This window comes from Saccostrea echinata, unplaced genomic scaffold (assembly GCF_033153115.1).
Source record: "Saccostrea echinata isolate AGI-Se365-2 ecotype Australia unplaced genomic scaffold, CSIRO_AGI_Sech_v1 ptg000001l, whole genome shotgun sequence".
In the NCBI taxonomy this organism is placed as follows: domain Eukaryota; kingdom Metazoa; phylum Mollusca; class Bivalvia; order Ostreida; family Ostreidae; genus Saccostrea; species Saccostrea echinata.
This window is the reverse complement of record NW_026889750.1, coordinates 25892445-25964377: the sequence shown is the minus strand read 5'-3', so window position 1 is coordinate 25964377 and position 71933 is coordinate 25892445. Positions and strand designations below refer to the sequence as shown.

Below are 71933 nucleotides of genomic sequence, written 5' to 3'. Positions count from 1 at the left end.
TACAAATCGGGAGCAGAGCAAACACGGACTCCAAAAAACAGAGGTGGGATCAGGTGCCATGGAGGAGTGAGCATCCCTGCCGACCGGTCACACCCGCCGTGTGCTCCTTGTCATGATCGGTAAATAACGGAAAAATCCGTCGACAATTCATAATGGCCTAACAATCAGTATGAAAAGGTAAATTAAGATCTAAAGAACATTATCACTATACTGCACACACACACACACACACACACACACACACACACACATATATATATATATATATTAACCTCAGTAATGAAAAAAAAACTTAAATTGTAAAAGTGAATGTTAAAAAATGTTTGAAGAGGAAAATAAGAAAATTGTGTATTTTTAAAGAATGTCACTGTTAAACACTTTTGAACACAGACTGAAGTACAATGTACCTTTTATGATTTGAAGGTTTTGGTATTGGTGGTATGATTCTAGATGGACTCTACATTGCCGAGGAGTTTGAAGATTATGGTAACCCTCAATCATGTCACCAAGGTGTCACCGTGGTAACATACATCATAAAGATGGTGTTCGCCTTTTCACAGCTCTATTTTGTGTTTAATAATGCAGAAGTAAGATTTCACTGTGATTTCTATAATATCAGAGACACCAGAAAAAAAAATGTTACTAATATTCAGGGGCAATAATCTCGGGGGCTTGTATCTTTAAGTGACTAAGCATGAATTATATATGCTGCAGCTCCATTTCCTTGATGGTGACGCGATACGGAACACAGTGTATATGCTTGCCGCAGGATAACAATCAGTTCCAAAAAGACTTCCATGTACTTTAATTTACATAACGGATTCGAGAACAAAAAAACGCAGATTAATTCTTGTTTACGAAACTTCAGAATTTCCAATACGTTCTACATCCTTTTGGCGAAGGACATTTACTCTATCCTTAATCTACAATGTAATTGCCATTCAATCAACTTTCGAGACGTTTATGATTTATTGAAATTGACCATCAATTTGCCGTTTTTAGAAATAAACTTAGGAGTGATTAGGTGTGATTTATCAATTTGTTGCGAAGATTAAAAAAGACATAGTGCATTAGTAATCTCGGCGCTGGCTAGCAGAGTGTGCAGATAGGAAAAACGATGCCTCTCGCCCCGGTGAATTTTCCGGAGCACCTAAGATTTGATTTGTTTGTTAACATAGGATGCAAATGCTCGTGTTTATTGTACCTAAAGTGATATTATAGTGATAAGTGCAATTCTTTTTATAAATTCTCTCATTTACCCATTGGCAACCTATCTAGAAATTAGTATTGAATCTGTTACCATCTATAGTACTCAGCTGCAGATATTAAGGACCCTCTACAAAACAGTGTATTTTTTTGGACATCGAGAACATTTTATTGTATAAAGATGTAAATATTGAGTCTATCTATTTAATTTTCAGTACATGGTACGTGGCATTTATATCCAGGAAAAATGTTCAAAGACAACAAAGTATCACTGTTGTTTACTTCAGTCAAAGTTCAGTGGATAAAATACAAGCAAATAAAATGTTCAATTAATTTATCTTGGCCTTTTTAAAAGAATTGATTACAGATTAAGAAACACTGTAGATTTCAATATATTTGAATTTAGATTTAAGGACAGATCACTCTAACTGTAGAAAAATACCACAGAATCAGAACTCTTTAGTGTGCAGTGCAGGGGTGAGGGGTGGGTCTTAATTTATTCAATCGTTTTTAATGGAATTCCTGTATATAATTTCTTTATTTTAAGTATACAATGAAAAAGGTTTGTATTAAATATTTAGCAATAATTTGGTGTGCATGACTTCGATATTCATTTCATAGGGAGAGTTGCAATATGACATTCAAAACATATGCAGGATAATATTTTGCATTTGTACACTTTCTTTTACAAGTATGCGGGTTTTTTAAATTTATTTATCAAGCATAAAAATTGTCGAAGAGTCTGGCTATTCTAAACAAGAATAAAAAAGAGATTACAAAAACAGTAAGAAGGGAAAAATGATTTTTAGATGTTAACATACTGCAGTCACTATCAGCGTTTCCAAATCATGTTAATGTGTGTAAAATGACATCTAATTATCACTTGAGGGGAATGAATCACCGGGGGAAATGACATCAATAAGTTCCTTTATAAGGGTTTTATTTATCAGCCTTATAGGACATCGATGTATATTCCTATAGGAAATTCCATTTTAATGACCCTGATAATCCGAGAACATCTCTCTCAATCAACAAAATAAGTCTTCAATGATTCAGCATTAGTTTTGGCTTTTAAGATCGTGAATAAATCGTCCTTAATTTGTTTTAGAGAAGCTAAGAAGAGAGCATGGAATATGTTGAATTTTAAAAAAAACATATTAAGGTCATTTATACAAAACATGCAAGACACCCAGCTAAAGGATTCCTACGAGAATATTAATGTTAAAGGAACCATGTGCTTTGTTTGGTCATAAAATGGCTCAGATTTAACGGTTAATCCATTAAACCAGCTCATCAGATATCATGAATCTGGTATACTTGTTCCAAAGAGTAAAGTGACAAATTAGAGTCCAGACAGGCTTAATTTTGATTAAGCATTGCTCATATGGATAAAGATATGATATGGAATGCTTGAGCGTATTTAGCATGTTTAGAGCCTGGTTAAAAAAATTAATATTCATGTTGATTGTTTAGAAAAATAACGTTAAAAGTATCTTTTGCAAAATCAGAACCTGGTCCGAGATTTTTTTTTATTTGATAGATGAGAATGCTGGCACATCAGAGTTTGGCTAAGTTTGGCTTGATGCACATGACAGCTACTAACATTTGTGAGTGGTATAGAACAGTGGTGGTGGAAACTTTAGAAACCTTGACCAAAGATGTGGCTGATCATCAACCTGACCAACAGACCGCTAAAAACACCACGGAGGGCATCGAATACGGTTAGTGTTACATGTAAGGATACATGCTACAAACTTAAAAAAAGGGTACATATCTTTTAGCTTATTTTGATTGTAAATGATACATACTTGTAAATTAAATCTCTAAAATATCAAGAAATGATTATCATAGACTTTCGATGATGTTCAAATTTCTTACTTTTTGACATAACCCTGATAAATCTTACATTTTTTTTATCACCTTATAGGACATTATTGAGAAACTTCGAATGAAGAAATAAACTTTACACGGTTAAATCTATTCGTTTTGCTTATAATAACATAGATTTGGTTTTGTGTATAAGAATTGTAGGTCGTTTGGAGGAAAACATTTACGAGTTGGCCACATGAATGATTGCATTTCGTACTAAAAGATAGTACATGTATGAGTTACTCTTATTGTATGTACATATATGCCTAAGCTCAAACAATTCTGTCGAACTTCAATTACAGTCAAACTTACAATTGAGAACTAAGAAAATGCATGTGTTGTACACGAAATTAAATCTTGCAAAATAAGAGCATATTTGAAGAGATCGGGGGCTTTCAAAATAACAAACACACCTTACATTCAGCAACAGTAAGCATCTATAGGAGCTGTTAAAAGTCAAATTAATGGACTTGTGTAATTTTTTATTTTTTCCTATGATTAAGATTTTATCTCAAGATATTATAGTAATCAGAGCCGTCAGAAGAGGATGCTGTGACTCATCAACATAATCATTAAAGTCATCCAACCATTTAATATGTTCCAAGACGAGGATAGTCCCTTGAAGGCTATAATTTTATCGTTTTCACCTAAAATGACTTCGATTTTTATATTCATAAATCAATTTCACTGTCGTCTTAAAGTGAACATGAATTGCTGAACAGCAAGGAATAAAAGCAACGGTCTGGAGCGTAAAGCTGTGCTACCAAATCCATTTTATTTCTCGCTGATTGAATGAGCTTTTAGTCACAATCCATTATTTGAATCTTCTAGACTACATCTTTCAGATAACATAAATTGATATACATGTATTTCATTTCGCAATGTCTGCTTCTTTTGAATAGACGATCTCTATAATATATATTCTTGGTTGCTACTCTCGTCAAAGGACTTGATAAAAATAAAGATTCCAAAACCTCACGTTTCTGTATTGGTTAAAATGAAAGAGAGGAGAAAATTCAAAGAGTGTTTACACTGCAGACGACAAACCTCTGAATTAATCTTTGCATTTTGAATGATACAATTTGCACCGAGTTTTCTTTTCTGATGTAGCCTTTTTCTGGTTATGGAGAAAGCCATTGAACTTTTATTTGTTTTCCATCGTCAATTTATCATGTTTGCTTTAATTATTATTTTCTTTTAAATTAATTTTTTAATAACAAATTATCATATAGAAGAAGTCATTTTAAGACAATTAAATAATTGATAATCAATAATCTTCCTAATCTAAACTACATGTAATTAACAAAGTTTTTAAAGTCGTAATGTATGTTTTTCTTCATTCTCGTGATAGCAGTGTAACACATGAATAAGGAAAGCACTAATGAGTCAACTAACCTGAATGGAGAAATATATCATATTTCTCATTTAGAGACGACTTTAAAGGAATTTACATATTTCTGTTTATTATGTCTTGGATTTCAATGGGAGATATACATTGTACAATGTATCTAGAGGTCTTTCCTTTCATATCGATTCTTGTAGAAGGAAGTATTCATTTAATTGGCACTGACAGTATGTTGTTAAACGTCCATTTATCTGAAATGGTATCTTTTGGTTTATAGGTTTACTTTTAACCAATAAAAGTGGACAAGTGGAGTGTATGCTGAGTCATCTCATTGGAAGCATCATCAAGGACACCAGCCCTTATCTTTACCCATTTAAAATTGAATATAACCTCATCTGTGCAGGTATTTGAGCTCACTTGTGCCGAACGCTCAAGTGAGCTTTTCTGATCGAAAATTGTCCGTTGTCTGTCGCTGTTGTCGTCGTAAACTTTACACACATTTGTAATATTCTCTAGAATCGCTGGGCCAATTTCAACCAATCTTGGCTCAGAGCATCCTTGGGTAAAGGGGATGAAGATTTGCTTATATAAAGGACCACGGCCTCTTTAACGGGGAGATAATCAAGAAAAGCCAAAATTATGATGGTTATAAAAAAACTGTTTCTTAAGAAAAATGAAACAAATGTTAAAGCTCCCTAATATAGTGCAAATTTAAATTTGTTCAAATCATGGTCCCCGGGGTAGAGTGGAGCCCCAGTACAGGGATCAAAATTTTACATGGGAATATATAGAAACAGCAGGATCATGATTAGTAATATTAATGTACAAGCATCCTCAGGAGGTGCAGATTCTAGTTCGTTCAAAACATGTCTCCAGACGATAGGGTGAGACCACAAAAGGGTATCAAAGTTTTACATGGGGAATGTATAGGGGAAAATCTCACAAAATCCTCCTTCACGAACAATTGCGTCGTGATTAATGAAATTAATATGCAAATATTGTTAGGTCGTGTAGATTGAAGTTTTTGACCTCTGATGGTAGGGTGGGGTCATAACAGAGAATTAAAGAAAAAAATCTTTTAAAATTATCTTTGTAAAGAACAACATGGTCACCATTAGTCATCATAATATGCAAGCATCTTCAGGTGCAGATTCAAATTTGTTCAAATCATGCCCCCAGGGCGGGGGGAGATAGCTAGGGTGGGGTCAATGTTCGGTAGAACAGCAGGACCAGTGTAACTCAGGTGAGCGTTGTGGTCCATGGGTCTCTTGTTTTAGGGTATTTATGTAGCAAAGAATTTGCTAAACCTAAACATTGTTCAAGTAAACTTTCATTAGTACATGAGTGAATTTCTTTATTTCTTAAATGATTACCTCATGTATAGACAATATTGTTTTTCATCTTTGAATTGTTCATTTTTGGAATGAAATGTTTCATTGTACCCCATTTGTTTTAGGTATATTATATGTTATGTGGCGCCACCTTGCTTACAACAGCGAGGTAAATCATATACCGGTACCTCTGGCTCGATTGGACAGTAATGGGGACAAAAGGAGGCGCCGCCTAACGGTGGACTGCTCCAGTTCTAGCAGGGGGCTGTTCCTAGGAATCCTAATATTCGTAACAGTGGTGATTTTATTAAAATCGTTTTACAGTTTGGTTAACGTTGATCCTAACAGTCTCAACGTCATATTTGTTGCACACTTCATGGAAATAGGGCTCTACTTTGTAGCGTTGATCAGTACGGTTGTTGCAGCTATTCGTATGAAAGATTTAAAATTTGATACCACTGAAAGAGCTAAATTGGAGGAAAACTTTATAGGTATTTCACAACTTGGTCTGCTGATGTATTGCGTTTTTAGTGTTGTAGCAGGTAGCAATGAATGCAACACAGCACGGGGAATATTAACCATTATCACAAACATTTTTATGATGTTACAAGCTTCTTTACAGACAATTTTCCTTTTTACTGCTATGCGAATGTCAGCACACCCACAACAAGTTAACAAACCTGGGAGAGAATTCGTGACGTTTCTGCTTTTGTGTAATTTTTGTATGTGGGTTGTGAATACATTTGAGACAATAAGACCGGAACACAACGCTGTGCAGATAAGTGTTTATGGCGAAGAGGCCTGGGCTATTTTTATCCATATTTCTATACCACTCGCTATATTTTACAGGTTCCATTCCACAGTGTGTTTATCGCAAATATGGAAATCTGCATGGAAAACCAAGGCAGAAGCTACTTAAACAGGAAATCCAGCGATAAAAATTTCTTGAACGGTTCCATTCTAACATTCAGTTGTCAAAATATAATAATTCTAGAACTTTTTTAATTAAAAAAAATTGCAGAACGAACATTATATCGTGGTGGTCAAATAGTGCAGTCTCTTCAACTGTGATTAAATCGTAAAAGTATATCCATTTTTGGATGTTTCGATGGGATATAAAATACCACAGCAGGCATAAATTTATACGAACAGGTGTAAGTCACACAATCAGTTTTACCACTAAAATGTTAACTTGCAATTTCAAAGATTTCTATGTGTTATTATTTGTTATAAGTATGATCTCATACCATATGATTTCGTCTTGTTTAATTTTTATACATGTTCCTTGCTATCCTTTTATGGTCTCCATTGGAAGTTTCACGCACATGACGTCACTGTACCATATTACTAACAAAGCAACAGAGTCGACGACGAACGGCTCATATTTGGCACATTAAAACACCCAGTGCTATAACATGGGCAGAGCAAATACAAATTGTGGGTGTTTAGGAAATATGAAGATAACGAACAGTATTCAATCTCGAAAGTCCAATGAAACGATACAAATTTGGAGCAGAGCAAACACGGACCTCAAAATTTAGAGGTGGGATCAGGTGCCATGGAGGAGTGAGCATCCCTGCCGACCGGTCACACCCGCCGTGTGCTCCTTGTCATGATCGGGGAAAAAACCCGAAAAAATCCGTAGACAGTGCAGTGTATAAGTAATGGCCTAACAATTAGTATGAAAAACGTCAGTCAGCATTTGATAGGTTGTATGTGCTGACAAGGTCATTGTATCGACCGTAAAACTTGCGAAAAGATGACTTGATATCCTTGTTTCATCAACTTGTTTGTCAATAGCTTGCCTCGTTTTAGAAATTGTTCATACGTAAAGCATGCTCTTGCGTATCAAATCAACTGAGAGGCATAAATCCCATATGCAGGCGATAAGGGTACATATGTATATTGCTACATAAGTAAGGGAAGACGATTTAAAAGTTGAAGTCATCACGTTTATCATAAAGCTTTGTTGTTAGGTTACCATTAACGTCTTTTTCTATTAAAATATCTAAATATGAACCAGATGTGTCAGAATCTGTGGTATCTTTCATTTCAAGCTAACTGGGATATATCGAGTTGACATATGAATGAAAGTAACTAAATGTATTGTTAATTGATAATACGTCGTCGATATATCGAAATGTCGAGTTGAAGGCCACAGCAAGTGTTTTCTGTATATGGTAGGGATATAAGCTTTGACTGGAATACTGAGTAGCTCGACCAAAATGTCGTTTTTTTTAATTGCTTTATATGTTTTTCCATTATGGATTGCACACCAATTACCAGTACACACTTCAAGTCCTCGTGACCTCGATATTGTTCAAATAAACTTGGTTCAGGGTGAAAAAGTGATTATTAGCTACCTTCATGAGTAGCGTAAGCTTATTTTGTCTTCCATTATAAAATCATTGTCCATTTCATATTTTTCTTATCTTGACCTCGACCAAATAAGTTACGCATGTTCGTATGTGGTCAAGTTTTCTTGTGAAGTACTAGTATGTGTTTCTATTTTTATGCCCCCGTAATCGAAGATTCGGGGGCATATAGTTTTTGCCCTGTCCGTCCGTCTGTCTGTCTGTTTGTCCGCAAAAACTTTAACCTTGCCCATAACTTTTAATTGGTTGGAGCTATGGATTTCATATTTCACATGTGTATTCCTTGTGACAAGACCTTTCTTTGGGTACCATCACATTTGACCTTTTGACCTTGGAGTTTGACCCACTTTTGCAAAATTTTTTGAGACTTTAAAATTGGCCATAACTTTTGAACACTTGAAGCCTGGGCTTTCAAACTTCACCAGTGTATTCCTTGTGAGAAGGCCTTCCTTTGGATACCAACATCTTTGACCCTTTGACCTTGAACTTGGAGTTTGACCTACTGTTGAAAAAACTTTAACCTTGGCCATAACTTTTAAATAGTTTAAGCTAGGTCTTTCATACTTTGCTCCTTGTACTCCTTGTGACAAGACCTTTCTTTGCATACCAACAACTTTGACCTTTTGACCTTGACCTTGGAGTTTGACCTACTTTTGAAAAACTTTAACCTCGGCCATAACTTTTGAACAGTAGGTGTTAGGGCTTTCATACTTCACTGTATTTCTTGTGACAAGACCTTCCTTTAGATACAAACAACGCTGACCCTTTGACCTTGACGTTTGACCTACTTTTGAAAAACTTTAACCTCGGCCATAACTTTTGAACAGTTGGTGTTAGGGCTTTCATACTTCACATATGTATTTCTTGTGACAAGACCTTCCTTTAGATACAAACAACGCTGACCCTTTGACCTTGACGTTTGATCTACTTTTGAAAAACTTTAACCTTGGCCATAACTTTTGAACAGTTGGTGTTAGGGCTTTCATACTTCATATAAATATTTCTTGTGACAAGACCTTTCTTTGGATACCAACAATTTTGGCATTGACCTTGACCTTGGAGTTTGACCTACTTTTAAAAATTTTTAACTTTGGCCATTATGGATAACATTTGAACGTTTGGTTCAAAGGCTTTCACATTTCACGATCATGTGTATCACTTGTGACAAGAACTTCCCTTGGGCACCATTTGACCTTCACCTTTGAAAAAATTTAACCTTCGCCATAACTTTTCAACGGTTTGTACTAGGGCTTTCATATTTCACAGGTATATGCCTCGAGACAAGACCTTTCTTTGGGTACCAGCATTTTTGATTTTTTTGACCTGGAGTTTGTCTTGCATTCAAGAAATTTTAATATTCGCCATAAGCTGTCATACGGGGGCATCAGTGTTTCACAAACACATCTTGTTTTCTTTGGGAAGTGTAAAACACTTCTGTTTCAAGTGGCCAGGACCCTGTTACTTGTTCATTTTTATTTGTTTTGAACATATATTGTATTATTATACCTCATTATAATTATTCTACACAACGCGTTATCTGATTGGTTCTAGATTATCACGTGATCGGGCCATAAAACTTCATATTTCACGATCGTCGGCATGCTTTTCATCATATTCCCCCTCTTCGGATGCCTAGTGCATTTTCCCGCAGTAGTTATCGTTCGTTGAAAGAAAACTCCCGAGAGTAGTAGACGTCACAATAGCCTGGTTTACGTCACAAAACTGATGATTAGTGATGTGTCAAAAGGTTTCAGTAACTTTACGTTAAAAATGAAAGTGAATTTGAGAGCGGTGCCGAATTTGAAAGTTTATGTTTATTTCAAAGTTTTTGCTTGTTTCGGTATAATAAACAATTCATTGCATGGATGTTTGGGAAATATGAAGATTTATTCAGCCAAGAAATATCATATTCCCCTCGGGCGAAGCCCTCGGGGAATATGATATTTCTTGGCTGAATAAATCTTCATATTTCCCTCACTATCATGCAATAAATGTATATTATCTTAAAATACATGTACAAAAATATTGGATACAGTTGTTTCTACTTAATGGATCATTTCCTTGTCATACATACAGCGACTGTCAAACAAATAAATCATATGTATACTTAAGGTATACATGCTATGTAAACAGTAGATAAAATTACATAGTAATAAAGAAACACATGATATCAAAATATACCTGAGTCTCGAATGAAATATATATAATGATTACAAAGACCCAAGCAAATAAATTATATGTGTACAAAAGATTTAAAGCTAAACATGTTAATTATAAGAAAATAAGATACATAGTATGTGTTCAAAATCTTCCTTCGAAGACCTTGTTGAGGACATTTACCTAAGATTTGAACTTGATTTTCTTTATTCCTGTAATTGAATAGTTCTTAGAGAAGGACCTATGTGCAACTCTAAAATGAGGCTGTTCGCCTTTTCTGAAATATCAGGCAAAACTAGATGTTTGGTCATTTTGTGTAATTTTATTTTAAAAACTTTGATTTTCACCATTTGCTGTCTTTTCAAAACATCAGGTACAATGAGTGTACGCTGAATTTTGGTCTAGGAATATCTGATAGTGTAGCACATGTACAAAGATTTTAAAAATAGAGATTACCAATAGGTTATGTAAGTTAAGTATGACCTTAAAACCATCCGTAGAGAATCCAGACTCTCTGTTGAATAAGCAAGGTTAAAATGCAGACAGAGACAAACCCAGGCAAACAATGTAATACACACCTGTACTGTAGCTGACACTGCATGTATACGATAGGGTTGCTGTGCTACACAGTAATTATAATATAGATACCTGTAGTTAAACAAGTGTTAAACATATTACGCCTACGTAGAGAAACTTTCCACAGTATATATAAAGAGAGGTAACTCCAAGAACATTTTAAAAATAAGAACTATGGACACTGTCAACATATTTCTCTACCAATAAAAACTGGTTTCTCTTAAATTCACGATTACCTCTTTTTTTCTAAAACAGCAAGCTGAAAATTATATTTTAAAATAATCCATTTCTTATTTGTAAAAGTCTGAACGAATTAAATATTTAAAAATGTTTAACAATATTCATTAAAACAAGTGTATAAACTGTGAAATTTTAAGATACCTTCGAGTGAATGAACGCAGAAACTCTGCTTGGAGTGAGTTGTTTTTATTTTTATGATTAAAGGCATAGGCGTCGGAAGCAAATTGAAAGTGAGGGCCACTGGGGGGTGGGGGTGGGGGTTAAACCAACAAAAAAACGTTAGGGGTGCTAAACCCCAATTTTCGATGACTATATTATGTCTATCTTTGCAAAAAAAAAAAGAAGGGGGGGGGGCTAAACCAAAATTTTCAATGCCTATATTATGTTTATCTTTGCAAAAAAAAAAAAAAAAAGAGGGGCTAAGCCTCCCCCCTCCGACGCCTATGAAAGGAGAAACAAATCTCGATCCCGACCATATCAGAGGTACGCGTATAATGGTGCTTTATTTTGACTGTCGAGTTAATGTAGATTTTAACATGTGTTTAATGTATAGTAAAAAAGAAAAGAAGTCTGCACTGTGTTTTCTTCTAGGAACATGTCTTGTAAAACGGACTTTACTTGCGAAAATTCAAAGCTTTAACATACATTGTAAATGTTGAATTTAATGCACGGATGTAATTATAAATACATGTATATATCTGAATTCACGTACATGCACAGAAAAATGTGTATGTTTAAGGACACTCAGTGATATATATATATATATCATATATATGTCTATCTGACATATTATAATATCTCATCATAAAGTGTATATATATGCCAAAACACCCCCTGTGTACTTATATTATAAATAAGATAAGGTTATTTTTATGCCCTAGAAGATTTGGAACATAAAGTTTAAATTGTCTGTCCTTTTGTGAAAACTCAAGGAGGTACATGTATGTCACGCCAAAAGTTTATTTGATGGATGTTTAAAGTATTTCTTTTAATATATGATTTAGCCATCAAAAGACCAATATAAGGTTGGAAAAAAATTGTTTTGGTTGCAAATAGGACATTGCGGAGCTTAAAATTTGCATAATACATGTATAAATATTAATAAAACATGATGAGAAAAGTTTCAATCTAATGCTGAAATTTTTCTTTAAAAAATATTTATAGAAAAGACATATTTTACAAAGAAATTAAAATAAAATTGCAAAATTTGTAAAAATTTACTAGTTTCAAATTTGCACCAAATTTTTTAAAAATAATACAAAATTCAATATTCATTTTGAGGGGAAAAAATTGAAAAAAAGTCGTGAAGTGGGGTTCAATAAATCTAAAATTTCATGCGTATTTTAAAAGTTTTAAATATATAGATCGGAATAAAACTTGTCAGGCAAAACTAACTTAAATGGCTTGTATACCTTTTAATACATTATTTTTGTGTATGTGAAATAAATCAATTTAAAGACCTAGAAGATTCGAATCGTAAATCTAGTAAAAATTATTTTAGATTTCGTATATTTAGGGCACGATCATTTGATTCGGAAACAGAAGGGGGTGCAGATTTTGGAAATAAATAATCTGGCCTTGAAAATGTTGAAAATAAATGGCCTGACCTCAACTGGCAAGAAAATAAATAATCTGATCCTGAATGGTACTTACACCCCCCCCCCTTTCCCACGACCACCACCACCACGAAAATGAGTTTAGGGTTTTGGTGTTCGGACATTTCCCCTTTTCTACGCTTGTCAAACTTTTTCCAGTGAGGAATAAGATAAATATTCTGTCCTTGATTATCTTGAAAATAAAAAAATCTGTCCTTGATTATCTTGAAAATAAAAGAAATCTGTCATTTATTCCTTTGAAAATAAATAATGTCCTTCACTTGCATGAAAATAAATAATTTGATCCGAAAATTTTGCCACCCCTCCCTTCACAATCAAATGGTGTCCCCTTAGAAATTCATTCTTTTTGTGGCTTTGTCAGAGATTCTGCACTTGCTATACTTGCATACACATTCATCGAGATTTTCAGGCTAAATCAATGTTCAAGTGAGAATTTAGGTTTCAAGGAAATGGCGTTTTCAGAAGCATCAATGTTGGACATAATTGTACTTTTTTTTTTAGAATTGAGCACTTGCTCTCTGAAATGTTGGTTTTAAACACTATGTCAGGGGACAGGCCTAGAAACTTGACTAACGATTACATAAACAGTAAATAATATTTTGATTGAAAACATAAAACACGATATTCTTTTGTTTCTCATGACTTCTTGCTCAGCATTAATCATGAGATGATCCTATATATAATTAGTTTTTGTCAATATTGATATAGAAATGACATATTGGGTAAGCGTGACTGATGGGAGTGTGTATTTCATAGCATTGCCAAAACAAAATAAAAGACGTCAAGTTTACTTCTTCCCAATCACAGAAGTACATAGATAAAATACACGTCATGTTTAAATCACTTCAAGAGCTAAATATATATCTGAAAAAATTTAAAAAATCATGCCTTTGGTGAAAGGTATTTAAAGGTAAAACGTAAAATTTGTGTATTCACTCCACCTCAGTTAAATTCAGGGTGTGACAAAACCTTGCCGTGATATTGCAGTATTGATCTTCGTATAAAGCTACACTGCCGCGACTGAAGATCCAATTTCTCTGTTATATATACATCTGACGATTTAAAAAAAAATGGGTTGTTGTGATGATTCTTCCGTTTTGTCCAAAGTGGCTACAGTGGTCATCCTTGTGTCCTTTGTGTGCTGTACCATTGCTATATTCACTCCCTACTGGTCGGATCTGGAATCCAATGGGACTGTGAACTACACGGGTTTATTTTACACCTGTACTAATGATGTCTCTAACTGCTTTAACCTGGACAATGTTCTCTCTGTGTATCAGGGAACAGGTGCGTAGTCACTAGATTTATTTTTTGTTGAAAACCAGGACTATACACTGGAAAATTATTTCATATATTTATTTTAATTACCATGCAATAACATTAATTTTGGAAATAAATACATGCATGTTCTTAAGATATACAATGAGGTAGTGTCCAATAAATCATGCACCCACCCTCCAAATATATATATATATATATATATATATATATATATATATATATATATATATATATATATATATATATATATATATATATATATATATATATAATACACACGAGGACTGTCCGGTAAAATCTTTGACATCGCGTTTTTATCGAAAAAAAATGCACGCACTGAGCTGAAATTTTCAGCAAGTGTTTATTTGTCATATATTTAAGTGCATCTTACTATTTTTTTTTATATATTATAGGCAAAAATAAGGATTTTATTATACCTAAATGTGCACAGGGTATATGTTCCTACGGCGCACGACAAAAAGGAGGGGTTTTGAGTAACATAAACAAAAGATGCGAAATATGCTGATGATGATATTATTCAACGTCATTGGTTTAAAGAAACATTTTTTCCGTTTTGATAAGATCGTAATTAGAATAAATGCTTGGTTTTTAGTGACTGTAGGCCTTGTAAGAATACTTATAAAAAAATAAGTGCCATATTTACTTTTATAGCCTCAATTATACACTTCAGTTTAAAGGGAAATTGGAAGTCAAGAAAATATTTAGGACAACATTGGGACCAGAAACAATATTAAAGCGTCCTCAAAACTAAGTCACCTGAAAGTCAAGATTTTTACTTAATACGTAGAATAAATTTAAAGAGATTCGTGTTTCACATTTAGCAAATAAAAGATTAACGAAGCATCCAACCGCAGACGCTTAATTCTTCGTAGAAATGAATTGTTGGTAATATTGAGAGAGAAAATGCTTGTCAGTTTACTTTTTGCACATTCATCATAAAAGCATCTTTATTTCCAAGCAATCCTACTTTATTTTCTAAAATTTCAGATTACTATGACGATTTCCTTGCCACCCTGTCACTACAGCTGATTGGTTGGGTTGGCGTCCTGGTTTCCATGGTGATTATGATCGTTTTCTCTTGCTGTCTTCCCAACAAAATCCTTGGATGGGTGGCTGTTATATTCATGTTGATCGGAGGTAAATACCACACATATCAATATACTCTATCGATCGAAAGGAATTCTTTTACTTTTTTCAATAATAATAAAATTGCTAGGTATTAATCCATGGTAGGATTCTGGGCTGACTTTAATCCCAGTATTCAATACACTTGCTAGTTACTTCATTTAGCAAGTTTATTGAGCCAGTCGACTTTCCTTCGAAATGATTGCGTTCGATGAGCTTTCTGGACAAAAGAAATCAATCGTTCTCTATCGAAGTGTATTTGCTCGGTCGTCGACCCACATCCTTTTTATGAAAACTAAATTTATGACTCTAAATCCAAGTCAAGATCCAGTAGGTCAGAGACTTGAATAAAAATGTAGTCGGACACATCAATAGGGGTTAATGTTTTTTTTTCACAATTTTCTTTTCATCAGGTTTGTGCATCACAGTAAGCTTGATAATCTATGGTGCCTCCTTGATTGATCTCTACAACTCTCTTCTGAGCTGGTCCTTTGGTCTGGATGTTGCTGGTGCAGCACTTGCACTGACTGCCGCCGTCCTTATGATTATCAATAGTTGTATTATACCGTAATCTACAGCTCCCAACGCAGCAAAGAGCAGATAACCACGGCAGTTCTCTCTGGAGTTACTTCCCATTCCGACACCCTCCTGCAACGATCCATTTACGTTGAGATTGCATCCGACTACTCCGCGAATGAAGAAATCCAAATGACATTTAGCTTGTGCAGCGAATAATCGACACGTTTCTACATTCAAAAGAGTATCTTGTACTTATGTAGACTTGTGCCATACATTTCCTATACATTGTACATGCATTTTGAAAGGCGACTTCAAGAAAGTAATGCATCATTTCCATATCACCATTATACTCATTTTGCTCGCAGATATTCAGTTTCTTTTAATATGGATATTTTAATCTTTATGTGCAATACTGTTATAGGTATTTTGCAGTAATATTTCCTCAATTTATTACTTTTTTAGAGAAATAAAATGACACATTCAGTGGCGTATATTCCGTATAAGCAAAAAGGTTGTAGCCTACACATCATTTTCTTAATTAGGGATAAAAAATTTGTTGGAAAAAAGGGAAGAAAAGATGATAATAATTCTTATCTATTAATTTCATTTTGTTGCAAAATGCCAAAAAAGCATTCTTAGCAATCGGTACTTTTATATCTATCCAACGTTGACAGTTTTGCTATATATTTAATGACAAAACTTCCTATAGCTGGAATTTTTTAAATGATTAGTGATGGAAATGAAATTAATATTACTGGAAATATATTTTTGGTTAAATATATTGGTCGTATTCAGATTATTCAGAAAGGAAGTTTCCATATTTTCTAAGCAGAGTAAAAATGTGAATGTCATTCAGTTTTTAAAATCTGAAAATTTTAAGGGCATGTGTTCAGAATATAATGCACATCAAGAAGTAGATAGAGACTTAGTATGTACAATCCTAGAAAACAATAAGCATGGAAGTATCCAGCAAAAAGAAATATACCAAGTTCATACTTGTTTGATTTGCATGATTTTCCGTATTCTGTCTGGTCAGTCATTCATTTCTCAAATTCAGCAAATAGTAGATTTGAATTGGAAAACAATAATTTATTGAAAAAAAAACCAAACAAACATGCAAATGCCGACAAAATTCATTCAGATCCTCATCTCTGTACAATTATTCACAATAAATACAGGTCAAAGTAACTTGGCAGTATTGCCTAAAGTTATTCAAAGTACACAATTCCTGATACCCCACTCAGGCACTACACAGCAGTCAAAATATCAGTAGCACACAGCTACTTTGTCTCACACGCTGCATTTCATTCCTGGAATTTTGCATAGCATTTCCAACATTTTTTAATTTCATTTCCGACAATTTTTATTTTCATTTCCGACATTTATTTTTATTCATTTCCAGAATTTTTGCGGGGTACCTCTTCGGCATTTTAATGTTAACTAAATAGATGGAAATGGTATTTTAGAAGAATTTATTTCAAACCACATTTTCAAAAAATGCCTTATAATTTCCATCCTAAGATATCTGATTTCAAACTTAAAATGAATATTTGAAAAGGAGATAAGCGAAAGTTCACAACAGTTACTAGTGTCTCAGGGAAAGAAAAAAAAACATTTTCGCTTCATTGAAAGCTAACCAAAACTCATTATTTGGATTTCAATGATTTATTCTTTAAAATATTTATAACTGAAGTCTTCAATCTTGCTTTCATTGCCGAAAAGTACTACCTGAAAAATGTCGGAGATGAAACTTTGAAAATGTCGGAAATGAAAAATTGAAAATTTCAAAAAATTCTGGAAATGAAATGCATCCGTCTCACACAATGACTATTTCTTTTTCATACATTTACTCGGAGTTTATAGCAGTTAATTTACACTCACTCTGTTTCTATCTCATAAACTACAATCCCTGAAATGTTTTATTATCACTTTAAATCTTATCATCCAGTCAGTGTTATTTTTGTCAATGATTCTGTTAATATTTTTTAAAATAAAATAGTTTTTATCTAGTTTGTCTCTGATTAAAAGACTAAAAAAAATCTCTATAAAACCCAAACAATTGCAATTTGCACGGATTTGATTGTTGCTACATTTTGCACATTTAAAGGATATGTAACTTAAAAAATACAGAAAATAAATTGGCCTTCATTCCATTTTTTCACCATAAATACCTACATTGTAGCATCCCAGTAAAATACAGAGCATTTCAGGGACTATAGGTCTCTATCAATAATAACTTAATACATGTAGTGAGAGTTACTAAGACTCTTTCACACAGTAATTGATTATTACACAGTAACAATGTCACCCTTACAAACTTAACAGGTCTCTTTTAACAGATTTACACAATCTCCAATCACACAGTCACTTGATCTATATCATTCATTCTGTAGGGCGTCATTACACATTCACTGAATTTCTTTTGTCTACAAAAGTGATTATGTCTCTTTTTTACAGGGTCAGTATATCTCTATTTAACAAAATAGTCTAATCTCCAGTAAAATAATTCAATCTCTGTCATACACCAACAAGGCATTTATCATTCTGTTTCTTTATATCTATTATTTACATTGTCTCTATTTTCAACAAGTCTCTACATGTGGCAGTTACTGTTAATACTTATCCATTTTACTCTCCAAAAATTCTCTGTTTCTTCTAAAAATTAATTTTCCTTGTGTATCTGGGTATCTTGTACTGTCTTTCCCTGCAAAAAAAAAAAAACCATCCAGTCTTTTAAGCTACAGAAAAAAAATATTGCATTGTATTATTATAAACTTCAAAAATTCTCTACAAGAAGTTGTAAGTTGTTTATACAAGAGACCCAAGTGCCTAAACAGTCACCTGAGTATTATGAATTTTTCAGGCTATTACCACTTTGGGCCCACCTGGAACTAGCTTACACTTATATCAAATACATTTTACAGTTTCATGAGAACTCTTATACCGTTTTCAAATTTATGCAGCTTGTCCCCTGTAAATTCATTTGTAGATAAAATAAGAAATAATGTATAAATTTCAATATATGACCCCCCATCAATTTATAAGTTTTCCCCCCTATTCTTACATAAAACTTTGATCCCCAATTGTGGCCCCACCCTCCCCACCACGATTGGAACAAACTTGAATCCCCCGCTGTTCCCAAGAAGAAGAATAAAAAAGATTTTTCCTTTATATTCCATGTACATATTTTATCCCTAATTGTGGCCCCAACCCATCCCAGAGGGCCACATGATTTGAATAAACTTGAATCTGCACTACCTGAGGATGCTTCCATATTAATATTAATGACTAATATAGCTCTACTGCTCTTGAGAAGAAGATTTGAAAGATTTTTTTTTCCCTTTTGAATTCCTGGATAAAATTTTGATAAGGTTGGAACAAATTCGAATCTGCATTACCTTCAGGACACTTGCATATTTTGTAATAGGACAAATGAAGCTAGCTCTGTTGGTCTTGAGAAGAAGATTTTAAAGATTTTTCCTATGTATTCCTACGTAAAATTTTGATCCCTAATTGTGATCCCAATCTCCCCAGGGGAGCATGGTTGGCATAAATTTATATCTGCATTATCTGAGAATGCTTGCATATTACATAATAAGACTAACATAGCTAGCTCTGCTGCTCTTGCATAATTGGAAATTTACCTGAGGATGCTTATATTCTATTATGATAAATCATGGTCCTGCTGTTCTTGTGAAGATTTTTAAAGATTTCTCTTATATATATTCCTGTGTTAAACTTTCATTGCCTATCATCACCCCACCGTACCCCTGGGGGTCATAATTTGAACAAATTTGACCTGAGAATGCTTCCATTAATATGACCAATCATGGCTTTGCTACTCTTGAAAAAGAGATTTTTTTCCTTTATATTTCCATGTAAACTTTGATCCTCTTCTGTGACTCCACCCTACCCCTGGAGGCCATGATTTGAACAAACTTGAATCTACATTATCTCTGGAACCTTTCATTTAAGTTTCTGCTTTTTCTGGCCCAGTGGTTTTTGAGAAGATTTTTTTAATGACACCACATATTTTTTACATTTTCTTGATTATCTCCCCTTAGAAGGGGGCACTGCTCTTCATTGACTATCCTTACTCAAGGATACTCTGTGGCAAGTTTGATTGAAATTGGTCCAATAGTTCTTGAGAAGATGTTGAAAATGTGAAAAGTTTGTGCACACCTGCAAGACAATGGACAAAAACAGATAGCAATATGTCACCTGAGTTACTGAGGTGACCAAAAAATACTGTTATTCTCAAGCTCTTTCAAATGCACTTCTTCTGTGAGTGTATAAATTTTTTATTGATATGCCAAACAAAACTGAAGTTTAGATATTTGTACATTGTACATATTGTATAATGTGCTGATGTCCATATCTACAAATGACGACAATTATTGTAGTTATTCTGTCTGATACTAAGTATTACTCACTCTGTCCTTTTTCTGGTTTCTTCATCCACTTCTACAGGCAAAAATGAAAACTGTTCTCCACAAAGAAGTATTTTACTGTCAATAGATTGGAGGTAGTGCATCTATAATGAAATAGAACATGGAATCACTTTAGAAAACCAAGCTTCTGACTTAAACACCATAAATTTGAGGATATTTTTATATTTAAGTCTCCTTATACATGTTCAAGTAGCTGGAATACCAGATTGTGGCAAAAAGATTAGGCATTCATTTTCTTTAAATTTTCTATGCTGATTATTCCATCAGAATTTTGTTGAAAACTGACAGTCAAAAATTTTCCTCACTTTGAAATCAACAATTTCTTGCTTGATATATCGAATTCTTTTCTAAAATTTCTCAAAAATAATCAATTATAAAGCAGCAAACCTGTTTCCTAGTGTATTCTACCATGAACTCTAAACATCTAGGATCACAATCTTTAGCGTCGTAAATATTCAACCACAAAGCATGAGCCAGAGCAATGTCGGTTCCAACTAACAGTGCCTAATTAAAAAAAACCCAATAAAATACATGTTCTGTTATTACCAGAAAAGTTGCATACTTTTTTTTTTGTATGAATCTAGCCAGAAAATCTTTGATTACCATAACTTGATTTCAGCAAAAAACTAGTGATACAAACCTCATCATACCTAAACATGGCTGATTGGAAATGATTATTAAAGTAATGAAAACCATCCTTCTTCTGTTTCATCTGGGCCTTAAATTTAAGAAAAAAAATTATATGACAAATTTCAAACAGAAATGTAAGAATATGAAACATGAAAAAAATAAATACAACAAATACTTGAGTTAACATACACCAGCAAGTTTAATGCGGGGATCTAAGTCTGACCACATGGCGCTCACTAGAGCCATCCCTGCGACTATGCCATCATTACCGTCTCTCTGCAAGCGCTGAAGCATCATCCTAGAGACAAAAAACATGGATAACAATGCACAGTTGAACTTCAGTATCTTGAACACCGATATCTCAAATACCATTGACATGTCAAAATGATTTGGAAGTACCAACCACTAATTCTTTAAGTATTTTACCCTCAATATCTCAAATCCTCAGATATCTTGAAGTTTTTTCTTGATCTCATAAAGTCAAGAAAACAAGGTTTGACTGTATATAGCATAACGATGAAATTACTGATGGTATTTGTGTATGTTGGATATGACTTCTGCAACCAAAATTTTAAGTGAGTGTAATAATTCAAAATACTGTATCTTATTCTCGGCTTGACTGACAAAAACCGCGCTCCATCTGTGTTAAAAATACTGTATGTGTACTTAAAAAAGAGGGCTTCATATTTTAGCTCCTTTGGCGCAGACAATCTGAACTTAACCTGTAGTTGGGATAATGGACTAAGAACAAAATATTCCCAATATTCAGCCTATCAAGATACTGAAGTTAAATGTACATGTGCTGGCAATTCATCTTTCCACTAAAAGATTAAGTTGCTTTCCTTCAAATGTTTAACAGTGCAACAGTATTACAAAGTGTGGATCTATTATGATTATTTCTCCAGTGGGCATATTCAATGCATTGGCTTATTTATTGGAATTTGGTGGTGAATTTCACATTTTTGAGTTGGAAATTTACAGTGCATGTTTTATGGTCATAGTAAGAGAAGTTTCTTTCACACAGAATAAAGAAAGAAAGTGACTGTCAAATTGATTCAACTGTATTCTAACAGACCTAGTCTTAGGTGGATATATGTTGTACACCTTTTTTTCAATTTTTTTTTCATTTCATTCAGATATCAATCATCAAATTATACAAATATGTTACCATAAATGAAGTTCCAGTACTTTATAGAAAGAATAGAAACTGTCATCTAATTTCGCCACTGAAAAAAAGAAAAAAAAGCAGTACATAAAATTTATGACATAATTTTTTTACTTACATTTTTAAAATCGACTGAAGGTACTTACTTTCAAAGATTTCTTCATATGAAACATTGTCAGATATTCCCAGGACCAAAATAGTCCCTCCAACTTGTAAATTCTACAAAATAAAAACATACATGTAGATGAGATTCGTTGATGAAAGAATCAACACTTTTCTATGTCAAAATAAATATTGCAATTTTCTCTACTATATTTTCCCAAAATATGATGTCCATCTGCATTTATAATCAGCTGTAAACCAACTTTTATTCGCATGTAAGAAATATCCGCGAGTTTCATGACCTTCTTTAACTCATGAATATTAATCACCATGAACCATTTATTTTGCTGAGTATTTGTAGAGAATGTTTCCTCGGTCACAAAAATTAATTGTCGCGGATTGAATTCAAACTGAAGAATTGCAAACAAAAGATGACGCTAATAATAGTTGGTTTACAGTATGTCATGCTTAGACACTTCCTTTTGATCTTTTGCCATATATCCCTCTTTGTAAATGTACATGCATCTAGTGCTGACCCATTAGATGAGAGTTTGAAAAAATTTGAATCTAACCTTTACACTTATTCATACTAAAGTAGCCTCATCTCTGCCCCTGGGTATATGAATTAGGAAACAGAATAAATTTACACTACACATATAGGAGGATTATTTCATTCATCAATGTATAGTCAACACATCAAATTTTTGGTTAGATAAAAACTGAGACTTAATTTCCCAACCTTTGCTCTTTTGATTATTATTTTAACGAAGTGAATCTATACTGATTAAAAGTATACAAAAAAATTACTCTTTCGTGTGAGCATACCTTTCAAAGATTCATATAAATATTGCTTGTTGAAACTAACGGTATACTAAAAGTCACTTAAATTGAAAAAAATTGGGTTTTAGAAGAGTATGTAAAATAATTTTATCTGCCTTATCATCCACACTTGGTTACTGTTGAGGACTCTTTTGACCCACCTGTATTAGTATCGTACTTGGTTACTGTTAAGGACTCTTTTGACCTACCTGTATTGGTATTGTAGTGTCAATTTCTTGTGAAGACATCATTGACTTTAAACTGATTACCAGTCTACCCAGAAGTGATGGAGCAGTTCTCTCCTCAAAGTTCTCTGCCTTATCTGACATCCCTCTTTGTTGCATCTAATTCAATATCAAAATTATTGTAATTATTTCCATACAAGTATATTTTCTTCACCCTATCTGAACATGTTCTAAAATACTGTAAAATCACTTATTTTCTTGGGATCAAGTTTTTGTGGTTTTAGGAAAAATTACTGGTTCAAGGGGATTTAATTTTCATGGTTAAAGGAGAAACATAAAACTGCAGAGTGAAATTTTCACATTATATGGAGAATATGAATATTTGGGTCTCTTCAAACCACAAACAACGAAAATTATATCCCCAAGAAATTAAGTGATTCTATACGTTAATTAAACATACAGCATTCTTACAAGGCTGGTTACATGTAAATCAAACTATTATAACCATTTACATGTAAATGAAAAATTAATGAAATTTGATAATTTTGTTCTCACTTTGACTAGTCTAAAATATCTGATGTTTTCTAGGCATTTTTCACAATTTTGATATTTGATGTGTCAGGAAAATATCAGAACTGGGGCCACTATGAAAACTGGAAATTTCGCCATCCCAACTGAACTCGATTATCGATACTTTGAAGTCAAATTAAATGTCAAACTCACCACTTTTCAATAGCACAATGCTTCTAGTTCTCACCAATATTGCTTAAAAGAAAGTATCACTCCACATTTCAACAAAGGTCTCACAAGATTTCAAAATGCATGAAATCGAAACAAACCTTGACAGTTCGATAGAATGTTATCACCAGACACTTTTTATTACAAAGGAACAATGAAAGAGGTATTGGTAAGTACTATAAGCATTGTACTGTTGATAAGATGTGAGTTAGACATTTAATTCGGTTCGCATTTTTTTTCGCATTACAGTATGAATTGATGTTGATCTAGTTAACTTTTGCAAATTATGCATACATGAGGGAAACTTTTTTCAGACTGAAAACAGCTTGGCCATGAATTTTACATCTCTTATAATGAATTTTTGAAGATCTGAAAATTAAATATATTGAACTAACATTATTTTCTATAAGAATTTATATGATAAATTTATCAGAAAACTTTTGCTCAGAAAGGTTAGTAATGTATTTCATACTTCCCTAAACATTATATGTTAGTCATAGATGTACTTGAAGGAAAACATATATTGTGAATTCGGTATATAAATATATACATGCACATGACAAATTTGTTATACAGTTGTAACAATTATGGACATAGCAAATTTGATTCACAGGTCCCCAGACTTCGCTAAAACAGAGTTTTACAGTACATGTACACAGGTGTGTAGTAAACACACAGATATACGGAAGCTGTCTACAGGGAGCAAATGACTACAGAGATATATACATGTACTTGTCACTCAATAGGTCTAATACAGTCAAAAGTGAAGAAATATAAAAAAAATATTTTTCCATGTTTTCTATTATTTTCGTCTAATGGAATTTCACTAACCTCAAAGATGCTGATAAATGTGAATTAGAATATTCTAGTGTTAACAATAATTAGATAATTACAACAGCAGATTTTGAAAGGCCTGCAGATAATTACCAGTAACACTACTTTAAATATTAAAAATATGTGATGTGTATCAGAAAGTTTTCCTATTCAGACAAGAAATTTAATCAAAAATATTTAAATTTATTAACTGATTATCCTTTTTGTTTGGAACGAAAACATTTGGGCCATACATGTACTGGGATCATAATCGCTCAAGTCGCACAGGCTATGTAAATGTGACCACTCACATTTTCGTCAGAGGTGAAGTATAGAACATATATGTCAGTAAGGCCAAACAAAAAAGTATGTGTGGTTCCTGTTACACCTCCAAAAAAATTAGGGTAGGTAGGTAGGGATTTTTTTTTTCTTTAACAAAATGATTTTCTTAATTATACTAAATAATACTTATCACTACTTTGCAAATGACATTTAGATGTGGTGTGATAAAATACTAGTCAGTATTGGTAGGGGACACCTACATGCTAGCTTGCTTTGGATTTAACACTAATAAACACTTGCACTATGTTGTGCAAGGAGGCCATCATTGCTGAAACTAAAACTTAAACCGGAGCCATTGATGGAAATTGGGGAAAATTCCGGAAAAAATATGAAAATTGCCAAAAAAAAGTTTAGGGCCGGGGGGGGGGGGGGGGTATAAAATAGGGACGGTCGGGTAACCGGAACCACACATATTTTTTTATTTGGCCTAACTCCTTGACCATCCTCACAAGGTCAGGGCTTCGTGTCAGCTCGTTGATGTTGGACCCCTGACAAATTTCATTTGATATATTCGGGCTTGCTTCTCTCATTGAGAAGCACCAATCAAATTGAAGTAGACAGATGATATAAACAGAAAGAAATCAGGTGACACCTAAAATGCATGTGTTACGCATTGTTTATCACCGAAAGACTTAATGTGATTGGTTGAGCAATAAGAAAAACAATCAAGATTTTTAATTTTCCCAAAAGACATTGCTTCAGTCAGCCTGCAAAATAATTGAATGAAATTTGTTATTCCCATAGCAATGAGTTGACACAGGACCCTGACATTGTGAGGATGCTCCCTGAGAAGAAGAAGATTTTTGATTGATTACACAATTCATATGTTTTTGAGTGATAATCAAATACTATTCTCATCATGCTTACCAGTGTGATTGGTGCTTTTACTTGAGCCCCTGCATTTCCATATGTTGTAACAGACAGGAGTTTGGGCTTCTCACTAATTGATAAATTAGAAAAATGCCCAGTTCTTACCTAAAATAATCAAAGAAAGTATTTCATTGTTTATGGAATGGAAAGCAAATCTCATATAGCAATATTATAAGGTTTCACCTGCCAGTTTAACTCACCAGTATAAATGAATGCGGTTAAGTGTTAATTATCTAAAGGTAGTTAAGGTACATGGAATGGTTCTTCATCAGGTCCAGCACAATTTCTCTATTTAGCTATATAGCTTGGATTAGCAATATAGCTTTATTAAGCTATTCAAAATAGCTTGATAAAGCTATTTATATGCAGTTTTTCACAAATTTAAAAATGTTTTTTGTGCGAAATAGACAAAAAGTCGCAAGTATTTGTCTATTTGACTATTCATGTATGTACTATGGACTATCAAAAAAGCAACCCATTTCAAATTTAGTTCTAACATTGCAGCATTTGAATACTTTTCAGCAAAAGATGAATTTCCATTGTTTGAGTAACTGTACACTGCCTTGTTTGCGTTGAGACAGGGATAAGTTATGAGTATGATTGCTTCTCATTGTGCTGAATTATTACCAATCAATTATCTTGTTGCCCATAACTGACCTCCTTTATAATCTTATTCAAGAAGTAACTGTATGATCACAAATCAATTGCTTTACATACATGTAATCCCAAAATCTTTAGAACTTTGAGTACAAAGTCTCTCAAGGAAACGCAATTTGGTGAGTGATTTTTACAGGCATTGTTTTCAGACGAGTTCAAGGTTCAATATTATCACTGCATGAAGACTCGACTTTTTGTACATGCTGAAAAAACAACACATTGAAGAAAAAAGTGTGACAAAATAGCTAAATCAAGCTTTTGCTGAATATCTTAATAAAGCTATATAGCTAAATCAAGCTATATAGCTAAATCATGAGATTGTGCTGGACCTGTTCATTGTTAGTAACAATGTTACTAGGAGCACTGAAAAAGTACTATTTAATAGTAGCGCCTGCAAAATCTGTCATATCATGTCAAGATAAAGCAATAAGTCGACTTAAAGAAGGTTTTAATATAATGAAAACTGGAAAACTGGAAATCTATCCAACTGGAAGACAACCATTAATCTAGTAGGAAAAAAACAAAAGACGTGACATAGTAAATTCGGCCTACAACTTTTCTCCGTACTCACTTTTCTAGCTAGCCTCTCTGCAATCAGTTCATTCTTCGGTGGAATTGATTTAGTAAAACAATGGTAACATCTTGCTAAAACACAGCGAGACATAGCATATATATATACCAACAACGACGCTGGGGGATCCTTCAAAGTTCAAGCTCGAGTTTAAAGTTTTGTAACAAATTTCGTAATCCGAACTCTTTTATCGTGGAAATTAGAAAAGTACAGGCAATCATAGTAGAGCATACTAAGGATTGTCGGGCTTTTAGCACGGTCCAAATCTGTCATATCGCTTGGAAGAAAATTGTTAATACATGTGTTTATATATATAAAGTTAAAAGAAAAAATCTTTAAAAAAAATATCAATGTCAAAAGATGCGAAAGTAGTTCTGATTTAACATTGATCTTGACGCAAAATGCATAGGCACCCCCCAGCTTAATTGTTAAAAAATATATATCTACTATACTATAAAGTTATGTTTATAGTATAGTAGATATATATTTTTTAACAATTAAGCTGGGGGGTGCCTATGGCAAAATGTAATACGCATGTGAGTTAAGGCTAGGTATAGGCGTTTCTATGCAAATGAGCTAATAAAAACACATAAGAGGTATATTCTTTATTTAGAGAAAGTTTTGATTTATTTTCTGATGCATAATTAGTACCCAGGATATGTTATAGCCAGTACACATTATGACGTCATATCATGACGTCATTGATCTTACCTACTGGAGGTAATAAAACACATCAACAAAACAGCTTCGGCGCAAGGGATTACTCTTTTTATTTTTACATAAAAATGTATAATGCTGAGAAGAATATTCTATAGATTTATAAAACTGCTGCACAAATCCTAGGCATTTTCTCGTTTGATCGGAATTTGAGGGAACTTACACCGGACTGTACATTTTTACCCTGATTCAACTTAAAACTTTACAAATAAAAAGTTTACAAGTGAGCTGTTGATATTTGTGCAGCAATACCAACAATCTTTGGAATATTTTGCTTCTAAATATACCTTGTTTCAGTTAAATAAAATAGAACATGCCCTTGCGCCGAAGTACTTTTGTTGATGTACATTATAATCTTGTGTAGTAAAGAACAATGACGTCATAATGTGACGTCATAATGTGCACTGGTTGTCTCATGTCGTGAGTACCAAGTATGCATAAGACAGTATACACTTATTTCATGACTACGAGGGGAACAGTCAAACTGTTGTCCCGAGGTAATGGGGAAGACCTGGGAAACTGTTGCCCGAGGCCGAAGGCCGAGGGCAACAGTTTCCCAGGTCTTCCCCATTATCGAGGGACAACAGTTTGACTGTTTCCCGAGTTGTCATGAAATAAGTGTTTTATTACCTAACCTACTATATAATTTCTTAAAGTAATGATATAGACATAATAATCAATGGCTTTTAAAATACATTGACATAAGTTTGTATTATTTTTTAAAACTAAACTAAACAAGATGAATATTAATCAAATATTCACACCGATTGGTGTAAAATCAGAAAAATTAATGGGTGTGATATTATCATGCACTAATAAATTGAAAAAAAAAGCATGTAGTAAACAACATAATGATATCTTAAAGATTTAAATATTGCACGTTTATGGCAAAGATCTATACTGAATGAAAGGGGCCTACATTTTTCCCAAACTACTCTCAGAAAAGGTGTTCATGGCCTCTTCTTTGAAATGATATTAAATTGAATATATATTTAAATTGGTATCAGGTTTACTTTTCAGATGATAATTTCAAATTGAATGAAAATGCTTCAATTTATATATAATTCAATATTATAGCTGTAAAGTACGGAAAATTAACTATGACGTCATAATGGAACAGTTCAGCCATGCAACAGTTCATTTTATTACCTAACCTACTATATAAATTGTAATTAGGCATTTTGAACTGTTTCCTGATTCTTTTTAATGTTTTTGCAAATCATGAAACAGTCAAAACTGTTTACCTGGTCACAGAATGAACTGTTGCATGGCTGAACTGTTCCATTATGACGTCATAATTAATACCCCGTACTTTACAGCTTTAATATTGAATTATGTATTAATTAAAGCATTTTCATTCAATTTGAAATTATCATCTGAAAAGTAATCCTGATATATAATCAATTTAATATCATTTCGAAGAAGAGGCCATGAACACCTTTTCTGAGGGTAATTTGGGGAAAATGTAGGCCCCTTTCACTCAGTATAGTTCTTTGCCATACACGTGTAATATTCAAATCTTCAAGACATCATTATGTTGTTTACTACATTTTTTTTTTTCAATTTATTAGTGCATGATAATATCACATCCATTAATTTTTCTGAACACCAATCGGTGTGAGAATTTGATTAATAGTTTGTTTTTAAAAAATAATACATGTACAAACATTTGTCGATGTATTTTAAAGGCCATTGATTATTATGTCGATATCATTACTTTAAGAAATTATATAGTAGGTTAGGTAATAAAACACTTATTTCATGACAACTCGGGAAACAGTCAAACTGTTGTCCCTCGATAATGGAGAAGACCTGGGAAACTGTTGCCCTCGGCCTTCGGCCTCGGGCAACAGTTTCCCAGGTCTTCCCCATTACCTCGGGACAACAGTTTGACTGTTCCCCTCGTAGTCATGAAATAAGTGTATACTGTGACCGGGTAAACAGTTTTGACTGTTTCGTGATTTGCAAAAACATTAAAAAGAATCAGGAAACAGTTCAAAATGCCTAATTACAATTTATATAGTAGGTTAGGTAATAATTTTGACTGTTTCACGATTTGCAAAAACATTAAAAAGAATCAGGAAACAGTTCAAAATGCCTAATTACAATTTATATAGTAGGTTAGGTAATAATAAGTTTTAGCTTTCTCTCTATAATAGATATAGTCCTTAGGCATATTAATTAGTTTATTTGCATCGAAATGCCTATGCCTAGTCTTAACTCACCTGCGTAACGCAAAATGTTATAATCCCAGTTTATTATATTTTGAGTTGTTATTACATTTTGCGTTGTATCAATGCTTCCTTTTGTTTACACTTTTACTTTCTCTATATAGGTCGTTAACAATTTGTCTTACATTAAAATTTAATTTGAGTTTTAATAGATTCAGACGTGCAACAGTACAATTAACCTTGAATAATCGCCGTTTTTTTCATTGCAGGGAACTTAAGGCCGGATAGGTTAGTAGTGTTCATATAGTGAGAGAAACTCAAACTTAGCTCGCTACATTTCCATTAGCAATGTGAATTGATAACTTAAAATTGTCAACATGAAGGCTTTTATATAGTTTATAAGCTTGTGGTGGTTAACGGGAACAGAACATTTGCATAATATATCAAGCAGAAATTCTTGACCGTTGTGCCCATGTCGTTCAAAGGGAAATTATTTCAGTTAAGGAACTTTAGTGTATGCAAATTTCCCAAAAATACAACCAATTGCAAATAACAATTGTATGTAAGAGAGTTGTATGGTATGAGGAGGTAGGGGATAATAAATAATTGCACTTCACTGCACTGTATTGTAATATCCCTCAATACCATCATGCTTATTAAGCATCATCGTGAAAATAAACTTAGTCATATTTGACAAGTCTTTGACATGATTTCATTTAAAAGGACACTTGCTTTAAAGAAAATATCGAATTCCTTAAATTTTTAAAAATTGTAAATTTTTATTTTTGTCATTCCCTTATTAATCTAGACAGTTTCTTTTTCATCACTTGTAGGACTACGAAAGCCGGATAAGCTCATTTTTGACAAGATAAAAAAATATTTAAATCGTTATAACGAGATAGTTATCTCGTTATAACGAGTTAGTATCTCGTTATAACGAGTTAGTATCTCGTTATAACGAGATAATTAAGTCGTTATAACGAGTTATTTATCTCGTTATAACGAGTTAGTTATCTCGTTATAACGAGTTAGTATCTCGTTATAACGAGTTAGTTATCTCGTTATAACGAGTTAGTATCTCGTTAAAACGAGTTAGTATCTCGTTATAACGAGTTAGTTATCTCGTTATAACGAGTTAGTTATCTCGTTATAACGAGTTAGTTATCTCGTTATTCTCGTTATAACGAGTTAGTTATCTCGTTATTACGAGTTAGTTATCTCGTTATAACGAGTTAATTATCTCGTTATAACGAGTTAGTTATCTCGTTATAACGAGTTAGTATCTCGTTATAACGAGTTAGTTATCTCGCTATAACGAGATAACTAACTCGTTATAACGAGATAACTAACTGGTTATAACGAGATACTAACTCGTTATAACGAGATACTAACTCGTTATAACGAGATAACTAACTCGTTATAACGAGATAACTATCTCGTTATAACGAGAAAACTAACTCGTTATAACGAGATACTAACTCGTTATAACGAGATAACTAACTCGTTATAACGAGATACTAACTCGTTATAACGAGTTAAGTATTTTTTTATCTTGTCAAAAATGAGCCTATCCGGCTTTCGTACAGGACAATATTGAAAAAAAAAAATCGGACTTAATCTTATTAATTTTACTTACAGAAACATATTCAACATGCATTTAGTATGTATTTTTCTGATTTTTAATCAAAGTCTGTTTGTAGCAAGTGGACTAAAGATTTGGTTGAAGATTCACAATTTCTTTAAATTAATCATTTTGGATTTACTATGCTTTGAAGGTAGAATGAATATATATTTTTATACAAATACATGTATAGACATGTACAAATTCTTAAAAACTAAATAATATTTGAATAACGACTTAAAACGATTATGGTGATAAGTAAAGGAATTTTTGCAATCAGTTATGGTGTATTTCTCTTCAATAACTAATGTTAGGTGAAATATCATTTCTTGGAAGCACCAATGAGAGAGAGAGAGAGTCAATGTTGAAATTCTCTATATTTTCAGGATAATGATCAGAATTAGTTAAAAACATGAATTACAATGTATAGATGAAATTTATTGAAAGAAAACAAAATCAATGATTATTTCTGTTTACGCCTTTATTTTCTTTTATATATTATGTCATTAATAATTTGTCGTACAATGGAATTTAATGCGGTATTTAAAAGATTCAAATGCCAGTGCAAGCGTACAGTTTACCTACGAAAAAAATCGCTAATTGTCATTGCAGGGAACTTCAGGCCGCATAAATTAGTAGTATTCATATAGTGAGAGAAACTCACACTCAACACGGTACATTTCTATTTGTCAATGTGAAATGTTAACTAATTTTCGTCAACATAAAGGCTTTTATATAGTCTATAAGCTTGTGGTGGTTAGCGGGAACAGAACATTTGCATAAAAGATCAACACGGTACATTTCTATTTGTCAATGTGAAATGTTAACTAATTCTTGTCAACATAAAGGCTTTTATATAGTATATAAGCTTGTGGTGGTTAGCGGGAACAGAACATTTGCATAAAATATCAAGCAGAAATTCTTGACCGTTGTGCCTACGTCGTTCAAAGGGAAATTATTTGAGTTAAGGAACATGAATGTATGCAAATTTAAAAAAATACAACAAATTACAAGTAACAATTGTATGTAAGAGAGGTGTATGGTGCGAGGAGGTGGGGATATTAAAAACCATGGTAAAAATTAAGGAAAAAAAATAAGCTTAGTGAAATATTTAAATGATTTCATTTAAAAGGACACTTGCATTACAAATTTGATGCATGGATTGCTATTTGATTTTGAACATGTTTTGGGTTTAAATAATGAAAATATCAAATTTCTAAAATTTTAAGAAATTGTAAATTTTTATTTTTGTCGTTCCTTATTAATCTTTCATCACTTGTAGGACAATATTGAAAAAAAAATTAGAACAAATTAAACTATCGGACTAAAACTTATTCATTTTACTTAGAGAAACATATTCAACATGTATATATTTAGTATCTATTTTCATATTTTTTTTCTTCAAAGTTTGTTTGTAGCAAATGGACTAAAGATTTGGTTGAAGATTCGCAATTTCTTTAAATTAATTATTTTGGATTTACTATGCTTTGAAAATCAACTTGAATGTAAAATGAAAATATTTTAAATACAAATAAAGAAATGCACAAATTCTTAAATGACAGACGGATTAAAAGGATCAGAATTTGTGACTTACAATCAAGAAAATGTCAAAAGACATTTTAGTGAAAGTTCGTAGTTCTGATTTTAATAAAATTAAGTTTGGACTTTTGAAAAAATAAGTAATGTTTGAATAACGAGTTAGAGCGACGATGGTGATAAGTATAAAAGAATTTTTGTAATCAGTTCTGGTGTATTTCTCTTCAATAACAAATGTGGGGTCAAATATCATTTCTTGGAAGCAACAATGAGAGAGTGTACAAGCTTGCTTTAAAATATACAGTTATAATAGCAGAGAGAGAGAGAGAGAGAGAGGAATCAATTTTGATGTTTCATGTATTTTTCAAAGCAGTTTTTTTTTCTTTCAGGTTAATGTTTAATATGAAGTAAAATACAAGACTTACTTAAAAATTTATACTTATTGAGATTTTGAAAATTATTGTGAAGTAAATAAAAAATTAGAGCTAATAATTTGTTCTACACTTCTCTACAGATATCTGATAAATACTTGTCTTACGTTCAAATTTAATGTCCTTTTTTTAATCATGATCGAAAGTGTAACTGTACAATTTAACCTTTCAAATTGACAGAATAACTAAACGTTCGCACATATTGGCAGTGTTAGATTAGTGATAGAAACTCAGTAATATTTTTTTAAATTCAAATCTAAATTACTGAGATTTTCAAATACTTCAGAATGTGCATCTGTATAACACGGGACATTTCGTTAGTCAATGTGAAATGAAAAATTGATCTCTTTTTATCAACCTAAAGGCTTTTGTAGTGTACAAGCTTGCTTTAAAATGTACAGTTATAATAGCTGGGTGAGACTCAACAAAACACATACACATGCACACGAGAGAGAGAGAGAGAGAGAGAGAGAGAGAGAGAGAGAGAGAGAGGGTTATGGATGTTGATATTGTCTGTATATTACATAAGAATGATCAGTTTCAGGTGAAACACTGGAATCACAGAAGAAATTTATACATGTACTTAATTATGTTAAAAGTTTTGAAAAACATTTTGAAAACTAATGTGTATCTCCATTGTATGGATCTATATCTAAGTAATATTTTTTTAAATTCAAATCTAAATTACTGAGATTTTCAAATACTTCAGAATGTGCATCTGTATTTTATACCCGCACTTTCTAACGAAAGTTCGTGTTTCTTGTTGTTATCCTGGTCCGTCCGTCCAACCATCTGTCACACTACAGTATATTCCTCCTAAAATTACTCTCATATTTTAGGAATTAATCAATCATCTTTTGGAAAATGGTTGGTGTTGCTTTGAATATGTGCAATTTATTTTTTATTTTTTTTGGTAATTTTTTCAATTTCATCCTGGGGTGCAAATGGGGGCAAAATACGATGTTTTTCTACAAAAACCTGGTTTCGTGAACTCCTCTTACATTTTTGGTTGTAGCCAAATCATCTTTTGGAAAATGATTGGAGGTTTCTTGTAGACTAGCTATAAGCTTCAGAATTTAGTTTTCACAGTGGGGGCCAAAATGTTTTTTCTACAAAAAAAAATGTTCCCTGAACTCCTCTTACATTTTCACAGCAGCCCTTCATATTTTGGAATATGTTTGGGAGTGTCCTGTAAATGTGCAATAAATTTTCGGAATTTCGATTTGCCCTGGGGTACTACTAGGGTTCAAAAATCGACGGTTTTTTTTCCAACAAAGATCTGATTCCGTTAACTCTTCTTACATTTTCAGTAGCCGAAACATCTTTTGGAAAATGATTGGAGGTCCTGTAGATGTGCAATAAGGTTTTGAAATTTCGATTTTTATCGTGGGGGTCAAATGGTGGTCAAAAAGACTCAAGACGACTTGTTCATTTTCTTTTTCATTATATATATTTTCACGTTATCTTCTATTAACAAGACAATGTTAATGTTCGACTTACATTTTCTCTGTTTCCCAAAAGTTATTTTCACTTTTCAGGGAAAATTTCTGTGTTTAAGATACATGTAGACAAGAAAGTCGTAAATTCTGATGTACATGTGTACGTTCAAAAGATAAACACATCATCTTCAAAGACTCCACTGAGAGCGTACATGTATAATTTTACGTGTAAAATATTGATGGAATTATCCATTAAAATTTTCAAATTTTGTAACTTCTAGTAAAATATATGAGCACATGTAAATCAGAACTTTTTTATTATTATTTTTGGAATATTTTTTAAAATTACTGCTGTAGACCGTATGTTAGTTACTTTGTTGTGCTTAGAAAATGAAAGGAATACATAAATAATGCAAAAAGAGACTGTTTTGAAAAACATGTCATTTCCATTCATAACACATCTAATAAAAAAAAAAACAGCTCAATACTGTAAATGCAAAAGATCATTTAATATTATCTACATCATTTCCATAAGATATTGTAAAACAAATGTAATGTATAAACATGGTAAATGAATAACTCAAGAAACAATTTAATTATTGGCAGTGTAGCCAAAACTGCGTACAACATTCATGAAATTAAGTGGGAACAAGTTAATGCGTTAAATTTACAATTTGAACATGTTTTAAAACTGAAATTTTTTGCAACCATTTGATATCTTTAATGTAAAGTAACCAAGTTTTCAACTATTTAGTATATAGATATTATCATAATTACGAAGGTTGTCCCAAATTTCATAGACAAGCATTTTGTGGTAAACCATATATATTAATACAAGAATGTATCCATTTCAAATTTATCAGGGTGACCTAAATAAAACTTTGGAATCACAGACTTCTAAGTTTTAAGATGACTAATGATCAGCTTGATCAGAGTCACTTTTCATAAGCTAATTCATCAATGGATCACAGTTATGCTTTTGGATTCCCTGAGTTAACTTAGTAAATGATAAAATAATTGATTTAAAAAAATGCAATGAAATACATATTAGTGTACAAAGCACAAGAACAAAGAAAACATGATTTGTTTATGAAACACTGATACCCCCTCATGGCAGCTTAAGGTGAAGGTTAAAGTTTCTCAAATGCAAGTCAAACTTTAAGGTCCAGAGATCAAAAATGTTGTTACCCAAAGAAAGGACTTGTGTCAATGGATGTACCTGGTAAATATGAAGCCGAAGCACCAACCATTCAAAAGTTATGGTCAAGGTTAATGTTTTCTAAAAGTGGGTCAATTCCAAGGTCAAGGTCAAAGGTCAAAATTAATATTAAGCAGGGGAAGACCTTATCATAAGAAATACACATGCAAAATATGAAAGCCCCAGCACCAACTGTCAAAAGTTATGACAAAAGTAGGTCAAACTCCAAGGTCAAGGTCAAAATTGCTGGTATCCAAAGGAAGGTCTTGTCACAAGGAATATATCTGTGAAGTTTGAAAGCCCTAGTGCTAATGGCTCAAAAGTTATGGCCAAGGTTAAATTTTTAAAAAGTGGGTCAATCTCTAAGGTCAAGGTCAAAAATATTTACACCCATGAAAAAAGTTTGTCTCGATGAATACACAATTGAAATATGAAAGCCCTAGCACCAACTGTTGGAAAATATGGACAAGGTTTAAGTTGGGTAAATTTTTACAAAAGTGGATCAAACTCCAAAGTCTAGGTCAAGAGGTCAAACTTGTTGGTACCCCTAAAAAAGTCTTGTCACAAGGAATACACATGTGAAGTATAAAAGCCATAGCTCTAACCAATCAAAAGTTATGGGCAATGTTAAAGTTTTTGCAGACAGACAGGGCAAAAACTATATACTACCAAATCTTTGATTATGGGGGCATAAGAATAACGCATTCTAAATAATGTTTCAACTACACTTTCTGTTGAAAAACCTGAATCATTCAAGTGCTTTTTAGTACAACAGGTTCACAGTTAAGAAGACTGTACCTTAATCATTGCTAATGTACGAGTACAAACAAGAATATTCTCTGACAATGTAAAATATCAATAACAAAAGAAATAGTCAACAAATGAGTGCTTTACAATGACATGATTAGAGCAGAGACTCTTTACACTTTAATTTGAATGAAAATTAAAACAAAAAGAACTAAGATTTTTAAGAAAATAACATTATAGTTACATGTATATAAAGGCCATTTTTAAAAAAAATTCTTTAAAAATCCTTCTGCAACCTCTTAATTGCTTTCTTTTTCATTTTCATAAAACTATACAAAAATTGACCTCATTTCCTGAAGATTTTAGCCTTCAAAGTAACTAAGATAATTTTGTGTGTGTGTTGGGGGGGGGGGTGTTCTTTCTTCTAAGGAAAAATCAGACCTACATTGTATGAAATGTGAAAAACAATAGAAATTTTCACAGTAGAGTATCCAGAAAGAAACTACATGTATCTGTCTCTGTAAATATAAAAAATAAACTTTAAGCCACATAAACTTCATTTTTAGATTTTTATCTCAATTTGCTAAAATAAAAAAAACCTACATGGTGTCAGGTGGGTGAATTTAATTTCTAGTATAATTTTAACATATATTGGTACATCACATTCACATGAATGTTAATATACCTGGTAAGTGCCACACTTTTTTTATCCTAATTTGCACAATATAATTCATGTTTAGGTTCTGATTTTTTTTAATACCAACTTTTCAAAGAAAATTTCTATGCTATATCAACAGCTAAAGAATTTATTCATGGAAAAAAAGGTGAAGGAACAGGTCTCCCTCATTTCAACCAAAGTCAAACATTCTAAAAAGTATATGGTATTATAAATAATAATCTATGTTTCTGTTTGTGGAACTTGATCAGCTTGTGCCTCTAGGAATCTTTGACAGCATCTGAGACATTTTGCATACACCTCTTCAAAAACTTCAAACTGTGACTGAAAATTCACAGAAAAAAGGATGTTACTAATATGTGAATTACATAATATATTGCAGTAATTATAGGCCATAATGGTGCTAGTAATTTAAAAGTTGATAAAAGTACTTATATTTCAAAAGTAAAATGTTAAAAATTTCATTTTTCAATTATAAATAATACAATTACAAGAAAAACTTTGCTGATAAACTATTAACAAACTGGTGAAGTGTGATAATTCCTTGTTTCCTAAAACAACTGAACAAGAACTTTAGATAAAAATACTGACCATGTAAGGATCATAAATTTCTGGATCCTCTCCTGGAATTTCATACTGTCCCAGTAACTGAAGTCTGGCAGAATAATTTGGTGGTGCTTTTCTTTTAAGACTTCTGATATTCAGATAATGTCAAAATGAGATACATGGTATATAATGAACTTTTATGACATCAATGTTCATTAATCAGTAATTAATTAATGTATATGTATTGGCTTACCTAATGTTGTACAAGTCCATTCCAAGAATAAATTTAAATTTCATAAAATCAGCTTCTGTTATCTGTAAGTTAATAAATTAAAGTACATGTTATTGTACATGTATTATTTGATGCATGATAGCTATAATTTAAGTTTTAGTCAAAGGTAGAATCATCATATGACAGTCTGAACTTCTCAGATTAGTAAAACTTTAACACATGAAAAACAAATATTTAGATTCCATACATATATTTTTTCTCTTTAAAGTGTATGGAAAGCTTCAGCATTCAAAACACTTTAACATGGATGCGGAGGTCAAAAGGTTATGTATATAAATTATGATTTTTATTTTGACATTACAGACATTGAACGCTGTGCAAATGCAATATCATTAAGAGAAAATAAAAATCAATCACACACTGAATTAGACTGAAATATATATCTTCAATAGTTCACAGGAATCACTTTCTCTTCTTCGGATAATACAATAAACCAACCTATCAAACAGCTTTGGATAACTTGATGAACTTTACTGTGAATACTTTCTTTTAAGCAGGACCTTATGCACAATTTTCTGAGTGTATTGTGATGCCCACCCATCCGACTGTAATTACATCAGGGACGTAGCATTGTTTTTGAAAGGGGGGGGGCAGCCAGAGAAAAAAAAAATTCAACTTACCTGAAAAAAACTTGACAAGCAAAAAAAAAAAAAAAAAGGAAAATTGTCCAAACTTGAAATTCCTATTTTGTGGGGGTTGGGGGTTGGGGGTTCCAACTTCTTTCAGTACCAAATTTTATTCATACACTACTACAAAACCCCTATTTGATTATTCTACAACAAAAAGTGGGGGGATAACCGACCTTTCAATTAACATTTCAAATGGTAAAAAATAATCTCTGGAAAAAAGTGGGGGGCCAGGCCCCCCTGTTGCTATGTGCCTGTACATGTAATTTAGTGTTCATCTACTAGCATTTATTGAGTTATGTAGAGTAACTCCACTTTCTGACTGAATGACTGCACTATATGTTTGTAACTGGCTGCAAGGTTTCATACCTGTCTAGCTGTGTGATGGTATCCATCCATTATATTGTTTCTCTTTAACATTTCTATTGTAAATTCATCTGGGGGTTTACCTTCATGCCAGTTTTCAATGCCAGCACTATCAATGTCCCACTGTAAAAAGTTTGAACCTAATATGAGCAAGTTTCATACTACAGTATCTTGCAGTAGCATAGTTAAATTTTCTTGGTTCATGATATTTAATTACAATAGGTAAATATAATACATATACCTAAATTCATACAATTTGTATCTCAATTTTTATAAAATTTATTCACACGCATAAATTTTATATATGAATGTATAAATATTTATTTTTAACCCCCCCCCCCCCCCATGTACTTGTCTGAGACTACTTGTGTATCTTGATTATTGAAATAATTGTATAGCTGACTTACTTTGTCTTGGAGTCCTTTTGATTTCACTAAATGACGAAAAATACCCTCTGACATCGTGGATCGACAGGTATTTCCTGAAATTCATTTTGAGCCATTTGAACAATAATCATGACCTTTTCAGTCAAATTTTTTACCATAGAGTTGCAAATTAAATATTTGCAATTAAATCCCCCCTCCAAAAAAAAAAAAAAAAAAAAAATTGATGAGAAATTTTCTATTATGTGACAAAAAGACCTCCATGCTGTGTTTTAAGAATTTAATTTTTTGTTATTTCATTGATCATGTTGATATAACAGTAAGTGTCCACTTTTTGGTGGGTATGAGACTGATTGACATGTGAGCATATACACAGCACAGAGTTGAACTTCAGTATCTCAATCACTGATACTCGAATACCATGGATAAGTCAAAGTGAGTTGGAAGTCCCAATCACTTTTCCTTCATGTATTTTAATCCAGATACATGTATCTTGAATCCTTGGATATCTCAAAGATTTTTCTCAGTCCCATTGAGTTTGACATAAGGAGGTTTGACTGTATATATAAGAATAACATGCTTCCATGATCTTGTACTAAAAATTAACACTTTTATTAGGGGACAACAATTTTAGGAGAATTGGGGGGGGGGGGGGGGTGTAAAAATAAATAATCTGTCCTCAAAAGTGTTGAATATAAATAATCTGTCCTCAACTGGCAAGAAAATAAATAAGTTCTCATTCTGTCCTTGTCTAGCCCCCCCCCCCCCCCCCCCCACACACACACACACAGACACACAGAAGATAAGAGATTTTTTTTTATCTTGCAAACTTTTTTCATTGAAGAAGAAAAATGTTCTTTATCATTTTCATAATAATTAATCTGTCTTTGAATGGCATGAAAATATATAATCTGACTCAAAACAAAACAAAAACAAAAAAAATTGCCCCCCCCCTCTTCTCAGAATTAAAAGAAGACAGAATATTCTATTGTTAAAGTGATAATGTTCTAGCCTGTCCCGAGACACACACTGACTCGATTATTCTAACTAAATCAAATGGCTGTCCCCTTATTTTATTACCATAAAGCTCACAGAAACTATAACCCTAATTAAAATTATCTATCTGTATCTCTGGTCAGGTCTTCAGCTGAAAAAATAAAACTTTTTAATCACCCTTTCCGATTCTAACTGGTCTCTAGGGGAAGTAAGGTCCATCTCTTCGAATTAAAATATAATGATAGTACGAACCACATCTGATCGATGTACAGTGAGTAAACAGACTGGTAAATGACAACCAAGATAGGACATAAAGAAATAGTTCAGGATGCATTCATGAACGTACTTTGATATTCCAGCTTTTTGCTGGTGTTGCTGTCATTTTAAAGCATATACATATGTAAATATTTATGTATTAATTAAATCAGATGATTCACAATATCTATAGCTATAACTACATAGAGATTGTCATTAGTCAAAATTACTTTACCTAAACACACAAACAGAACGGAAAATGGTTTCTCCATTGGTAAGGTAATTAAAATTAAAACGTTGTTTTAAGTCACAATACTATTCAACTAGTCATAGGATATTTCACTTTTCAGACATTTCTTCTTTCACTTTCCTTTCTGCTTATGATCAATGTCAATCATATGCTTACACTTTTTTGTCCGATACTTAAACGTTTGCGAGATGCCATTTATGTCAGCTTAATCGTAATGGCGTCTGCATTCGGTCACTTTGGCCGTCGATCACTTAAAATCTCTTCTTGTTTACGAAAGATTTTGCAGTATGATCCATATAACATTGTTCATCGGTCAGCATATGAATTCAAGTTATTTCATTTGAATCGGGAACTGGAAGGTACATAAGTATTGCAATCTGACAATGATAACTTGTAAATTCATGTTCGAATTTCCTCATTTCTAAGCCTGTAAATAGCCTAGGCCTACATGTAACAATAGACGACTTTCACATTTCAAAAAAATATTTCTCTTTGCAGGGTCGGTCTTGGGCAAATCGGTGTATTAACCCACTGTTTTCGCTTTATAATATTGCAAACTTTAGGGGATATGTTCATTATATTTTCTTTGATGCCCCATAGTATTTTCTTGGCCCCATCGAGTTCAAGATAACGAGGTTTGTCTGTAGTGAGAAAAATTATCATTACGCAAAGAAAGAGAGATAACTTTTTTGAATGTGAAAGTTGTCTATTGGAATATGGGTGGTTACATTCCGATTATGTGTTCGCCCCGAGTGGTTACGATCCAAATACATGTTCACACAAATCACATATTTTTAATCATGAAGATAGTGTTAACTATATGATATTTATAATTATTTCGCATTTAAAGTGTGTGCCAAAAACTTTTTACAGCACTTGCCCAATTGGGCTAATGATGGCTAAATTTTGCTATCCTGGCCAAATCAATTTTTAATAGATGGAAATTTACCAGTGCACTTCAACTGGGATTCAAAAATCATCAAAAAAGTTTCTTATATTCAATCAAATTTATTTTATCAGATAATTTTTTTTATCACATATTTTATTATCAATACTGAAATTTAAAAATAGATTATATACAACACTGAAAATTCCACTAGTTTGATCAGGCTAGTGTTAACCTACGTCATTTTACTATAACGACCAAATTTTTTACTAGTGTTCAGGCAACATGCTAGTCCTTTTGGTGCACAATGAAATGTGGTCCCTGGCTCAATATATATCTGAATGACTGAAATGAGTGTGGTTGCACTTCTATCACTCAATGAAGCATCTTTTGGTTTCTTGCTCAATACATGTACCACAGAATATCCAGACACCATCAACTCTTTTTCCACAATACTTCCACTTACTGAATTTGCCCTTGCCAGTTACTTGGCCTACCAATTTTCTGGTTATCCTGCTGCAAAATACAAAAGCATGCCTCTCTAACAAAATTTCTCCAATCCACTATTGTAAACTGTATATTTGCAGTCATTTTCACAACTTGTTCCAGTAACAGGTGTGATTTTTAAAACCATGTTCCTTCCCTTACAGAAATTTTCTTACTGCAGTTGGTGCACCTCCATACACGAACTTCACTGTACCAATCATTTTCAACAAGATGAAATTATCCTTCTCCACAAATGTTGCACACAATACAAAAATCTCCTAATAACCCCTTAGTTTGAAGCCAATCAATTAAAAATATTCTATTTTTGCAAACTTCATAAATATCTTCATTAGACAAAAGGCATAGTAAAAATTGTGTAAAATCATCTGTTTGGTATTTACTTTGAATTATGTAACTTACCTATTACCCAATCAGGAGGCAAACCCCGTATCACTTGACTAGCAAAGAGGTTATTATGCCCCTGTAAACGAAGATTCAATTACATTTTGATTGGTTGGAGCTGTGGCTTTCATACTTTACATGTATATTCCTTGTGACAAGACCTTCCTTTGAATACCAACAATTTTGGCATTGACCTTGACCTTGGAGTTTGACTTACTTTTAAAAAATTAAACCTTGGCCATAACATTTGAACATTTGGTTCTAATGCTTTCACATTTCATGAAGTTGAACATGTGTATCACTTGTGAAAAGACCTTCCCTTGGGCACCATTTGACCTTGATCTTGACCTTGACGTTTTACTTACTTTTAAAGAACTTTAACCTTCGCCATAAGTTTTCAATGGTTGGTGCTAGGGCTTTCATATTTCACAGCTATATTCCTCGAGACAAGACCTTTCTTTGGGTACCAACATTTTTTATCTCTTGACCTGGAGTTAGACTTGCATTTGAGAAACTTTAACCTTTGCCATAAGCTGCGATACAGGGGCATCAGTGTTTCACAAACACATCTTGTTTTTGCACTTTATTTCTGTTTCAATGAAATTGTGCTGGTGACATGTTTCTCTATTATATAGGAAGAGCATGTGCTATTTCCATGTAATTTGTACATACCTGTAAAGTGCAGTTGTCTTCTTTTATTTTGCACTGTAATTTGTGAATTTATATCCCTTTGGGATATTATAGCCTATTTGGGCCCCAACCTGTAGAATGGTGAGTTATGTGCAGTAGAGGTTATGTATTTATCAAAATACAAATCATTAGTTGGTTAGCATTCACAGTTTCATGTACCTGTCTACCTGAAATTTCCCTTGTCATATTTATATGACAAAAGTATTGAATCATAGACCATTGTTAACATCACTTAATTATAATTCAGCTTCCATTCCAATACAAATGCCAGCTTTGTCACCAACAATGACAGAGGGAACAATAGTTAAATGGCACAAAAAAGAAGGTAAATAAATATAGTTCACAGCTATAATTATGTGAAAATTAAGACAAGGAATTTTTATTTAAGAAATAAATCCATATCTACCTGTATATAGATCATTGATAAATATAATTATTTCATGTGAAGGTGACACTATATCCCCCGGTGATGTGTTGTGTGATATTCAAACTGACAAGGCTGTAGTATCACTGGATACAGAAGAGGAAGGAACACTGGCAAAAATATTGGTAATTAACTATATCACTCTTCATGGAATCTAATTCCATGCTGAAATATGTACACATGTATATTTGTTGTGTTTTTGTTGTTTTTTTTTGCGTGTGTTTTTTTTTATTGGGGGGGGGGGGGTATTGTATGAATCAAAAATATTTACATTTGAATTAAAAATAGTAAATAATACTATTTAATCAGAAACCAGAGAACACAAAGGATGTCAAGATTGGCTCTTTGATTGCTGTGATGGTGGAGGAAGGAGATGACTGGCAAAATGCTGAGATTCCAGAATCATCAGATTCCTCATCAGAATCATCACAATCCTCTGAATCTTCACAATCATCATCATCCTCTGATACAGAGTCAATAAGGGAACCTACTGCAAGGTACAATACATTGATCTCTCGCAATGAACTAATTTGAAATTGTAACTTCTGATCTATTATATATGGCGAAAACTCAATTGCGTGTGAGCTACAATAATGAAGTGAGAAGTGTAACTTCTGGTCAAAGTCACACTCCAAAACCTTGAATGGATAGGAATATGTCAACAACACATGAATTATGTTTTCCAGAAATACACACACACATCTTGTTTCTTTATGGTGACATTTAATATGTTGAAATTGAAAAAAGAAAAGTTTGCTATTAAATTATTTAGCTCAACTACACTTGATGTTATCTCTTCCTGCTTAGTTTTAAAAATTTAGTAACGTTACACTTCAATCTATATAACTGTATTTCAGTGATGTAATTTTTTTTCCGAAGGATTCGCATGAGCCCTGCAGCCAGAAAACTTTTAGAAGAATATAATATTTCTAGTCCACAAGTGGTTCCTCCTTCAGGACCTCATGGAATGATCAACAAAGGGTAAGTAGCTCAAATAGCATTAGTAATTAACTTTCATGTATGAAGAGCTAGGTACATAAGTATGCAAATCAAATTACAGTTAAACTTCGGTATCTCTAACAAGGATATCTTGAATACCCTGAATAAGTCAAAGTAATTTGGAAGTCCCAGCCACTTATTCTAAGTATTTTACCCTCGATATCTTGAATCCTCAGATATCGCGAAGTTTTTTCTCGGTCCCATCAGGTTCGAGATAACAATGTTTGACTGTATGTTGATATAATTTCTAAATTCATTCATCATCTTAAAGGAATATACAAAAACTTTTGAACGTCTAGAGTACTTTAATGGATGTCTTGAAATATTATTGTAATTTGAATTTCTTAAAGGGTATAGACGTGATATTGAAGCTTATGGTATATCCATCAAAACTTTCCATAAACTTGTTGCCAGAATGTTTCAGACTGATCATGCTGATATACACATATTATAAAACTGCGTTTAGAAACTTTTATTTTATCTGAAAATTATCATTTTTGGTGTGTTTTTTAGTTCACCTGAGCTGAAAGCTCAAGTGAGCTTTTCTGATCACCCGTTGTCCGTCCGTCTGTAAACTTTTCACATTTTCAACTTCTTCTCAAGAACCACTGGGCCAATTTTAACCAAACTTATTACAAAGCATCCTTGGGTAAAGGGGAGTTTAAATTATTAAAATGAAGGGCCAAGTCTCCTTCAAAAGGGAGATAATCAAGAAAATACAAAAATTGGGTGGGGTCATTAAAAAATCTTCTTCTCAAGAACCACTGGGCCTGAAAAGCTGAACTTATGTGGAAGCATCCTGGAGTAGTGTAGATTCTAAATTGTTCAAATGATGACCCCCTGGGGTAGGGCGGGGCAACAATAGGGAATCCCAAGTTTTACATTGAAATATGTAGTAAAAATCTTTAAAAATCTTCTTCTTAAGAACCACTGGGCCAGAAAGGCTGAAACTTATGTGGAAGCATTCTGGGGTAGTGTAGATTCTAAATTGTTCAAATCATGACCCCCAGAGGTAGGGTGGGCCACAATAGGGAATCCAAGTTTTACATTGAAATATGCAGAAAAATCTTTCAAAATCTTCTTCTTAAGAACCACTGGGCCAGAAAGGCTGAAACTTATGTGGAAGCATCCTGGGATAGTGTAGATTCTAAATTGTTCAAAGCATGACCCCTGGGAGTAGGGCGGGCCACAATAAGTACTACAAGGGGAGGGGGGGGGGAGAGAAATCAAGTGAAAAACAGCAAGGCCAAAGTTAATCAGGTGAGCGTTGTGGCCCATGGGCCTCTTGTTTGTCATACATGTACATCTTTGTACTTTACATGTAAATCAGTATTCTTTACACAGTCATACAGTCTTGTAATATGGTGAATATAGAAGTAGTTCTTGACTGCAGCCACATAAAATTTGGTAAATTTAAAGCAGGAAAAAAAATCAGTTTTTAAAGATTTTAAGCAACTGTTACTTTTTACAAGATTCAAACAAATTGTATGTTCTATTGAATCAAATAAATAAAATATTTTGTGAATTAAAAGTGATTTGAGTTGACCAGTCTTTTGAATAGAGAATTAAATTCTGTGAAAATATAAGGCATGTAAAATGGGTCACAATCTACAGTGTAGCTTTCTGTGATTTTCTCAAGATCATTGACTAATAGCAGTGTCTGATGAAATATTTCCTCAGCAAATGAAGCTTAGCAAAAAAAGTAATATATCTTTTATGGACAAAGGAATATTTTTTGCAATATTTTGAATGCTGTATTTTTCTATTTTCAGAGATGTTCTAAAATATGCTCAATCTAAGAATTTATCAAAAATTGATTTGGCAAAAGTAAAGGCAGCCCAGCCATCAGCTCCTTCACAAAAGCCAGCTCCTCCTACACAGGCAGCTCCTCCACTGACCAAGGCACCTCCTACCATAACAGTGTCACCTGAAGGTGGCTACCAGGACATAGAAACCACCAACATGAGGAGAGTGATAGCCAAGCGACTTACGGAATCAAAGGTAAGTTTTACTTCTTTTTATATGCCCGTCTTTAGACGGGACGTATTATGTTATGGCGTTCATGTCCGTCTGTCTGTCTGTCTGTTAGCTTTTCTCGTGTCCAGCTCATAACTTTAATACTATTAGGCCTAGGATTATCAAACTTTGTCAGCTGATACTTCTTGGGTAGAAGGTGTGTCGCACACTAAAAGTAGGTCGCTCTGACCTTTAATTAAGATGCTATGGCCAAATATGGAAAAATCCTGTCCGGCTCATAACTAGAAAACTATTAGACTTAGAATCATCAAACTTGGCCAAAAGGTGTGTCGCGACCTATTTCAAGGTCACTGTGACCTTTAATTTAAGTGAAATTTAAAAATAAAACTGTCTTTTTACTATTAGATTACACAATCCCAAAAAATGCAAGAGTGTTGCAGTATCCTTATTAAAAATATGTTAAATCAGGAAAATACTTATTTTTTCATTATATACTTTACAGCAATCTATAACAAATGTAATGTTACAAGAGAAATTCCACCTCTCCCATGGGTGTAATTATTAAGCACTGGTCAAGGAGAATTTGAAAACAGAAAATTGCATGTCAAATTAGAGAAAAATTAATGTGTTAAGTGTGAGGAGCTAACTGGTAGAGCATCTCTGATCAAGCAGGTGTTATCTATATCTCTTGGGAACTGGGTAAAAAGAATCAGCCCAAATAGTTGGCTAGCCTAACTTTGAAAATGAATTTGTTGAAAAGTAATTAAAACTTATTTGATATTGTATAATAAATTAATTTGTAAAATAAACTAATTGATATTGTTTAATATAATTAAAACTAATTATACTTGGGGGGGGGGGGGGATTGGAATCGGCATGCCTGTTGTCTGTATGAATTGCAGCTTAAAACCAGTCTGACATTAAATCTAAAAATAATCAAGTATTTAAAAAAAAATGTTTTAATTATGGTAGATAGTCCTTACAAATCTAAGAGTAATGCAGGAATCTTATTAAAAATATTGCATCAAGATTACACAATTTTTTTTTCATTTTATAAATGTTTGTAACAAATTAAAAAAAGTCTTTGTTTTCAAATTTAATATCAGAATGACATAAATATGCATTTTTATTGCACTACAAAGCAGATAGTATGTATAGATCCATTCATCCGTTGGGAGTAATGAGTGGACATGCATCCAGTTAAAGATTAATTAATGAGTTCAGTGTAGGAAGGCTAGCTGTCTCAATCATTTCTGTTAGAGGATCTCTGATCAAGCAGCTCTTATCTGTATCCTTTGGGAATTAGACAGAAGAACTGCTTGTCAGTTTATAGCATATGTCATTTGATGGCCAGCCTTTTATTTTTGATATTAATTTCATATAGATTAAGTTGTTACGACTAAATTGATATTGTTTAATATGATATTTTTAATTAATTTTTTGAAAATATCAACAAATTCAGAGCATCATGTCTCACAAATCTGAAAGCTGGAAGGGGGGGGGGGGGGGGGCTGCAGATGGGCATTTGTCAAGCTCTAACACAACCAGTTGAAGATCTGTAATGTAATATTTGTTATAATTAATGCCTACACCACAGGAGATGTATAAACAAACATGAGGAATGCAAAAATCATTGAAATCCTTGTATCAAGGTTGACATGATTTTTTTGCACTCTAAACTGTTTATGACAATTGAACAACATTTGACGGGCGTATCATGCTGTGGCGGGGCACTTTATTTTTCAGTAGGTCAGTTCTTGTATAGGATTGCTTTATCATGGCAACAATATGGGATTTTTTTTAATTGTAGACAATGATACCTCATTCCTATATATCTATTGAGTGTAATGTGGATGCTGCTATGAAGCTGAGGAAAAAGTTTATTGGTAAATATCAGGGTATTTACAAGTACAAATCTTGTTTGACATTGAAACATATCCGAGCTAATATTTATAAGATGGAATAGTTTTGTAAGATGTTGTTGGTCTGAAATACATTCAAAATTCTTTTGAGCCCTAAAAACTATATAATTAAATTAAGACATTTAATACTTTTTGCAACTCTTTCAATTTTTTTCTAGTTTACCTGCAAGTTTTGAAGATAATCTATTTTATCACTATTTTTCACATTTCTGATACTTTTATTCTGAAGTTTACCTTGCATAACAAGCATTCTGTTTTTTTAAGACTCTGGAACTAAAGTATCAATGAATGATATCATTGTGAAAGCAGCAGGCTATTCATTACAGGTAGGTTAAACTTGTCTTTATTATGTGTATGAGTAGTTTAGCATTGATTTTAGTAAGTCATACTGGTATCCTCTTTACTATAAAATGGGTAGAAATTGACACTATTAAACATGTAAAAAAATTTCCCCATTTCTTATTGTGTAAGATAGGGAATAGGAATAATTGACAATTTCATTTTTTTTTTTTGAACTAAAGGAAATCTGCAAAGATTGAATAGCTGTTGTCTTTTTAAATGATACATTTTCTTATTTCCAACAGAGAGTGCCTAAAGTGAACTCTCACTGGACACAGGAGAGTGTACAAGTCCAGCCCTCTGTGGACATTTCTGTAGCTGTAGCCACGGACAATGGACTCATAACTCCTATCGTCAGAGACGTCTCCAGCATCAGTATATCTCAGATATCAAACACTACCAAGGTTTAATTTATATGAACTTTAGTTATAACTTGATCATTCTTATTCTATCATGAAGCATCATGAAGAAAGTGGCAATTTCACAGAACATGCTTTTGATTCAGTATCATGAACATGTACCTGTACAATATCTTCTCATAACTCTTTGATATAATATAAGTAGATGAAGTATCTAAATTTGGAAAAAGTATGAACTGTGTAATGTGGTAGCTACATGTGAATTTATTGGACTCCTTTTTATCAAAGCTTATCTGTTACATTAGGCACTTGCAGTCAAAGCCAGAGAGGGTAAATTACAACCACAGGAATTTCAGGGAGGGTCATTCACGTAAGTTATCTAACTTAATCTACAGTTCACATCTGATGATTGACATTTTTATGGAAAATTTCTTTATTAACTGTCATTTTTTTTCTTTCATCGTGGTCTTCGCACTTTAATTAAATTGTCATTTGTATTGAGATGGCACTTTATTCTAAAAATTCAGGATCTCCAACCTTGGTATGTTTGGAATAGGAGAATTTTCGGCCATCATTAACCCTCCCCAAACTGCTGTGCTAGCTGTAGGAACATCAGTGTTAAAACCCTCCACTGAGGGAAAACCACACCCATATCTAACTGTTCAAATGTCATATGACAGTCGTGCAATAGATGAGAGCGAGGCTGCCGAGTTCTTAGAGAAATTTCAGAGTGTTATGGAAAACCCTTCCCTGCTTATGGTTTGAAAGTGATTTATCAATTTTACATACCTTTATAATATGTATACTAATGCTATTTAATTGAAAGTGCTTAAAATGTTGTATGGTTCTTGAGTGTCTTTTGTTTTAAGAGATAGAAAATGTGAACTAAAATAGGATCTGTTATTATGTTATTGAGAAATGGAGGCATTATCTCAAATTGTTATTGATTTTATGTAACTTGTAGGAATTCAATTAAAATTCTATACAAAAAGTACACCATTCTTTCCTTGACCTTGATTGATGGTTATATGGATATTATGGAAGTTTGCTAAATATCTTACTTTTTTTAAAAAATAACAATTTTTAACTCACCTGAGCTGAAAGCTAAAGTTAGCTTTTCTAAGGCCATAAAAAATTAATTAATAGTTTCTCAGGCCAAAAGTTTCAAAATTCAATGCGGCAGGCATTTTTTTTTTTTTTTTTTTTTAAAGCAGGTATCTGTTTTTCATGTCAGTCGTTCAACAAAATGATGATATCAACTAATTCTCACTTTTTGGTTCTCTTAATATACTAATTATAATGTACTCAACTTTAAATTACAATGTATGTTATTCTAAACATTTCTTTAAAAGTTAATTAATAAAGGACTGTATAGACTAGAAGAATATTGTTTATCTAATAAAAACGTCATAACTCAATTTTCTTTTTCAACTTGGAAAAATAGAAAATTGAGTTATTTCCCTTTCAAAATGTAAATAAAATTGATCAATGCGGCTGTTTTTGACCTGATGCGGCGGTGCCTGAGAAACTGTTGATTAATTTTTTTGGCCTAATTAAAATTTGTCTGCTGTTCTTGTTGTCATCATAAACTCTTCACAATTTTATCTTCTGCAGATCCATTTGGCAAATTTCAACCAAAATTGACACAAAGCATCTTTGGGTGAAGGGGATTCAATTTTTTTCAAAGAGGGCCCACACCCTCTTTCAAGGGGAGATATTAAGAATAAGTGAAAATTTAATGGCATCTTTCAAAAAGGTTTTTCTTAAGAACCACTGAGCCGAAAAAGTTGAAACTTATGTGAAAGCTTCATTACATATTCTAGATTTAATTTCGTTCAAATCATGACCGCTGGGGGTAGGGTTGGGCCGCAATGGGCGATCTAAGTTTTACATAGGAATAAGTAGGAAAAAAGATATTTGAAAATCTTTTTCTCAAGAACAGCACAGGCATGATAAAGTATTTTTTATATGGAAGCATCCTCTGGTATTCTTAATTCGAGTGTGTTCAAATCATGACCCCTGGAGATAAATTTGGTCCACAATGGATGATCACTATGTTACATGGGAATACCTTGGAAAAAAACTTTAAAAATCCTTTTCTCAAGGACTGCAAAGGCATGATTATTTAGTCATATTGATGTGGAATCATCATAAGATAGTGGAAATTAAAGTTTATTAGAATCATGACCCCCAGGGGTAGGATGGGGCCACAATAGGCAATCAAATTTTTTAATTACATTTAAATTTCTAGGGAAAAAAAACAGGTGATGATGAACAGCAAGACCATTTTGACTCTGGTGAGTGTTATGGTCCATAGGTTTCTTGTTTTATACAAGCACTGACAATTTTGTCTAGAGTAAAGCAGTTCAGCTCAGTGTTATGTACAAAATTAATCTTTTTGAGAATTTTTTTTAAATTAAAGTATTCAAGAATTTTTAGTACAAATACAATGGAACATTTATGGTTTCTAGATGATTCCATACTCTGTAGTGGATACCGAGTAAACTCTTTTGATATCCACTGGTATATTCCACTTGTTATAAAGTCTTGTCATAGAAAGATAAGATGTTAATTTGTTACCAGCTACAAATGCATTGGCCTGATAATTATCTGTTGGCTGCGTAAAAATTAGATCTTGTCCGTTAGGTATATGTGATGCTAGCTTGCAGAACAAGGCTTTAGCAATTTTGGGATCATCAGCATACAGTGGATACATCTTGAATCCAATATCTGAGGGTCGAAGAACCCCATATCCAACAACACGCCCTTTTTTCAGAGCAACGAATGTGTTTGCAGACTGATGCTCAGCCCAGTTACTGATATAAACTGGTCTAGGTACAGTATGTATCTCAGAGTCGTAATCAATGACATCATCGAACTTGATGTCACGTGCATTCACAACCTCGAAGTCACCCTCCGGAACGTCTGCAATGAACGCTGGATTGACGGGTCCTTGGTTGTAGTGAAATGTGTAGGACTTGATGGTCCAGCCAAACTGTGCGTAGAACGTGATCCTGTTAGAAAGGGCAGTTCCACCTACATTCCGGTCTCCCATTACTTTCATTACCTGCCGAAACATCTGCTTCCCGATCCCCAACTGCCGATACTCATCCTTAACAATATTCATTCCTGAGGACGCAACTGTCTCACTATGAACAAGGATTCCATTATGCCCTGATCAACAAAGAAGACGTTTTGAAAAAAGATCATGATGCGTAGTATGTATATGAAAAATGAAAGAGAGAGAAAGCATTTTGTCTAGGGGCTTGAAGATAACAGTCTTTTTACTCTCTGTAAAACGACTTCAAGCCCCAAAAGAAGATTCGACGTATCAATAAACCTTGTGTCAAAACGACCCTTGTATGATTACATGTACACATTTTAAAAGAGCTATTTGCCACGCATGGTCACCGATGTTGATGAAATATTGCCCATTATTAAAACTTGTCATCAAAAACATATATATCAAAAATTTAGTTGCTATGTGTCTTGGTTGCCATGGTAACAGCTGGAAAAGTGAAAAAAAAATGCAATTTTCAGCTACTTTGGATTTTTATTGAGGGTTAATAAAGACTATGAAAATCAAACAAACCACTCTTACAAAATAATTGTCGCCCACGTGACGCAGTGGTTAGGGCGTCTGCTCTAGAGTCGCGAAGTAAGGAGCTGATCATTAGTCGCGGGTTCGAATCTCTGCGGGACGTGGAGACCGGTCCGTATAAACCGAGGTCCCGTGTCATAGTAGGTGTTGTCACGAAAATGATCCCTCACTGCTCAATGGCCCTGAGTGCCGAGTATAGGTATAAATTTGATAGGTGCTACATGATCAAACTCCATCAGCAAGAAAATCAGTTAAAATATTTGATCTTAAGTAATAAGGTATTGTCAATATTAAATCTAAAAATAACTTTCATGGTTACCATGGTAATACAAAGTAACCACACAAAATTTGCTGCTAAGTTTAGGTTAATGCTGCATTCTTAGGGAACAGCATGCTATGGAAATTCAAGACTTGCAAATGTACATCGTTAGGACCTTGTAACATAGATAGCATAAGGAAAATTGGGATATCAACAATTTTTTACCTTGACCTTGGAGTTTGACCTATTTTAAGAAATCTTGGTCATTTTTTTTAATGAGTTGGCGCTAGGGCTTTCATACTTCACATGTGTATTTCTTGTGACAAGTCCTTTCCTTATATACCAATAATTTTGACCCTTCTCATAAAATAACCTCACTCACCTATGACTTCCCCGTCGTCCTTGACCACGACTACCAATCCTGTAGGGTCAGTATTGAATACACACTCCAAGTAAGACATCTCCATGTTCCACTTGTTTGCAGCCAGTAGGGAGTAGAGGCTTGGGATGTCTGACCGCCTCATCATACGGATCTCGTACCGTATGTCCTCTGCTGAATCACAAAGACTGAAAATGAACAGAAAATGGCTTTCATAGAATTAAACTTAATACTTGTTTAGGAATAGGATTGTTAGGGAAAACATTTTATATTTATAATTCGTCATTTACCGGTACCTGTACTTGACAGAACGAGAAATCAGAAAATAGTGCCCTACTTTAGTTGCAGACTGACGTTAAAAAACAAGATGTGTTTGTGAAACAGTGATGCCCCATTATGGCATCCTGAGGCGAGGGTTAAATTTTCTCAAATGCAAATCAAACTCCAAGGTCAAAAGATAAAAAATGTTGGTACGAAAGAAAGGTCTTGTCACAAGGAATACACCTGTGAAAGATGAAAACCTTAGCACCAACAATTCATAGGTTATAGCCAAGGTTAATGTTTTTCAAAATAGGTCAAACTCCAAGGTCAAAAGTCAAAATTAATGGTACACATGTACATGGGAAGGCCCTGTAACAAGGAATATACATAGGAAAAATGAAAGCCCTAACACCAACCATTCAAAGGTTATGACCATGGTTAAAGTTTTTCAAAAGTAGGTCAAACTCCACGGTCAAGGACAAAAGGTCAAAACTATTGGTATATAAAGAAAGGACTTATCACAAGAAATACACATGTGAAGTATGAAAGCCCTAGCGCCAACTCTTTAAAAATAATGACCAAGATTTCTTAAAATAGGTCAGACTCCAAGGTCAAAAATTGTTGTACCTAAGGGAAAATCTTGTCACAAGGAATACACATGTGAAGTATGAAGCCTAGCAACAACCGTTCAAAAGTAATGGCAAAGGTTAATTTTTTTTTCAAAAGTTGGTCAAAGTGCAAGGTCAAGGTCAAAAATTGTTGGTACCCAAGGAAAGGACTTTTCACTAGGAATAGACATGTGAAGGATGAAAGCCCTAGCAACAACGGTTCAAAAGTTATGGCCAAGGTTAAAATTTGGTAAAATTTTGCAAAAGTAGGTCAATCGTCAAGGTCAAAAGGTCAAATATATTGTTACCCAAAGAAAAGTCTTGTATAAGGAATATACACGTGAAATGTGAAATTCATAGCTTCTTATGGGTAAGGTTTTCGCGGACAAACAGACAGCTAGACAGACGGACGGACGAACAGGGCAAAAACTATATGCCCTCCGAATCTTCGATTACGGGGGCATAAAAACGCAGAATGCACATGTTTAAACTGAACTTGAATCCACCTTGACCAATTTTGCTTTGAAAACAAACCACGGGTGTTTTATGGCTTATAAACTGAGGAAAATGCATTTATATAGATATATATGTATATATAGATATATATGTATATATATTTATACCTTCGGACTGAGTTAACCATCCATTTTCTGGAGAATATTAATGATTGTCGGAACCGACACAGACCATATCGTAGCACCATAATTTTCAGCCAACAAAACAATGTCCTTTTCAGTCAAAGATAAGTAAATATTTATCAATCGATCTGCTAAGGCTGTTAATTTTCACACGTTAGATAAAGATAATATGAGATATTGGATCTTTTATCATGAATTATGAAGCGAGAACTTATAAATTATGAACATGCAGCAAATGCATTTTACAGTCAAACTGCAGCATTATAATGTTTATGCCTCCGTAATCGAGGGTTCGGGGGTATATAGTTTTTGCCCTGTCCGTCCGTCTGTCTGTCTGTCTGATTGTCCGCAAAAACTTTAACCTTGCCCATAACTTTTGATTGGTCAGAGCTATGGCTTTCATATTTCACATGTGCATTCCTTGTGACAAGACCTACATTTGGGTAGCAGCATATTTGACCTCTTAACCTTGGAGTTTGACCCACTTTTGCAAAAAAAATTACCCAACTTTAACCTTATACTTTTGAACAGTTGATGCCAGGGCTTTCATATTTCACATGTGTATTCATCTTCACAAGACCTTTCCATGGATATAAATATTTTTAACCTTGACCTTAGAGTTTGATCCACTTTTAAAAAACTTAAACTTTGGCCATAACTTTTGAACAGTTTGTACTAGGACTTTCAAATTTCACAGGTATATTTCTTGTGACAATACCTTCCTTTGGATACCAATAATTTTGACCTTGGAGTTTGGCATACTTTTGAAAAAAAAAAAACTTTAACCGCCGCCATAACGTTTGAATAGTTGGTGCTAGGGCTTTTATATTTTGCATGTGTATTTCTTTGGACAAGGTCTTCCAAAACATACCATTTATTTAGACCTTGGAGTTTGACCCACCTTTAGAAAACATTAACCTTGACCATAACTTTTGAATGGTTGGTACTTGGGCTTTCATATTTACCAGGTATATCCATTGACACAAATCCTTTCTTTTGGTAACAACATTTTTGATCTCTTTTGACCTTGACCTTGGAGTTTGACTTGCATTTTAGAAACTTTAACCTTTGCCATAAGCTGCTATACGGAGGCATCAGTGTTTCACAAACACATCTTGTAATGCATGTTAATCTCTAGAATATTACGTCTGTTTTATACATACAAACAAAGCCTTTAAGGATCAATTACGCAAAATTATTTTTTTTTAAATATTAATTAAGTTATATTACGCGAAAAGAGACATTATTAACTTATTATGCCTTTCAAAAGGTATATTAATGCGAATTGATTCCATTCGAGAATTTTTCACTCATATCGAGACGTCACCGTATGCCGGTGAAGGGCTACAAATTTAGACCTATACTTGGCACCCAGGGTCATTGATCAGTGAGGGTTCTTTGTCGTGTCAGGCATACCGTGACACGAGACCACGGTTTATAAGGTCTCACCCGAAAGACCCGTGATTTCACTTCTTATGCCGGGCGAAAGAACAGTCACGATTTATGTTTACGTCTTGTGTTAGAATCGAACCTGGGCCTAACGCAAAGTGTGAAATGGCAGAATTATATGAGGGGTGGAACCAAAACCGTCTTTGGGTTTTTTTCCCCTAGCTCTTGGACAAAATGAGTTTAATGATTATAATGAGCACTTCGCCTTCCATGAGGAAAAAAATGGCGAACTCTATGCCCCCCCCCTTTCCCAGGTCCAGGTACAAGCATCAGGACAGTTTCATATTGAAAACACATATGTATATTGCGCCTTTGAAAAGTCTTTCTTCCTGGATATCTAGCTGCAAAATGTTTTAATTATTACCCTTCTACCAACTTTGTGACATTTATGGAATCCATCAAATGGATCAAGGATTCAGACCCCGGCCTGAGCATTAGTTGGTTATGTATTTTTAAAAAATACACCTAAAATCTTCATTGCGTCAATAAACAGCTCCGCATCACATCCGCATTAAATATAACTCTGTTCCTTTGAAAGTTTTATATGTTCTGTATGAAAAGGCTAAAAAAATTCCATACTTGCCAATAGATTCTTCAACACCAGAATACATGTTGGATTCTGAGATTATGGTAATTGCAAATCATAGGTTTTTTAATTCGCCACGATTTATGGAAGACAGGAATTTTCAAAATAAATTTGTTATATTTAAAAAATCACTTGAATGGTCAATATAACAATATTTGGTGTATTTATTTTTTTAGATGTTTTAAAAACGGTTATGAAATCACAAGTTAATAATTAATAATCTTTTTTTTCTTTAATAATACGTAGAATTCGAGGAACATGTCGACAGTACTAAAGAAGTATGAGGAAGTTTAAAAGCAATCTCTTGACATAAGAAGATTTCCTTGAAAGGAGTTGGTATATGCAGCCATTGACTAAATGCGCCTCGGGCTCTAACGATCTTCTGCATGGTCGTTGACACAGCAAAAGTGCAGGATAGAACGATGGATTCTACCAAGAGTAGCATTGCAATTTATACGCCACAACTCTTGGGAGGCCGGAAGGAACAATCAGTAAACATTTTAAAAAATGTTTAGGAGTTCCACCAAGTTTTACATCCAAAGGATTGCACAGCAGGAGCGCAATGTTGCAGCTACCATTAACGTCAATAGTGGAAGAATTCAAAGAGGGCAAAACACGTCTCGTAATAGCATTGGAAGACTTTAAAGATGAGAAAGTAAGATTATCAGTAGTAGAAGTAAGAACGGGACAAAAGTCTTCAGCCTTTAAAGCAGTTTCAGAAGCAAAGAATAGACTAGAGAAAACGACTGTGGCAGCAAGAAAGCAGGGTTTTGGAATATCAAAAACCTGCTACTTGAAAAATGCTGAAACTTAAGTGAGGTGAAGCCTGCTTCAAGGAGAGATTAAAAGCAGAGAAGAAAAAAGAAGACAAGCAAAGACAATCGAGTTAAGGGGCCAAGGTACATGGTTAAGATGGGAATATGAGCAACAATTTCTTTTATAGTCAGAAGTGTGGGCGGTATCCATTGTACAATTCCTTCTAAGATCAGTTTATGATGTGTTACCAACACTTTCAAATCTGCACAGATGGAACCTGTCAGAAGCATCAGATTGTCCTTTGTGAGGAAACAGAGGAATACAACAACATATACTATCAAGATACAACATTACTCTTAAACAAGGACATGGCAACACAAACATGTCCTTTAGGGAGTTAATAAAGGTAATTAAGGAAAGACAGAGGAAGGAAGCAAGAAACTTGAGAAACAAGACAACCAACATTTATTAGTGAAGGGGGATAGAGTGACAAAGAAGAACAAAAGCTGTCAGGAATTTATTAAACAAAACTAAGAGATTGGCAGCTACCTGCGAATATACCGGTAGCAAGAAGCTGCAGCTCCTAAATATTGTACTCTCAAATCTTATTGACCCGACATGGTTCACTGGCCTGTTTGCAAGAAGCAAGAAGATAACAAGATAAAGTTGGTTCCTTCGACTTGGGATGAGAGATGTGGCTAAGCCAATGAAAGGAAGAGGGCAAATACGAATATGAAGAACTGATGGCGGAGTGCCGAGACAAAGGATGGCATACATGAAGCTTTGCTATCGAGGTTTGCTGCAGAGACTTCTCTGTACAGTCAATGTGAAGGTTGACCTCTGAATGAGGAGTAACTGGCCGATGCAGAAGAGTAACAAAGCTAGAAAATTGGCCAGGCGGCAGAGAAAACATTCTGCTGAATATGGATATGGATGGAAAGGGGCAGTAGAAGCTAGTAACCCACCACTCATGCGTAGTCACTGTGATTGATCACCACTGTGACCCCCCCCCCCCCCCCCAGGAGGTACAAAGTTAGGGGTTGAAACACACAATGAGGAATGGCTCCGGCTGTTTGCACTAGTTCAACCAGTATTATTGTAAGTACATGTAACTTCAGAAAATATACATTGAATGAAATTTGTCGATTACATGTATACTATAAATAATGTTCTTTCACAGAATCAATAAATAGGTACTAAGGCATTTGATCAAAGGAAATTTTCTCCATACCAAAATGATCAGAGCCAACTTCAGTATGTTTAAAGATATATATATTTATTCTCTAAAACTTATTTGACAACCCTATATATGTATATAATTTAATTGGTGAAATAGTGTCGCAGCTGCATTATCTATAGATGCTCTTACATGTACCATTTCGACATTTAGCTTTTGCCTTCTGAAATTACCACTAGAAAGATTGTCACTTGAAATCTGAGCATAACTGCACGAAATGTGTTTCTTAATAAGTATTTAATTAGTGTGTCAATTTTTATTTTCCATTGAGGTAGCATTTGTGTTCATCCAGTTAAAATTATTAAATAAAAAATATGAAGTACATGTATTTTCAAACATATATCTAAAACCAATCATTAAATAAATATAAGGACAGCTTTTAGGACATAGCCATTGATTGATCTAGATCTGAGATTGCCGAACGTGTATGATTTCAGTACTTTAGAACTTAGGCGATACTATCGCCATATTGACCCATGTAACCACTCCAGCGCTGCTTCTCCGCGGGGAGGAACTTTAGTGTGTGTATTTCATTCTCGTTGTCAGTGTGTTGCATTCTGGGATGGAGCGTAGCGTTGATTGGTACATATAACTGATTTTGTATGGCATCATCAAGATTGATTTTAAAAATATCTGTGTCAAACTTCATTTTGACGAAATTAGCATGTTCGTCACGGATGACGCCAACTGAAATCAGGTTAACGATGACGTCAAGTTTACCATCACCATCAACATCACCAAAGGCACCTAAAATTGACAACAAAACAAATTCTTCACTCCTTCCGCATAAATAAAAATATGAAAATAACGAACAGTAATAATGCTTCAAAGTTCATTGAAACAATTAATACAAACAGTGAGCAGAGCAAACACGGACCTCTAAAAAATCAAAAGTGGGATGAGATGAGGAGTAAGAATCCCATGTCGACCAGTCACACTCGCCGTGTGTTCTTTGTCATGATAATATATCTATCTTTTTATGTTAGGAATGGAGTAGTGAAATCAGAAAATATGGTTATTACCAGTTGTTCTTTCGTCTGGTTGTATCATCACACACAATTTCCCATCAGTTGATCTTTTACCACGTGTCCATGGTATCTCAAGTTCGGTAAGGTTATTTGTTACTCCATACTGTTTCTGCACGTTTTTCACCATTTTCCTGTCTTTACTGGTCAGTTCTGCAAAAGTTCCAAAGATGTTTAATTCAAGAGTAGAACATCATTTCCCTGCATTCGAGGTTGGATTTAGCATTAGATCCATTTACGTTATATGGTCCGTATCTTTGCAAGTATTTCAATCAAATAAATACTTCGCACTAAATTATTTTCCTCTTCTTATTGAAAACTATATGGAGATTATCGTATTTACAAAATTTTAGATCTCAAAGAAAACAATAAACCAAGTTACGTGTAATTAAATTCAGTTTGGCATTTCGACAATTTTATCTGTACAAAAGATAAAAACAAGGTGTGAGCAGGAGCAGAACTTTGAATATCAGTAAAATTAATTTTATAATTATCATGGTTTCATGCGACATAAGGCGTTTCTTTTTCGCTGTCAAATGTGCCCATTGGAGAATTTTCAATGATTATTATTCATGAAATTAATACATGTATTTATTACTATATATTGCTTTACATGCTATAATACATGATATCTGGATTAACTTGATAACATTTTTTTCTTCAGAAATTCATCATTCAAAAAGATTCACAAACCATATTTTAGCTTATTTCATATCCTTTAAAATATGCAAAATGACAAGAACAGTAAAACTTCAAATAATTCTAAATGATTCGCTAAATACTTAATAAGTTACTTACTGTAGTATAACTTTTTGGAACCTCTTTCCCATAGCTTTACCGGTTTCTTCAATACCGTTCTGTCAAGAGCGAATAACTCTGCTAGGAACACTGTTTGGTCGCTCTCACATTCTATGTAGTCGTCTGCCCTCCGATGGCGTACGTGATCCTCAGAAAGAAAGATTCCATCGTCTTCAAAGTCAGCATCTTTCACATGTTGATCCACAAAAACCATCTTGCCGTCCAAGGATCGTTTGTTGTTTATCTGCGATGGATATAGAGTTCAGACATCATTTACCATGGTCTATGGTAGTTTATACACTTATATTTACATTTCCAATGTCTTTGTCCGAGATAAAATTTCAAATAGTAAAAATACTTTATTTCTATATAAATCTACTGGTTCAGCGATAGGCGTGGTGAAAAAAAATCACGTGCGGGGCGGGACAAATAGAGATAGAAGCTGGGCTTGTAGCACGTGAATTTGCAGAATGAGCATGTAAATATAAGGAATAACTGTCAGGGTTTTTGGTTTGATGACGATGGTCAATCGATTGGCTTGCGTGATAATTTTATGCATAAACGCCTTCGGCGTTTATGCACATTATCACGCAAGCCAATCGATTGATCACATCATGAAACCAAAAAATTAGACAGTTATTCCTTAATTACATGTCCCTATATAATAATAGTTTTCGTTTGTAAGTTGCATGTACCTGCTTGCGACCTGTTCTAGGGAAACCTTTTCTTTGTGCTTCGATTATGAGTACATGTAAGTATTACTTAAATTCTCAATTCAAACTAAATTTTAATGAAAAGCACTTTAATGTGTAAATGTTCTTGAAAATATTTTTCCATATGTTGAGCAAAAACATGCAGTGTAGCCATCTTTGTGATTCTCCATGCTCTTCCCATATATTATACGTACATGTTATACGGGTTCAATATCAAATCTCAGAAACTTTTTTTAAGATTAGATTTTCCCGATAATTACCTAGGTCTAATCTATAGCCAATTCTCATTATACTTATTCGGTTATTTCATTGGGGGAAAATACTTATTTATAAAATAAAATGAATTGCATTGATCCGTTCGAGAGTTAGAACCGATCAAAATTGGTCGTGAGCCAGTACGTTTTTTTCAGTAGAATCAGAAAGTTCTGAGCACAAACTTTCTCTTACTACTTCTAATCACACCATGCAATTCTCAGGGTACAATTAATTTCCTTCCATCGGGAGACATCAAATCTTTCAACACTAATACTAGAAGTATATACATGTACTTGTACTAACCACTCTTTGTATTCCGGTAGCCCCATGTATTGCGCCTTGAGGTCTTGGATCCTTTCCTTTTCTTCCCTGTACACGGAATAAAAACATATCACGGTTCCTTGCAGTTGTCTTGACCGTCAGATCGGAAGTGACGTCATACCGGCCAGATGTTGTGTTCCACAGAATGGCACCATCCTTACCATCGATGACAATTGTCTACAATGAAAAGAAAATATTATAAAGTTAATATATATACTGATAATTACTAATTCTGTTTTATGCACAAAGATAGCATTTGCTTCCATCATGATGAAATAGTGAATATTACTTCGGTAAAATTGTAGTAAGGCCAAGCTCCACCGCTCCAGTGAACCATGAAATCCAGAACGTCGTCGTCATTAAAGTAACCTGGTGCTGGGTTGCTGGAATGTTAAGGACTCTGATCGACGAGATTTAACAATGTTGACATATATATCTATTCACAGAACTTGGAACTTATTGCCTCTACTTTAAATGTTGTTTCAACTCCTTCAGATCCTCAATATTTTTGTGATTCATATACGGTATAATGCTGATGGGACTATTTTCCTTACCTGTAGGATTCCCGATTTTCAAATTTAACCTTCCATTTGATTGCCAGCGTCTCACCACAGTATAAGATCATGGTTCCGTCAAAAGCCGACATTACAATATCTTTGACGCCATCTTTGTTGACGTCGGTCAATACAGGAGGAACCATTACTCCTTTTGTGTCACTCCTGTCAAATTGGTCCGAAGAACATAGCAAACATAAATTGATGCAACAAATGACTCAAAATAATCATCTTTTTTACAAATATATCGATGTTATTTAATAGGATAAATCACATTCATAGTTATCTTATTCATGTATTATAAGCATCGTTTATTAAAAATTGACTTAACACATGTATCAGTATTATTTATTACAAATTGATCTGAATATCGCCTTATGTATTACAAATTGACCTGTAGAGTTCTATAGCTCCACTTTCCATAGGGTTCTTGAATCCAAACTTTTCATATTTGCCGCGGACGTTGGGAACTAGATGATCCTTGTCATATCCATGGACATGTCTGTAAAAATCGGGTAGGGATATGGCCATAAAGAGACCTGGAAAAAAAAAGATTTTTACATTTTATGAAAGGAAAACGGGTAAAACAAAAATGATCAAAAAGATTAAGGAATTCAAAGAAAAGCGCATATATATGCGTCGTATCTAAGAAATATAATGTTTTTAACGAAACCCACAGCGCATCCATTATTAGTCCCCTACCGGTGAAACCGGAGGGGACTATAGGTTTCCTCTGAGTCTGTCCGTCCGTCTGTCTGTCTGTCCGTCTGTCTGTCTGTCCCTCTGTCTGTCTGTCAGTCTGTCCCACTTGGTTTTCCGCACTTTTTTCCTAAACGCTTGCAGATATTGAGCTGGTTTTTGGTATGTGAGTGTATCTTGATGAGTTACAGATCAAGTTTGCATTTCGTTCCGCTTCATTGATTTTTGACGGAATTACGGCCTTTTCAATTTTTAAGGGTTTTCCGCAATTTTTTTTCTAAACGCTTGTAGATACTGATTTTTGGTATGTGGCTTTACCTTGATTAGTTATAGATCAAGTTTGCATTTCGTCCCGCTTTATTTATTTTTGACGGAATTATGGCATTTTCAATTCTTAACGGGAACCAGATTACACTTGCCGGTAGGGGACTAGTATTGCTCATGCAATACTCTCAGAATGCTTGTTATTTTTGATTTTACAATCAATTCATACTTCAGTTGATTTTGTCAAAATACCTCCAACCGTTTCTCCACCACTTCCAAATAAAATGTACTGGGATCCGTCCCTGCGCTCATGTATTACTGGAGAGATGTAGATTTCCTTGGATTCAGGCATTTTTAGAGGCCTTCCTATTGGTTCACCAGTGGCTCCAGACATAAGCATCAACCAACCAGGATTTCTGTTGTGATTCTTTATAGGAAATATTATGCTTGATATATACATGGAAAAAATGTGTGGATGTGGCTTTGATTACAGACATAAACAAGAGGCCCAGGGGTCACATTGCTCACCTGAGCACTGTGGCTAGGAAACAAGAAAAAAAATCAGTTTAGTATTGAAAAGCTTAAATGCATAAGTGGTCCCAACCTACCCTGAAAAGGGAATGGGGGGGGGATGATTTGAACAAAATTAAATCTACACTTACTAATGATGCTTACATAATTTTTTGACTACTGTGGCATTTTACTCTACAAGTTTGAACTTTCATTGTGGCCCACTCTACTCCTGGAGGTCATGATTTGAACAAACTTGAATCTACACTATCTGAGGATGCTTCCATATAAATATGACAAACAGTGGCTTTGCTGTTCTTGAGAATATTTTTAAAGATTTTTCCTATATATTCCTATGTAAAACTTTGATCGTTCATTGTGGCCCCACCCTAGCCCCGGGGGTCATGATTTGAACAAACTAGAATCTACACCACCTGAGGATGCTTCCACATAAATATAACCAATCATAGCTTTGCCTTTCTTGAGAACATTTTTGAAGATTTTTCCTATATACACCTATGTTAAACTTTGATCGTCCATTGTGGCCCCACCCTACCCCTGGGGGTCATGATTTAAACAAGCTGAATCTACACCACCTGAGGATGCTTCCACATACATATGACCAATCATAGCTTTGCTGTTCTTGAGAAGAAGATTTTTGAAGATTTTTCCTATATATTCCTGTGTAAAACTTTGATCGTCCATTGTGGCCCAACCCAAGCCCCGGGGTCATGATTTGAACAAACTTGAACCCACACCACCTGATGATGCTTCCACATAAATATTACCAATCATTGCTCTGCTGTTCTTGAGAAAAAGATTTTTGAAGATTTTTCCTATATATACACCTATGTTATACTTTGATCGTCCATTGTGGCCCTACCCTGCCCCTGGGGGTCATGATTTGAACAAACTTGAATCTACACCACCTGAGGATGCGTCCATATAAATATGACCAATCATAGCTTTGCTGTTCTTGAGAAGAAGATTTTTGGAAATTTTTCCTATATATTCCTGTGTAAAACTTTGATCGTCCATTGTGGCCCCACCCTACCCCCGGGGGTCATGATTTGAACAAACTTGAATCTACACTACCTGACAATAATTCCACATTCTTTCCTGGCCCATTGGTTCTTAAGGAGAAGATTTTTCAATAATGCCATTAATTTTTTGCTATTTCGTAATTATCTCCCTTTGGAGGAGGGCGAAGCCCTTCATTTGAAAAAAACTTGAATTCCCTTTACCCAAGGATACTTTGTGCCAAGTTTGGTTGAAATTGGCCCAGTAGTTCTGGAGAAGAAGATGAAAATGTGAAAAGTTTACGACAACGCCAACGACGACGACAGACATCGGACAAATTTCGATCAGAAAAGCTCACTTGAGCCTTCGGCTCAGGTGAGCTAAAAACGAAAAAGATTGAAATAAATTGTTTAATAATTTTATAAAAATTGAAGAATACTAGTATTCATTTATGAATGCTACTGAATTGTCCAAAGATTTGTCACTTAACAAACTGATATATCTACCTCTGCTGGAAGAACGGGATCGCCACCGTGAGCGATGACGACTTCCCCGACTCCATCGTAGTCCAAATCTTGGACCGTGGCTGGACTGTAGATATTCCAACCATCATGTATCTTCGATTTATCCGTTGTCCACAGTATCTTACCTTAATTCAGACAATACAGAATCATTAAAGGTGACCACAATTGAAACATCTAATTAAATGTAAAAAGAGAATTAGATTTGATTTTTTGGGTTTTGATTTAATATTCAAATTCGGTTAGATACCATTCTTTGGATCGATTGCTACGAGGGTACCGAGACGTCCAGATGCTAGGCAATCATAGGTGCCATCTTTGTTGACGTCAATACCATGGCAATTTATTGCGAAGACTTCAGAATACACGTCTACCTTCCACAACAATTTTCCATCATATCCCCTTAAGGCAATAACTCCACCAGCACAGGGGACCTTAAGACCTTTAAATTTTCATTTAGAATTATGAAAATACAGATGTAAAAGCATTTGTGAATTCTTGGTTGGAATAAAAACAGTCCAAGAAGTAAAACGTCACAAGTAGACACGGACCTATACTTTCACAGAATTCCTCCATACTTGGTTCGGTTATCATGGTACTGATATCTTTGCCTATAGCTAATCCAGTTATAATGTCCAATAAACCATCTCCATCCACATCAACCAATCGGATACATGACTCAGAGCCTGTTTAACGAATTCACATTTTGTAGATTGACAACATATGCTATGGAATATTTTTTTGCCATAGGACTATCTTGGTAATTATATTTTAATTCTTGAGTGAGGATTATTGCATCCAAGTACATGAATATGATATAAAATTTTGTGATGTTTTGAGTATTACATGTAATGCAGTAAAAATGATAAATCTGAATGGGTTAAATCATGACAGACAAACCATGGTCCGCTATTTTTGTTCTCCACGGTGACGTATGTCTAGCCACTCTTTTATGTGACTCGTCATTGGGTCTTTTAAAGGTCATGGGTGTGAAGAATCCGGCAGCATACCCAGCACCAAACACCAAGAGTATCACAGCAAAAATCAAGGCAGCGTTTGTTGCTGTGCAACATTTGTTCTTGCCTGAGTCTCTATGAGACCTAGAAAAGTTATATCCTGTTCCATTTGTCTTCGATGGAAGTAATGAACTTTTGTCATGGATTTGTACTTCCGGTTGTGACATGACTGGCATGTCCTCATCTTCATCTTCACTTCCGCTTCCCAAGGGAAGCAGATTTTTGTAATCTTTTCCTGTTTAATAATGTATGTCATTATTTTTTTTCAATTGAACTTCAGAGCAAATTTGTTATAAAAAACTTTGTTTTACTTTCTTCGATCAACTGACATTTATTACCACAGTTCTTTTTCAAATTACTGTACTTGTTTAATGTTTGTTTGTTTTAAAACAGCTTATATATGACACGTTTTGTCAAGTATATTTATTTTCATCACAAAAGTTTTTGTTCATGCAATTAAGAATATTTCTCTCTTGACATTGATTTACTGTGATATTATAAAATTAAACAAAAAAGTGAATTTTGATCTTCTGCAAAATCACACTCACCCTATACCAAAAAGCTTTACGTTGAAACAAAATTTCATTGAAAAGTATTATATATCTCATAATGTTAATTTTTTTCACAAAACAAATGAATATGAAGCAGCAAATAAATACCTGGCATTGTGTTTATTCACCGTTCTACTTTCTGGAACGGTCGTCTTGATAAGTCATGGTAAATGCATTCTACAAACCGAACCTATTTTGTAATGGAAGATAAGGGCTATCAAATTGATTACATGTATTAGTACTAATTGTAGGTAGACGTGGTAATTCCTGTACAATATCTCGTCATATCTAATCTATATTCCCCAGAATGTTCGTAGATAATATTGTTATTTTCCAGAATACATTCTATGTTTACACGATAATAATCTCTAATTCTGAGGCTTAGATGTTTTTTTTTTGTATTAAAATTTTGTTGGACATTAGAAACCAGTCGCAGTAGCTTAATTATAGTGCATTGCAGGGCGCTTCCGTGATCGGGAGGTCTGGGTTCGATTTTTGTTCCAAATGTTCGCTAAACGCAAAAGTCATGGGTCTTTCGGAAAAGCGCAGGTACTGCGTCACGATACAGTGTAGGTGTTGGCACGCTATAGAATAATATTTAACCCTCACTGCCCCATGAGCCTGAGTGCCGAGCAAGGGTCTACATTTGAAACCTTTCACCGATATTGGATGACGTCTCATAAGTGAACAGTTCTTGCAAGTGACGTAAAACAATAATCAATTGGTCAGTCGTGTATTAGAAAGATGTCACGACAAAGACATGGAAAACTCGGTACAAGCATATTTTAATGTCCTGGGTGTATTTTTTAATACTTTTTTCTTCAGGAATCGCTAAAACATTATTACCAAAATTTATGACATTTTCTATTCTTCTCAATTGAAATAATCTCTGCTCCAATTTGTTGTACAGACAGTGTCATTTTTTTTTAGAAAACAGGCAAAGAACTGCGAACGATAGTATTGTTCTGCCGCCTACAGTGATGTACCTCCAAGTCAAATTTCAAGAGTTAACATATTTGAATGATTTTTCTTATTTATATAGATATTTAAGTGAATTTTCATAAAACATAACTTATTTTGGAAAAGAAAGAGAGATAACTCTTTAATTTTGGTAAAACACTATATAAATCAACGGAAAACGGAAAATATTTTTACCCCCCCCCCCCCCCCCCGTGAAACAAAGATTCCTTTTTATGGGTTTTATGAATTGTTATTTCACAAATTCCCACCAAAACTTCTGTTGTTTCACCGGGGGGGGGGGGATATGTTTATAGACAAAAAACTGTAAAATTGGTAATTTTATCACCAATTTTAAATGAAGTAACATATAAAACAGGCCCCTAGGAAGCAATTTCAGTTTGGGGGGGGGGGGGCACAGCTCCCCGGTTCCTACGGCCATGCAAAATAAGGTCTTTCATCAATCTTTTATATTGAATTTAACATAAGTCAAACATACGGAAAGATTTAAGGGTCATTTAGTCATTCCCATGCGTTTTTGAAAATCTAGCGATTTTTAAAGCCTGATTTCAATGGATAAAATTTTCAACCCCACTTTTGAAAAGAGTCGTAGATAAGAGCAATTACTGAAGTTTTTGACACTGGTTTTATAATTATCAATCAATTAATAATGAACTGTTCTTTGCATTCAATCAAATTTTAATGGCCAAACTGTCATTTATATTGAATTAAATGGGTGCAAAATGTATCGAGAGTTAGCGTGCGTGGTTCTTATGAATTAAAATCAGCTAGGGATGGGTATCCGCAAAAATTTTGTATCGTGATATATCACGATTTTGTCCCCCAAAAATATCACGATAAATCGTGATATTTTTACACACAATTTTTACTAATATTTTAAATGAATTTCCTTAATATTTATTAAAGATATGCTATAAAAAACATAACTTTACTTTTTAAATTTTTATTCATTTAATATAAAACATGTTTGGATGCCGTTGTATACATGTAACGGCATGTTATAAAGTATAATAATACGAGGGTTGTTCGAAAAGTTCGTGGACGATTTCAATCTTTGTTATACTACTTCCAAGAAATTTAAAATAAGCACAATATTATGTGTAAAAATATTTGTTTTGTTGATCTGTCAAATTTCATTTCATTCGATTTGATAGAAATTAATTTACTTCATTTTAAAATCAACATGTTTTGTAATCACGGAGCACACTTAAAAGCAATGTAACGTCAAAAACAGCGTCAAGAATTTCTTAAAAATACTATCCCTATACATTCACACAGTTTAGTACAATACCCACGTATTAAAAACCTTTTTCAATCACTTGACATTTATTTTTCTAACAATTGTTCTCGTTTTATAATTTCCTTGGTTAATGTTTAATTTCTTTTACCGCTTAACTGTGCTTTCACAAGATCAACAACTCTGAAGCGCCTACGTCTTTCCATGGCCCAACTTTTAAAAGTTTTCGTTCAGATTTTTACAGTTAAACCGTTTCTTCACAGATTGTCCTGGTCCGATACAGAGTCTCTGTCACTCAAATACCGCCTCTACCATTTACGCACACATGCACTACTCGCTTGTGGCATTTTTTCTGATTCCTCCAACATTTTAGCGTTTATTCAGGATTTTCCACGAGTATAACACAAAACTGCATCGTTATCTGCTGCTCCGTGACGTTCTGCAACGTCATCGTTTTTGTCGTTTTCAATGAGGACTATCTATCTTCTCAAATTGATTTCTTTTTACCGAAGCAAAATATTAAGCCATAATTTGGAATACGAATCGATGTAACAGTTCTTAATTTAACCGTCTAGGATTTTTTCGTTTTTGCTCCATTTTACAGAGAAGATGACTACAGACATTATTTAGTGTATTGTTTGTAAATAACTAAATTTTGACCTGCGCCGCGATCCGATTTTTGCAGTTTTGAATTCTGGATAAGTTTTAAATAAATCATGCTATTTTTGAAAAATTTCATACAAATCATTTAAATTTATTGTTAAAATATTTCTACCAAATTTGGATGACATATGACGTTAAATAAAAAAGATATGACAGAAGTCCACGAACTTTTCGAACAACCCTCGTATAATTTTGTTATATTTTATATGATGAGTGTGAATACGAGATTTCTAGTTTGAGTTGTAAATATCAAAGGATGTTTTTTTTAAATGGTCTTGGATTTATTTGGTTTGAACAAGACAAAATATTACGTTATAAACATCATTTTGTCAAACAAAGAATTACAGAAAAATTCATACAAAATCTTCTGGTCAATTGTTCATCAAAATATACTTTTTATATGCATATTGTGAATCATCTAACCATAAAGTAATGTTTCTCAAAATCAATACCTCTTGTTTATACATGTAAAAACAAATAAGCAGAATTAATAAGAAAGCCTCATCATAATCCTAAGATTGAAAGTGGATGTCATAGAAATAGTGTAAAGGAACAAAGATTTGTAAATTGTGTAAAATAGCAAATGAATATATATTTTTCCCTTTTTGTCATTTATACAAAGACTTGAGAGTTAAATATCTAAAAAGTTATTGGAATATGTGAAAACATTCTGCTAATTAGTTTTTATAAACAAGATTTTGAAAAATATACAGGGGGAGAAATTAATGTAGTATGACGTCGACGTTTCTAAATCTTAGATGATAATTTAAACATGCAGATACATTATAGATAGGACACCTGAGAATTTACAATACTTAAATTTCTGAATTAAAAGCTAAATGCAAAATATTTCCAAAATTACAAAATTCAGAAAAGTTTTGGGAACTTGGTAGTAGAGAAGTTTTACCGGTAGGAATCGTCTTTTTTTTTTTTTTTTTTTTTACGTCCTGCACTCAACCTACATGGTCGAAGTTCAATTGTTTTATTCATATTTTATCCTTTTCAAATTAGTGGTACTAAAATTTCCAAAATGTGAATGGTACAGGAACAGAGATGTCGGATACATTTAACACGCGCAAGTGCAAGTCATAGAAATCTAAAGTGCGTCAACAAATGCGCTTAAATCAAACGATCCAGGTCGAGTATGATATCAATATTTGGATAATTGTGACAAGTTAAAATAGTAAAATAAACAATAATTGACTTTTAGATGAAATTATACATGTAATATCCAAACTAACCACGAATTGTTTTCCTAGTTTCTAATCATGAATTTTCGAAATTCGAAAGATGTTT

General features: G+C 33.6%; 7 protein-coding genes across 7 annotated transcripts in view; 3 read left to right on the top strand and 4 right to left on the bottom strand.

Annotated features, from left to right (window-relative positions):
• The window catches only part of LOC133196216 (proton channel OtopLc-like), a 20718-nt gene extending 14046 nt beyond the window's left edge, over nt 1-6672 (top strand). Inside the window, exons 5-8 of the mRNA XM_061332132.1 lie at nt 424-587; nt 2747-2927; nt 4698-4823; nt 5877-6672. Coding sequence (XP_061188116.1) covers nt 424-587; nt 2747-2927; nt 4698-4823; nt 5877-6670 — 1265 coding nt within the window. The 3' untranslated portion in view covers nt 6671-6672. The remainder of the gene's footprint in view (nt 1-423; nt 588-2746; nt 2928-4697; nt 4824-5876) is intronic.
• A 7006-nt stretch (nt 6673-13678) lies between these two features.
• On the top strand, nt 13679-16143 carry LOC133188084 (uncharacterized). The gene is made up of 3 exons (XM_061323475.1): nt 13679-14002; nt 15005-15154; nt 15556-16143. Exons 1-3 carry the CDS (start codon nt 13786-13788, stop codon nt 15711-15713), a joined length of 525 nt encoding a protein of 174 aa, XP_061179459.1. The 5' UTR covers nt 13679-13785; the 3' UTR covers nt 15714-16143.
• A 592-nt stretch (nt 16144-16735) lies between these two features.
• Nucleotides 16736-27137, bottom strand: LOC133188073 (ubiquinol-cytochrome c reductase complex assembly factor 1-like). The gene is made up of 10 exons (XM_061323465.1): nt 27005-27137; nt 25774-25881; nt 23038-23172; nt 22054-22126; nt 21911-21968; nt 20932-21040; nt 20753-20830; nt 20500-20616; nt 20095-20195; nt 16736-18365 (listed from the first exon to the last, which is right to left on the bottom strand). Exons 1-10 carry the CDS (start codon nt 27095-27097, stop codon nt 18317-18319), a joined length of 921 nt encoding a protein of 306 aa, XP_061179449.1. The 5' UTR covers nt 27098-27137; the 3' UTR covers nt 16736-18316.
• A 10262-nt stretch (nt 27138-37399) lies between these two features.
• Nucleotides 37400-41319, bottom strand: LOC133171750 (low molecular weight phosphotyrosine protein phosphatase-like). Its single transcript, XM_061306577.1, has 6 exons — nt 41240-41319; nt 39778-39851; nt 39374-39493; nt 38340-38401; nt 38132-38234; nt 37400-37864 (listed from the first exon to the last, which is right to left on the bottom strand). Exons 1-6 carry the CDS (start codon nt 41274-41276, stop codon nt 37763-37765), a joined length of 498 nt encoding a protein of 165 aa, XP_061162561.1. The 5' UTR covers nt 41277-41319; the 3' UTR covers nt 37400-37762.
• Nucleotides 41320-41459: 140 nt separating this feature from the next.
• On the top strand, nt 41460-50732 carry LOC133171652 (pyruvate dehydrogenase protein X component, mitochondrial-like). Its single transcript, XM_061306472.1, has 11 exons — nt 41460-41613; nt 43966-44043; nt 44167-44267; nt 44452-44639; nt 45022-45123; nt 46914-47142; nt 48929-49004; nt 49305-49366; nt 49625-49783; nt 50044-50108; nt 50266-50732. Exons 1-11 carry the CDS (start codon nt 41469-41471, stop codon nt 50501-50503), a joined length of 1443 nt encoding a protein of 480 aa, XP_061162456.1. The 5' UTR covers nt 41460-41468; the 3' UTR covers nt 50504-50732.
• A 1466-nt stretch (nt 50733-52198) lies between these two features.
• On the bottom strand, nt 52199-55574 carry LOC133171562 (uncharacterized). Its single transcript, XM_061306369.1, has 3 exons — nt 55470-55574; nt 53981-54165; nt 52199-52912 (listed from the first exon to the last, which is right to left on the bottom strand). Exons 1-3 carry the CDS (start codon nt 55547-55549, stop codon nt 52206-52208), a joined length of 972 nt encoding a protein of 323 aa, XP_061162353.1. The 5' UTR covers nt 55550-55574; the 3' UTR covers nt 52199-52205.
• A 4330-nt stretch (nt 55575-59904) lies between these two features.
• Nucleotides 59905-67970, bottom strand: LOC133171474 (protein FAM234B-like). Its single transcript, XM_061306255.1, has 13 exons — nt 67868-67970; nt 67093-67443; nt 66744-66878; nt 66443-66634; nt 66178-66320; nt 64394-64568; nt 63573-63717; nt 63179-63343; nt 62914-63007; nt 62607-62801; nt 61336-61579; nt 60535-60690; nt 59905-60259 (listed from the first exon to the last, which is right to left on the bottom strand). The coding sequence occupies exons 1-13, from the start codon at nt 67872-67874 to the stop codon at nt 59961-59963; spliced, it is 2301 nt and encodes a 766-aa protein (XP_061162239.1). The 5' UTR covers nt 67875-67970; the 3' UTR covers nt 59905-59960.
• Nucleotides 67971-71933: the final 3963 nt, after the last annotated feature.

Coding starts and splice junctions, on each gene's coding strand:
- LOC133188084 (XM_061323475.1), top strand. CDS start 13,786: ATGGGTTGTTGTGATGATTCTTCCGTTTTGTCCAAAGTGGCTACAGTG. Junction 14,003..15,004: donor CTCTGTGTATCAGGGAACAG/GTGCGTAGTCAC, acceptor CTAAAATTTCAG/ATTACTATGACGATTTCCTT. Junction 15,155..15,555: donor TATATTCATGTTGATCGGAG/GTAAATACCACA, acceptor TCTTTTCATCAG/GTTTGTGCATCACAGTAAGC.
- LOC133188073 (XM_061323465.1), bottom strand. CDS start 27,097: ATGTCTCGCTGTGTTTTAGCAAGATGTTACCATTGTTTTACTAAATCA. Junction 22,127..23,037: donor ACACTACAATACCAATACAG/GTAGGTCAAAAG, acceptor TTTATTTTGTAG/AATTTACAAGTTGGAGGGAC. Junction 20,617..20,752: donor CCATGTTTAGGTATGATGAG/GTTTGTATCACT, acceptor TTTTTTAATTAG/GCACTGTTAGTTGGAACCGA.
- LOC133171750 (XM_061306577.1), bottom strand. CDS start 41,276: ATGGAGAAACCATTTTCCGTTCTGTTTGTGTGTTTAG. Junction 39,852..41,239: donor CGTTCTGTTTGTGTGTTTAG/GTAAAGTAATTT, acceptor AATGAATTTCAG/GAAATACCTGTCGATCCACG. Junction 38,235..38,339: donor ATGGACTTGTACAACATTAG/GTAAGCCAATAC, acceptor TCTGAATATCAG/AAGTCTTAAAAGAAAAGCAC.
- LOC133171652 (XM_061306472.1), top strand. CDS start 41,469: ATGGCGTCTGCATTCGGTCACTTTGGCCGTCGATCACTTAAAATCTCT. Junction 47,143..48,928: donor AGCGACTTACGGAATCAAAG/GTAAGTTTTACT, acceptor TTTTAATTGTAG/ACAATGATACCTCATTCCTA. Junction 49,784..50,043: donor AGATATCAAACACTACCAAG/GTTTAATTTATA, acceptor CTGTTACATTAG/GCACTTGCAGTCAAAGCCAG.
- LOC133171562 (XM_061306369.1), bottom strand. CDS start 55,549: ATGGTGCTACGATATGGTCTGTGTCGGTTCCGACAATCATTAATATTC. Junction 54,166..55,469: donor ATGGTTAACTCAGTCCGAAG/GTATAAATATAT, acceptor GTTCATTTTCAG/TCTTTGTGATTCAGCAGAGG. Junction 52,913..53,980: donor GGACGACGGGGAAGTCATAG/GTGAGTGAGGTT, acceptor TTTGTTGATCAG/GGCATAATGGAATCCTTGTT.
- LOC133171474 (XM_061306255.1), bottom strand. Junction 66,635..66,743: donor GGAATTCTGTGAAAGTATAG/GTCCGTGTCTAC, acceptor GAAAATTTAAAG/GTCTTAAGGTCCCCTGTGCT. Junction 66,321..66,442: donor AGCAATCGATCCAAAGAATG/GTATCTAACCGA, acceptor GTCTGAATTAAG/GTAAGATACTGTGGACAACG.